The sequence below is a fragment of the Podarcis erhardii genome (assembly GCF_964252035.2).
Source record: "Podarcis erhardii genome assembly, chromosome: 13".
In the NCBI taxonomy this organism is placed as follows: domain Eukaryota; kingdom Metazoa; phylum Chordata; class Lepidosauria; order Squamata; family Lacertidae; genus Podarcis; species Podarcis erhardii.
This window is the reverse complement of record NC_138502.1, coordinates 21,121,599-21,182,546: the sequence shown is the minus strand read 5'-3', so window position 1 is coordinate 21,182,546 and position 60,948 is coordinate 21,121,599. Positions and strand designations below refer to the sequence as shown.

General features: G+C 39.5%; 2 protein-coding genes across 2 annotated transcripts; one reads left to right on the top strand and one right to left on the bottom strand.

The window, feature by feature from the left end:
* Positions 1-8,049: 8,049 nt before the first annotated feature.
* Positions 8,050-34,396, top strand: LOC309326920 (vomeronasal type-2 receptor 26-like; the record flags this gene model as incomplete). The annotated part of the gene is made up of 6 exons (XM_081835949.1): positions 8,050-8,921; positions 13,828-14,119; positions 15,172-16,041; positions 17,055-17,279; positions 19,278-19,404; positions 33,495-34,396. The coding sequence occupies 6 exons, from the start codon at positions 8,050-8,052 to the stop codon at positions 34,394-34,396; spliced, it is 3,288 nt and encodes a 1,095-aa protein (XP_081692075.1).
* A 21,622-nt stretch (positions 34,397-56,018) lies between these two features.
* LOC309326919 (vomeronasal type-2 receptor 26-like) lies at positions 56,019-56,906 on the bottom strand (the record flags this gene model as incomplete). The annotated part of the gene is made up of 1 exon (XM_081835948.1): positions 56,019-56,906. One exon carries the CDS (start codon positions 56,904-56,906, stop codon positions 56,019-56,021), a length of 888 nt encoding a protein of 295 aa, XP_081692074.1.
* Between the last annotated feature and the right edge of the window lie 4,042 nt (positions 56,907-60,948).

The window sequence follows — 60,948 nt, the reverse complement described above, 5'->3', positions numbered from 1 at the left end:
CCAAGTAGCTGTTTAGTCATTTTGCTTATTTCTTGTATGACTGTTGTCCAGAAGAGTTGGGTTTGGGAGCATTCCCACCACATGTGGAGGTTTATGCCTGTGGAAGTGCAGCCTCTTCAGCATTTTGGTGAGGTTCCTGGGAGTATCAGACCAGTTTCTGTGGTGCTAGGTACCATTTGTAAGTGAGTTTTATAGTGAGTTCTTTTATTTTCACTGATATGGATTTAAAGGCAGCTTTAGACCACATTCTAGTCCATTGGGTGGGGTTAATTTCATAGCCTATGCCATCCTCCCATTGTTGTTGGTTTTTTTTATTGTGTTGTAATCAAATAAATTCTTTAATGAGATTTTTCCCCAAAAAACTTTTTTAAAAGAATAAATGGGTAACAACAACAACAACAACAATAATAATTTATTCATACCCCACCCAACTGGAGTTAGAAATGAATAAGAAGTCATTAAAATATGGATGAAAAAAGAGTGATAATGGTATTAATTAAATAAAACGGGGCTTGTGTATATAACTTAAAAAGAAAAAAAGAAAGCAAGGAAGGGGGGGGAGAAAACAAGAAAAAGCAGCAGGTTTAATTCTGCTGTGGAGCCCCCGGGGCTTTGTGTTGGGTCCCTAAATCAGGGCTGAGACGCAGTTCCAGGAAATGGCCTCCAATGGTTCAGGCCTCCTACAGGGGCACTGCCATTACAGTTCTTCAAAGGGTTTTGAAAATATTGATAATAAATGAACTGAAAATTAAAAATTAAAATAAAATAAGATTTGTGTGTGCCTGTCTGCACTTCTCCGTTGGCGGGGGGGGGGGCTGTGCCACATTTGTCTTTCCCCAGGGTGGTCCCCAGTGTGTGGTTCCTCAATGGGCCCCAGTCTGCTCTTTTGTGCCAGGTGCCAGGGATATTGGCTTGGCGTCATGCCTGGTCTAGCCCACACATTCCCTCGCAGCCTCCCTGACTTTCCCGGTCCCCTCCTCCCATTCTCACTAGGCGGAGGCAGTGGTATGTTGGTGTGCGACTGGGGGAGGCAACTTCACTATGTTATTTATCTAGCTTTGGAGGCCTCCAGTCCAGGAACTTCATTGGGGTGCTCTCAGTCCGGGGGGATCGAGATTGGTGGGGTGTGGGGGTGTGAGGCTTTGTGCTGTCTCTTCACTTGTCATTTTGAGCTCCCTGGGCTCCCTTTTCATTGCTGTGACGGTGATGGTGGTGTGGGGACCAGCGAAGCAGCTTGGTTGGTTCTGGTGGTTCTTAGGAGTTCAGTGCGGCTATGGCACTCACTATCTTGCCTTGCCAGAAGTCCCTCTTTTTAAAATTTTTGACTTGCACTTTTTTTCATTCCAGCTTCACTCTTTCTTGCGAAGTATCTCCTTTAACAACAGTGCTGGTGACAGAGTGGCATTTGATGAGAATGGTGAATTAGTATCTGGATTTGATATTGTAAACTGGGTACTTTTTCCAAACAAATCATTTTTACGAGTGAAAGTAGGAGGGGTGGATCCACAGGCTTTACCAGATCAGAAATTCACAGTGAATGAAAAGGCTATCACATGGCACAGAATATTTAACCAGGTGGGATCCAAATATAGAAATAAGATAAAACTTAAATTAGTAAGAGGACCAATAAAGAACCATGCCAGGTGATTCCATTCAGTAGGAGAGTCAATCTATCTGTCTACTTATTTATATGTACATGGCAAATGTAAGAGAAAGTGCTAAATGAGAAGAGTTCCAACAATGAGCCTTGATAAATCTTCCCACTCTATTATATTATTATTCTCAGTCACATATATGGGGGACTAAATCATAGAGCAGAGTGATTGTTTCTAGTGTCCTGTATCCTTGCTCTGTTCTTTTCACTGGTCCTGCATTCTCATTTCTAATCTTACTGAAAGGTAAAAGAAACAGCTTGTGAAGAAATCAGCAACTTCAAGAGCTGGTCGATGATGAGCGTGAATCAATGTGTCTGAAAGACACACATGCAAAATCAATTTCCCCCATTTTCCTTTTCTATCTATCTAACATTAATGTACAAAATTCTTGTGGGATTTGATGCTTTTTAATCACATAAATCTTATTTGCCATGGGACCCAATGTCCCATGCAGCATTTTGTGTGTGTGTGTGTGTGTGTGTCTGTTTGTAAAGGTACATCAATTTATTTCTCTTCATTTTTAATGGATAGGTGCTGCCGCTTGCCAGATGTAATGATCACTGTCATCCAGGCTACAGAAGAAAAAAGAAGGAGGGGGAGCCATTTTGTTGCTATGATTGCACTCCATGTCCGGACGGAAAGATTTCAGACCAGAATGGTAGAAGGCATAGTTACCTAAATGATGGATTGCACCATTGAATCCCCTTTTTCTGCTGTCAGTCTAGTTCCCTAAAACAGAACAGGGATGACAATTGTCTAGTTCTGACATAGATCCATAACATTTCATATCAAGTCCAGAGAATGTGTTTGCTATAGTGCCAAATTTCATCACCATTGCCATGCTTTTCTAGAAGGGATTTCCATCTCTTATTTCAAGTCGAATGATGCATGTGTTTTTGATGTACATCTTGATACAGAAAATTCATATCATGGGTGTAGTTGAAATCTCTGGAAGACAGAGATTTGTGCTTCATCCATAGTGATTCACACCACCAGTGTAGTTATACATTGATTTCTCAATGTATACACTTCCCACATGTATGGTTGCAGAATCTTGTTATTGTTTTACCTAAGAAATATCGAAATATTTTTATATAAGTGAAAATAGAACAAGAAATGTCTACTCTGATAGTGTGTGTGTGTGTGTGTGTGTGTGTGAAAGATGAATGCTGAAATGATCTAGCTTGCTTAATCCCAGCTGGATGTTCTGAGACCAAAAGAGCAATGGCACCAGTATAGAGGAAGAAACTTTCAGAAAGTATTCCCATTTATTCTTATTTAATCAGACAGTTCTATGCTGAGTTTGTCATCTTTGATTATTGAGCGATTGATACAAACTTTGTCCCATTTTCAGATATGGACGACTGTTTCCAATGCCCAGAAGGTCAATTCTCAAACCAGAACAAAGATAACTGCCTTCCTAAGACCCTTAACTTTCTCTCTTTCACGGAGCTCTTGGGGACTACTTTAGCCTTCTTTATTTTGTTTTCTTCTCTAATCACAGCTGCAGTGCTGGGGATTTTCATTAAGAACAAGGACACCCCAATCGTCAAAGCCAACAATCGGGAACTCACCTACTCTCTTCTCATCTCTCTACTGCTTTGCTTCCTGTGCTCCTTGCTATTCATTGGCCGACCTAACATAGTGACCTGCTATTTAAGACAAACAGCATTTGGTATCATATTCTCAGTGGCTATCTCCTGCATTTTAGCAAAAACCATTACTGTGGTTTTGGCTTTCATGGCCACCAAGCCAGGATCCAGGATGAGAAAATGGGTGGGGAAAAGATTGGCCAGTTCTGTTCTTCTTGGCTGCTCCACTATTCAAGCCATTATATGTACTGTTTGGTTATGTACTGCTCCTCCATTTCCACATTTTAATATGCATTCTCTGACTGAAGAAATCATACTGGAATGCAATGAAGGGTCTGTGACTCTGTTTTATTGTGTTCTGGGATACTTAGGATTTCTGGCCACTGTTAGCTTCATTGTGGCTTTTCAGGCCAGGAAGTTGCCAGATAGTTTCAATGAAGCCAAGTTCATCACTTTCAGCATGTTGGTCTTTTGCAGTGTTTGGTTGTCTTTTGTTCCTTCTTATTTAAGCACAAAAGGAAAATACATGGTGGCTGTGGAGATCTTCTCCATTTTGTCCTCTAGTGCTGGGTTACTAGGTTGCATCTTTGCCCCTAAATGCTACATAATTATCTTGAGGCCTTACTTGAACACAAAGGACCAGCTAATAAGGAGGAATATCTAGGAAATTAATTGTTTGGATAATTATGTATACAAAGATATTAAATTGAGCCATTTATTCAAAGCAAATATATGTACTAACTTCTTCAACTTTTCAAGTCTTCTTCATTTAGTGCTTTGGTAAAAAATATCAGGATAAAAATGTAACAGATTTAAACATCTTGTTGTGTACAAACTGTGGATTACAGTTTAAAATAGTGGTTATGAATCTGACTCAATTCTCTAGCCATTGTCTGTTGCAAACTATTGTCTGTAATTTGTGCAAAATTCTAAGTTAGCATTTTTGACGAATTTCTCCTCTAGGCTATACAGCAGGAGGTGGAAAAGTGATGAAGCAATAAAAAGGCCAATAAGAGCAATATCAATTATTTATGGTCATGAAAAATTTACTGGCCAATATGTTAAAATAATACAGCAGTGAGCCATTTCCTCCAATTTGAAAAAATCCAGTACTACGTATATTGAAGTGCTAGTTTCATAAACATAAAACATGAAATAAAAAGTGTTGTTGGGGGCATTAACAGTGATGCTAAGTTGTAGTTGTGTTTAGAAGAAATATGGGGGGGGGGAAAGTTGATTTACAGGCATGCTTACGTTTTATGTTCCTTCATGTATGATAATATTTCCAAGGAGAAATTCAAATTTTCACATAGTTATTATAATTAATAACAAATTCCCCAGATCTTCCATGAATTTTCTGTTATATAATCTCAAATTGCAATAAAAATTCTGAATTAAATTATCGTTATTGTTATCCTCACCACCACCATCATTTCCCACACACAATTCTACCTTTCCCCCTGTGGTTTAATTTTATTGCCACCATATCGTTCTCTCCCCCCTTAAATTAAAGGGTATGATATATTTTTATGTGAGGGTCAGATTCCCTATAGTATAAACCTATTGATGTAGATTTTCAGATGCACATACTCCTTCATCGTCTGGTTAGAGTAAAGGTCTATCCAAGGCTATGTTTATTTAAACATGGCGATTGCATTGCAGAAGACCCACACCCCATCAGCCAAAATCTATGTTAAGCTCATCAATGGAATGTTCTGCCTACATACGGAGCTAACAGCTACTTAAAGGGATGATAGCTTTTTCACAACCAGCTAAATAAGAAACCACCATAAGCTAACTTCAGAGGGAAAACACAAGAAAAACAGCATTGCTGAAATCAAAACCGCCAACATTCTGTACTTTCCTAGTTCTTTTACCTTCTCTGACACCTTCATGCTAACTTTCTTTTTACATCTATGAGAAACATGCCCTTAAGAAAGATGCAAGCTCAGGCCTATTACGGGCCCAGTTCTTTGCAAATCCAAGACCCATATATTCAGCTTCCACACTTTACAGTGCCAAGTTGCAGGAAAGTTTCTTGCAATGAACAGTGCTTTTTAAATCATATTCCCTAATTCCCTAATTTTTTGAACTCTTTTCTATACTGTTTTATTGTCTTTAAACTGTATCTTTCAATCATATTGTACTTTTGATCTGTAAATTATTGTTGTTGGTGGTGGTGGTGCTTGTAAAAAAGATTGTACAACAATTAGGATTGTAGAAAATGCTAAGCAGTTTAAAAATGCTTTGGAATAACTAAAATATTGACCTAACAGATCAAGTGTATCACATATTTTATAGTGAATTCCAGCAAGCCTAATTTCTTCAGCAGTAGACACCCTTCTTGCAGCCAAGCATTCTTCCATTATGCCAGCAAAATTATGGTAAATGCAAGCCAAGTTATGCTGGCTGTACAATGCTGTCAAGTCCTATCTTATCTTTAAACTAAACTTATCTTTAAACTAACTTATCTTTAAACTAAACTAAAGATATCCTACCTTATCTTTAAACTAACTGATTGAAATTACCTTCCTAGTTTTTTTAATTCATCTGGAAATTTAAATAATTTCTAAGGTATTTTGATATTCTGTTAGTACTCTGTTTAGGGTGTGGGTAGAAAATGTGGTGTTCAGGCATAAAGCCATCTCCAGTATTTTCAGTCAGTCATTGGAGAACACTCAATGAAGGAAGCAATCTCTGTGTTCCATGAAGAGGAGAAAATTAACCTTCATAACATTTGTCAGGAAGTGAAACTGGTAAGAAATTGGGAACGCTTTCTGGCCAATGACATATCCAAGAATGCCTTGACAGAGATTTAGATGTGATGCTTCTCCGAGTCACAATGATGTGTGGACTGTGGAAATCTGAGGAACACGTATTGAGCTGCTTGAACCACAAAATAATTTTATTTTTAAAAAGGTTGAAAAGAAGTAAAAAATGGAAAATACTTCGCCACTATGTAAATTTGTCACATGTCCTGTAACTTAATATCTTTTCAACATGTTTCGCATGTGAGGAGAATCAGAACTTATAGGGTTAAACAGTTCTGTGTGACATCTCACATTCTGAGGCGTGGTTATGTTCACATACGGGAATCTTGCTTTGTGTGTGAGTTTCCTTTCGTTTTCGGCTGAGAGGCGAAAGGATGTCTGCTCTTTCGCCGGGCTGATTTATGATGTTTTTCTTCTCATTAAAAGACTGTTGGAGATTAGCAAGAAGCCTGCATTCAGTCTGATTTATTATCCACACACAAGGCAACAGTTTCTGCTGCTGCAAAACTCTGCTAAGGACTTTGCTAAGAGAGCTAAGGGAGCTCAAGTTTTCTATCGGCACAGACGTCCATGGGCGCAGCAGAAGCGTACTGGGCGCCATCTTATCTCACATCGCATCAGTTCCTCAGACTCCATTACTGAGAAAGTGAGTAAAGTCATAGGAATCTCTTCAGCACATTTTAGCTAACATGTCACATGTGTAATATAAAAATTGTGTTTATAAACTGCACTGGGTGATATTGAACTAAGATTTAGAGTAGAACCATTAAAGTAAATGGCCATCACTTGGTCCTGTTTGTTAACTTCAGTGAGTTTATTCTTAGTAAATTTTAGTTGAAATTTAATTGTTATCCACAGTCTTCTGCTTCTAGGCTTTCAACATAACCTCATATGATGGGAATTTTTTATTTATTTATAAATATTTATTAAAGTTTTTAAATATCAATGCACAAATAATAAACAGTCTTACTTCTGTCACAAACATAGTTTCATCAATTCTTTGGACTCCCTCACGTCTCCCGCTCCCATTTACATTGTTAAAAGTTTTCTCCAGACAAATTATCAACTTGTTTGCAATCTCATGTCCACTCATTCAGATATAATCTAGCACTTCTTCCAAAAAAAATTATATTTTCTTTAGTCTCACTTATCATCAAATTTAAATCTAATTTAGTGGTGGCCAATTTTTTATAATCTAGCATCCTTCTTAACATTCAACCAAATTACAATGTTTTTGTAGATACATCTTGAATTTCTTCCAGTCTTCCTCCATCTTCTCTTCTCCCAGATCACGGATTCTGCCAGTCATCTCGGCCAGTTGCATATAGTCCATCAGCTGCATCTGCCACTCTTCCAGTGTGGGTAGATCTTGAGTTTTCCAATTTTTTGCGATGAGTATCCTTGCTGCCGTTGTTGCATACATAAAGAATGTTCGGTCCTTCTTTAACACCTTCTGGTCGACAATACCCAGAAGGAAGGCCTCTGGTTTCTTAGTGAAGGTATATTTAAGTACCTTTTTCAGCTCATTATATATCATTTCCCAGAAGACCTTCACCCTAGGGCATGTCCACCAGAGGTGAAAGAACGTTCCTTCATTTTCTTTACATTTCCAACATTTATTATCAGACGAATGGTATATTTTGGCGAGTTTAACTGGGGTCATGTACCATCTATATATCATTTTCATTACATTTTCCTTCAGAGCATTACATGCGGTGAAGTTCAGCCCAGTGGTCCACAACCTTTCCCAGTCCTCAAACATAATGTTATGCCCAATGTCCTGTGCCCACTTTATCATAGCCGATTTAACCATTTCGTCTTGTGTATTCCATTTTAACAGCAAGTTATACATTCTAGATAGTACCTTAGTCTTTGGTTCTAACAATTCTGTTTCTAACTTTGATTTCTCCACCTGGAACCCTAACTTTTTGTCATTTTCATATGATGGGAAGTTTTGCTTCTACACATGACTCTGGCAAAACCATTTTAAGCTGAGACATTCCTTCATCACCCTAGAATGTTCAGGAGAAGATGGCGGCGCAAGCACTTGCAGCGGCTCGGCACTCCGAAGACCGGTTTTCAGTGAGTTGTGTTTTATTTTTATCTGTGAACTTACTGCTGCTATGGACTGTGAACACTCAGGGACAAGTAATTTATAGTCGTCAAGAGCTCTTAAGTATCGGCAGAGAAGGCTGCAGCCAGGAGGTCTCAACCTACAACATTCCAGCTGAGCTTATCAGAGAGCCTCCATATCTTGCATATCCTTGGGATACTCCCCTTGCTCTCCTGGCCAGAAAGAAAAGAAAACGGAGAGGGCGTAAGCAGAAGAGGGGCTGTAGGGCCGGACTACGAGTGAGGCTAAGTAAAAATCCTCACAAGCCTGCATTGCCAAGTCTCCTTGTATCAAATGTTAGATCTTTACCCAACAAGGTAGAGGAGTTGGAACTTATTACCTCTCGGCAGAAAAGTATCCGGGACTGTTGTGTTATGGTCCTTTTAGAGACGTGGCTGGATTCCTCCTTTCCACAGGGACTTTTGCAGCTAGAAGGACGCTCAGTAATTAGAGCGGATAGAACCGCCGAATCCGGGAAGAGCAGAGGAGGAGGAATCTGTGTTTATATAAATAACAACTGGAGCTCGGACATTAAACAAATGGACACGCATTGTTCTCCTGACTTGGAGTACCTAGTGGTGAAGTGCCGCCCTTTTTATTTGCCACGTGAGTTTAATGTTGTCATAATAACAGCGGTGTATATACCTCCCGATGCAAATACTACTACAGCTATGGGTCACCTGCTAACTGCTATTAGCAAACAGCAGCGGGCCCACCCGGATGGAGCATTTGTGGTTGCTGGTGATTTCAATCGAGCCGATTTAAGGACTGTGCTTCCTAAGTTCCACCAGTATGTTGATTGTCCCACTAGGGGGGGAAATACCCTAGACCGAGTATATAGCAACATCATGCATGGATACAAGACCAAGCCCTTGCCCAATTTGGGACAGTCAGACCACATATCCTTACTTATGATACCATCATATAGACCTCTCGTACGCAGAATTAGACCATCAACTAGAGAGATACGAGTGTGGCCAGCAGGTGCACCCGAGCAACTTCAAGATTGCTTTCGGAACACTGAATGGTCACTTTTTGTGGAGAATAATGTGGACACATACGCTTCAATAGTACTGTTCTATGTCAAAAGCTGCATTGATGTCGTTACTACCACCAAACAAATACGGGTGTTTCCTAACAACAAGCCCTGGCTAAACAGGGATGTGTATCTTCTGTTAAAGGCAAGGAATGCTGCTTTTCACTCTGGCGATGCGCAACAGTATAGAGAAGCTAGAGCCAAACTGAAAAAGGGCATTAGGGATGCCAAAGCTATGTACTGCCGGAGGATCGAAAAGCATTTTGAGAGCTCCGACCCTCGTCGTGTATGGCAAGGCCTGCGACAAATTACAGGGCAAAATATTAAAAACGAACTGGCTAACAGCAGTGCGCACCTGGCTGATCAGCTGAATCAATTCTTCAGTCGTTTTGAGGTGGGAACTGGAACCACCGTCACTACAGCATTGGCTACCAGCACATCATCAGAAACTATTACTGATAAACAACCACTTTTATTACAGACCTCCGACGTACAACGTGCTTTTCGGAGCATTAATATTAGGAAGGCAGCTGGACCGGATGGAATTATGGGACGAGTTATTAGGGACTGTGCTGCAGAATTAGCTGGTGTATTTACGGACATTTTTAATCTATCCCTGTTGCAGGGTTCTGTCCCTACCTGCCTGAAGACATTGATTATAGTGCCAGTCCCTAAACAGTCAGTGGTGGTATCTCTCAATGACTACAGACCAATAGCCCTAACATCTGTCGTTATGAAATGCTTTGAGAGATTGGTGCTAGATTATATTAAGGCTGGTCTTCCATCCACTCTAGACCCGTTCCAGTTTGCATACAGAAGAAATAGATCTACTGATGATGCTATTTCCATCGCTGTCCATACTGTACTGAGTCATCTAGAACGACAGGGAACCTACGCAAGGCTGTTGTTTGTGGACTACAGTTCTGCCTTTAATACAATTCTACCAGACAGGTTATTCCTTAAAATGACCAATTTGGGTATACATCAGAAGATCTGTTTGTGGGTAAGGAATTTCCTGACCGATAGGCCGCAGACAGTGAGAATGGGACCTTACTATTCTTCTACTCTAGTATTAAGCACAGGAGCCCCTCAGGGGTGTGTGTTAAGCCCCTTTCTCTATTCCCTGTACACATTTGACTGCACCCCACTGTATAAGTCCAACACAATCATCAAATTTGCGGATGATACAACAGTGGTGGGGCTCATTAGTGAGAATGATGAGGCTGCTTATAGGAAAGAAGTACAGGGGTTAATTCAATGGTGTAAAGAAAATAATCTTATGCTTAACACCAAAAAAACCAAAGAACTCATAATTGATTTTAGGAGAAAGAAAAGTGTATTTTTACCATTGCACATAAATGGCGAGGAGGTGGAGAGGGTTGGTAGTTTTAAATACCTGGGCACTTACATCTCTGAGGACCTCTCATGGACTGCAAATATTAATATGGTTGTGAGGAAGGTGCAGGGGAGGTTGTATTTCCTGAGAATGCTCAGAGGACTGAATCTATCTCAGCACCTACTTCTGTCCTATTATCATAGTACCATTGAGAGTGTCTTAACCTATAGTATATTATCGTGGTATGGGAGCAGCTCTGGAATGGATAAAAAAGCTTTACAGAGAATAATTAAAATTGCCCAGAATGTTATTGGGCTCCAACTACCAACCCTGGATGAGATCTTCACGTCTCGCAGCTTGAAGAAGTCACACAACATCCTGAGAGATCCCACCCATCCTGCTCACAACCTCTTTGAACTGTTGCCTTCGGGCAGAAGATACAGGACAATGAAAACACGAACCACACGCCTTCTGAATAGTTTCTATCCAAGAGCTCTGATTGCACTAAATAATGATCTCAGGGCCAGTTGTAAGAAATAGCAAGCAGTGAGTAGTAAGGAATGAGATAGGTTTTAGGTTATGCTATGCTTCTAATAGGTTGTGTTATATTCTGGATTATGTATGTTTTAAATAGATTATGTCTGAAAAGGATGAGAGTGTTGGAGATATGTGCAAATGTGTATGTGAATCCGGTCTTGGGTGTTTGATTTTCGTTGTTGTGTATACTGTGTATATACGGACAATGACAATAAATTTATCTAAATCTAAATCTAAATCTAAATCTTCACATTGAGTTCATGAGACATTGCATCCTGACCTGTTCTTAGTGCTTGGTTGACCACATCTACGGATGAATGCTATATATTAATCACTAGTAATAGTTCAAGTCTTGCTATATCAGTCACTAGTAATAGTTTAACAAGGAGGTTTTCACACCTGTCCAATTCTGTGTTACCTTTCCCAACCTTTAATCTATTGATGATTAATGCCTATATGCAACCCTTGCATTGTATTTGTGTTAACCAATCAGCAACAAGCACATATGTGGCAATGCTGTAATATTCAATAAAAGGGACTCCCCAAGACATGCTCAGAAGATGCCTCCCATATGACACTTGTCATTCGTCTGTCGTTCATTTCAACCCAACACTCATAGGCATCAATTTTTGCCCCCACGCCACCACATTCTGCAGCAGTCACATAATGTTGCCATTAAATTACAACATTGTGTCTCTGGAAATACATTGGCAGGTATTCCTAGATGCTGCCATATGCTAAGGCTACACTGGAGAATAGGACTTGGTCAGTATCCTGAGGCTCTCCGGCTGTTGTAACTGGAATACAGAGTTGCTTGGGAAGCTATGCTGAGATATACAGCAAACATTATTTTTTTCTGCTGCAAGTGTTAATGTGCACAGTGCAATACAGTTGGGAGGTGGCTTTCAAACCTTCAATTATCACAAATTACTAAATGTCATAATCTATCTTGCTTAATCCCAGCTGGATGTTCTGAGACCAGAAGAACAATGAATAATAGAGACTGATCGCTATTCAAATATCCTGGTCACAGTTAGTACTGGGATGCGGGATGGTGGAAAAACTGGGTTGTGGCATTCAATCTGATATTTGGGGGATCCTTTTTATCAAAAGAATTCAGATCCATTGTTGAAACCAGGTTGATGGTGGATAATAGATCCAAGTGGATATTTTGCATCAGTAAGTGGTGTGGGATGACTGGGGCATTTGTTTTGCTCTTGCTCATTTTGTGGCTGCAACTGCCTCACACGGAGTGCAGGGCAGACCCTTTTATGTGCACCATGAATGATCCTTTCCAGCTGCCATACCAGTATGGTCAGATAGGGGACCTCACTATTGGAGCTATTACAGCTCTGTATGGCTGCATTTTTGATGAAATATCATTCAGCGAGCACCCAACAACAAAGGCGGTAGATGGACTTTTGTAAGAAATAATTTTTATCCCATGCATGCTTGAGTCCTGGTCATAATTGGTCACATAAGTCCTATGAACATTGGCATGTTCAGAAAATACTGTAGTTATCAGATTACCTTTTTCAAACGTGTGTTTAGACTTATTTGTAGGCTTAAAAAAAATAATTCTGGTTTTTCTTCTACCTGATGTGCTTTATATATCCATTGTGTTTTGCTTTCCCCATTTTTATTCCTCATGTTCATTTTTTATTCCACATTTCCCTTTTTGAAACATTCATAAATGCATATAACAAGAACAGTGACTGGGCCACTAGATTTTTATATGTGCTGATATGAGTCTATGGTTCAGGATGAGTCAATTTGGACAAGATAAAACACTTTTTCAAACCAATCATTTCAACTGTGGAGGTTGAGAGTTTCCTTAAGCAATATGATTTAATATGAAATAATATGTAAATATAAATTTAATATGAATAATATGCAATTATAAATAATATGCAATAATATGATTGAGATGAGGTTGCCTTTATTTGCATTGTGGCTATGTAATTCGTTTAAAAACTTTGTTTAAAAACGACAGTTCTGCATTCTTTATATTGCGGCAACAACTAAAAAGAAAGCCCAAGAAGAAAAGTAGGCCAGATATTGTTCCCCATACTCCAGAATGGGGATGCCAAATAACAGTTTAATAAACTGCAACTTTATTTAACAAATAAATAAAGATCCGCAACTGGATAACTGCTGTTCTAAATTTCTCCATGTGTCAAACTAGACAAAATATGAGCATTGAAGTTCCCACTGTTTCCTCTGCTGGGCTCAGCTAAATAACTGATGCTTGCATTTCACGGAAGGTCAGTTTTGAAAGCAGGCTGAGTTGTTCTTTCTCACCCAAGTGATCAGAGGGAAGAGGCTTCATGGGTGGAAATACTGCACTGATAGTATTTCCCTCTTAATGTGTTTTTATATGTCTTAACACTTAAAAATGTGGTCCTAGTTCAACACCAGCTTGTATTTCTGTCTCTCTATTTGGCCTTCTGGTCACAGTGGAATGATTATGCTATTCAGTCAGATGAAATTAAATAGATGCATTTGATAGGGATATGCTTGTATCCAGATTAAGCTAGCATTCCCAAGTTCTCTTTGAAAACAATGGGATATGACTAAATCATGAATTGCTTTTCCTGTTGATTTCAGTGGGATTTATGTATCCCAGTTCATCATTCTTTCTGAGGCACAGTCCAATTCATATAATCCTAATAACAACTTCAGTGATGGGCATGTATAAAGTGGCATCCTGTCAAATAATTCTTATGAAACAGGTGGTTGATGAAGAGCTGGATATCTGTCTTATTTTTAAAGTAATTCTTTCCTTAGGGCAAGTCCAAAGTACTACCAGCATGTTCTGTCCTTGGTATTTGCAGTGAATGAGATGAATGAGAACCCCAGACTCTTTCCGAATGTCAGCCTCGGAGTCAAAATTTATGACAGCTTGCTAAATGCAAGAATGACTCATCAGAACACCCTGAAACTTCTGTCTGCCTCTGAAAAGACTGTTCCCAACTTCAAATGTGATAAACAAAATAATCTGATAGCTGTCATTGGAGGCCCTGACTCTGAAATCTCTCTTTACATGGCCACTCTCTTAAGCATCTACAAAATACCACAGGTAGAGTGAGCTGGCAGGAAATGAAACTTCTAATCATTTATATCATTTAGAATTATTTCTCTTTTATTTATTTTTGAAAGGTTTTTGTGAGCTAGCAAGAGATGTATCGGTAAGTTTTTAAATGTTTTTCTATGTTTTCAATTGTTTTTTATGTTTTGTGTTACATTCAATTGTATTGTTTTATTGCTTTGTTGCTTGCTACATTGTGTGCCTTGTGGGCAATGAGAGCCAGTGTGGTGTAGTGGTTAAGAGCAGTGGACTCATAATCTGGTGAACCGGGTTCCCCTTCCCTCCCCTCTCCTCCACATGCAGCTGCTGGGTGATCTTGGGCTAGTCACACTTCTCTGAAGTCTCTTAGCCTCACTCACCTCACAGAGTGTTTGTTGTGGGGGAGGAAGGGAAAGGGGAATGTCACCCGCTTTGAGACTCCTTAGGGTAGTGTTAAAGTGGGATATCAAATCCAAATCCAAACTCTTATTCATGTCAAGAAAGAAAGAAATCCAGGGTCAGGAAAATTCAAAATGTCCAGTTCTTGTCACTATGTGCTTGTAAGGCAGGCAGTTTATTGTGATTTTATTTCCAAGATTAGCAACACACCTAAGAACATATTAACAACACTTCTGACGTGCACAATTTTAAACAACTATAACAACACAACAACTATAACAACCTGCTGAAAGAGTAGGTCTGCAGAAATGCCATTGCTGGTAGTCCATGGAAAGCCACAAAACAGCATGATGTGAGGAGGGTGAGAGGTTGAGCAAGCCAGGGCACATTGGAATTCTGAGCTGTTCACACTGCTGCCAATTGATCGCCACATGCCCAGTTTGGGCAAAGAAAAGAACTACAGATGTTAATACTATGAGAAACAAAGCTTATAGTTATTAAACTACCATTTTAAAAATGCATCAGCATTTTTAGATTTAGTTAGCATTCCTTTTTTATCTTAGCAGATAATTACAATAAATCATTGCATATTTATATTATTAGTGCAGACATGTTTCAATTGAATTAACTACTTCTTTAACTGAATTTCAATTTCTTCCCCTTAGATTGCCTATTGTGTAATTGCTCCAGTGGTAGATGCTAAAAGTGAACTGCCTTCATTGTACCGGATAGTTCCCAATGAAGAATATCAGTACACAGGGATTGTCAAGCTTCTTGGGCATTTCCAGTGGACATGGGTTGGGATCCTTACAATGGAGAATGATAATGGTGACAAATTTGTGCAGACTTTGATGCCATTGCTTTTGAAGCATGGAATCTGTATAGCCCTCAATGGAAAAATACCAGCTATATCTAATGCTATAGATACGTTGAGCTCATTTGACATCATCCTGAACATGGCAAGTTATCTATCCAACTCTGAAGTTCAGGTATTGGTTGTGAATGCAGAAAATCCCACTGTACCATCTTTGAACTGGACAATTTATTTATATGCAATGTTGAAAGGTATTACAGAGACATCAATATTTAAAGTGTGGATCTTTACAGCTCAGTGGGAATTCACATTAGAGACAATGCACAGGACTTCTAAAATACAAGTCTTTGATGGTGCCTTGTCCTTTGCAATACACACAAATGAAGTGCCAGAGTTTAGAGAATTCCTTCAGACCCTACATCCTAATTCAGCTAAAGAAGATATTTTTCTCCATATATTCTGGGAACAGGCATTCAACTGCTTCTTTCCTGATTCTAAAACAGCCAAGGAAAGTGCCAGTGTTTGCTCTGGTGAAGAGAAGCTGGATAACCTCCCAGGGACTCTCTTTGAAATGAGCATGATAGGCCAGAGTTACAGCATTTACAATGCTGTCCATGCAATAGCACATAGTTTACAGAAAATGGTTTCATCCAGGTCAAAACACTGCAAAGCAATGCTAGATGGAGCTAAATTGGATCTTACAAACCTGCAATATTGGCAGGTAATGTTTTACATGAAAAACAGTTCTTTTGCAATAGCTTTTGCGGTGTGTGGCTGCACTCAGTTTACAGAGTAAGCCTACACACCACACACTTCATTTCTTTTCCTTGAATAAGTTGATTCTCCACTCCCACCATTCCTGTATGTCTTTTCTCATGTGAAGGCACAGTATGTGTGTGTGTGTGTGTGTGTGTGTGTGTGTGAAGTCAAGATATTCCATGTGCTATCTCTGGACTTGTTTCCCCACACTCTGGTTTCTTCCACTCTCTTTCTATGAACATTGTACATGTGACTACATATCAAACGAGTCACTCATTCATATGCTTTCCAGGTCAAGGGTAGTACATCTTGTACCTGCCCACCTTCCAGTGTGTGTGATTTTGCCCTGGCCTGCAGGGAGGAAGAGGCACTGATTTCTATGACAGTGAAGGGATGCTTCACTCACCTAGCATTTATTGTTTGATGGAGAAGGGATATATAGCAGGCCCAAAATGTTTTGTGTTGCCCAAGCGGTATAATAGGGAATCTAAAAAATGGGATTTACATTCAGGTAAGAGCTTACAGTGTTGCAGCCTTAGTTTGGGTCCAACTCATATTTCAGATGTACAATCATTCTGACATTTTAAAACTTGACTTCCTTCCACCTCTTTCTGCAGTTCCTTAAATTTATTTTTAATATCTTCTGCATATCCAATTTAACTTAACTTACTGATTTATTTATCTTCTTTAAATGTCACCACAGTTCTTTCCATGCCCTCAAATACGACCATGCCCTCAAATACGACTGATGCCAACCTGGTTTCATTTTAGGTACCATTTAAAAACATGGATTTTCACCCTGACCTTTGGTACACTATGAATTCTACTGTTTAAGGCTAAGTGGAAGCTTTATTATTATTTAGTGATTATCATTATCTGTTTTAATTTTTATTGTAAGCTGGTCTGGGATCATGATCTGAGGAAGGATGGGATAAAAATTCAAATAATCATATAAAATGTCTCTTTTCATTCTAGCTTCACCATTTCCTGAGGAGTATCTCATTTAACAATACTGGTGGAGAGACGGTGTCTTTTAATGAAAATGGTGAATTAGCATCTGGATTTGATATAATAAATTGGGTTACTTTCCCAAACCAATCTTTTTCAAAACTGAAGGTGGGAAGGATGGATCCATGGGCTACTCTGGATCAAGAGTTCACTATTCATGAGGTTATCACATGGCATTACATGTTTAATCAGGTGAGGCCCATGTATCGGTGCAAGAGGAAATATTACAGTGCCATTTAATATCCACATGAAACTATTGCGGGCAGTCATTGGAGTTTCAGGGTGAGATGCCATCAGTATAGTGATGACACTCAGCTCTGTTTCCCCATAACATCTGAATCAGGAGAGGCTGTGCAGTCCCTGAACCATTGCCTGGATGCAGTGGTGAAATGGATGGTGACAAACAAGCTGAGCATGAATGTTGGCAAGATAGAGGTGTTGTGGGTGAAGAGCTCCCGTGTCTGAGAAATTGGTCAGCTGCTTACCCTCAAAGGGGTTACACTGCCCCTGAAAGAGAAAGTTCACCCTTTACTGGTGCTTCTGGATCCAGTTCTGTCACAGGAGGCTCAGGAGGCCTCAGTGGCTAGAAATCCCTTTTACCAGCTGCAGCTGGTTCAAGAGCTACAGCCAATTCTGGATCGGAAAAGCCTTGCCACCATAGCTCATGCATTGGTTACTTCAAAACCGGTTACTGAAATGAACTCTATGAGGGGTTTCCCTCGCACTTGATCTGGAAGCTGCAGTTAGTGGAGAATACTCCAGCATGATTGCTGACAGGAGGGAAGCATTCTCAGCATGTCACACATGCGCTCAGAGATCTGCACTGGTTGCCTATTTTGTGCCTATTTTGTGCCAGGCCAAATTTAGGGTGTTACTGGCTGGATCTATACTGACTGTAAAACTGGTATAAAAGAAATGTTATATAGCTCTCAATGCAATTTTACATTGACGATTTTACATGCATTTGTAACAATTTAAACTGACCAGTGTGGATTAGTCCACTGTTAGTATATAAAGCTCTTACCAACTTGGAACCAGCTTACCTATGAGATCACCTTACCCCATATGTGCCCACTCAGCTTATTTGATTGGCAGAATTGGCACTGCTACATGTGCCACATAATACCCATTCCTTGATCATTTAGTGTGGCAGCAGTACACTTTGGAACTCTCTGCCTATTGAGATCAAGGAGGTATATTCACTGTACTCCTGTTGGTGTCTGCTAAAAACCTTCCTGTTAAGCAAGCCTACCTAGATGCTGATAAAGTTGAGGTAATTTTAATCTGTTTTAGTATTTTAACTTTTGTATGTCTTTAATTATGGTGGTCTAAGCCACAGCGCCTCGGCCTTGCCGATCGGAAGGTCAGCAGTTCAAATCCCCATGATGGGGTGAGCTCCTGTTGTTCAGTCCCAGCTTCTGCCAACCTAGCAGTTTGAAAGCATGCCAAAAAGTGCAAGTAGATAAATAGGTACCATTCCGCCGGGAAGGTAAACAGCGTTTCCATGTGCTGCTCTGGTTCACCAGAAGCGACTTAGTCATGCTGACCACATGACCTGGAAGCTGTCTGCGGACAAACGCCAGCTCCCTCGGCCTATAGAGCGAGATGAGCACCACAACCCCAGAGTCATCTGCGACTGGACCTAACGATCAGGGGTACCTTTACTTTTAATTATGGTTGTAATTTTTTCCTCAATTTTATTGTCTAATCTTTCTGTAAACCGCTTTGAGGTGTGTTTTGTTTTGTTTTGTTTTGTTTTGTTTTGTTTTGTTTTGTTTTGTTTTGTTTTGTTTTGTTTTGTTTTGTTTTGTTTTACAATCAAGTGGTATATAGATTTTATGAAATAAATAAATTAAAATTACATAGGAAGCTTTTCCACCCTGAAGTGTGATTCATGTCAGCAGTGTTCTGGGTTGTCTGAAAGTTTCATATAAGCATCAACCATCAGAGTTACAAGTTTTGTTCTCTGTGGCCGTAACAATGACAAGGAAATTAGGTTGCATTATATAAGGTTTTCTGAAGGCTGCTGCCAGGTTATATTGATATAACACATTATTCATGTAGTTGTCCTTGAAGAGAAGTGAGAAGCTTTAATTGCTTCAAAATGTGCTCTTTCCACAGGACTGGTTTTTTTCTTGCTATTAACCAAATATATCAGAAATTAATTTTCCCTTTTCTTTTTATGGCTAGGTGCTACCCCTTGCCAAGTGTAATGAAAATTGCCCCCCAGGCTATAGCAGAAAAAAGAAAGAGGGGAAGCCATTTTGTTGCTATGATTGTGCTCCATGTCCAGATGGAAAGATTTCAGACCAAATGGGTAAGAGAAACAAAATGGTGAACATACTATGCAATATTAAGACCAACTTTGTGTTGTTGATAGTCTCTCAAATTCCTCCCCCATTTCCATCCAATAAATGTCAGGAAAAAAAGATACATTCTATTATTGGTAAATATTCCAAATCATTTTTCAGATACATGAATGTTTGTTTTGCTCTTTACATTTCAAGATATTTTCTGTGCACACTTAGCTTTGGGATCTAACTTAACTGCTAGCCAACTTCAGCCCCCCCTCTTGCATTATAATGTGAATTTTACAAATTACTATAACTCTCTCCCCTTCTGGCCAAAATGATTGGAATTTGCAGGGGCATCAACCTGCAGGAGTAGATTAAGCTGGTCAAATTGCAGAGTAACAGTTATTGAGTGGTTTTGTTTGGGAAGTAAGAGATATTCACTTCCCTGCTTAATCCCTTGTAGTAGGATTTGACATCTGCAAACCCTATGGGAGCACTTACTGATATATACTTAGAAGTAAATTGGTTTTAAACACTTAGGGGGGATTATTAATCATCCCTATAGATGCCTTCAGGAGAATAAGATATTTCTGTATACATTTTCATATAGAAGCTGCAGATCTGGAAAAATATAATTGCACAGACAGGAACAGACACATCATTTGTTCTGTTTTTCAGATATAGATGACTGTTTCCAATGCCCAGAAGATGAATTTCCAAACAAGAACAGAGACCAATGCCTCCCTAAGTCCATGAACTTCCTCTCTTTCTCAGAACCTTTGGGCACCACTTTAGTTTTTTTTATATTGGCTGCTTCTTTCACCACAGCTTTGGTACTAGGAATTTTCATCAAGTACAAGAACACTCCCATTGTCAAAGCCAACAATCGAGCTCTATCATTCTTTCTCCTCATCTCCCTGTTCCTCTGCAATCTTTGTGCTTTGCTATTCATCGGCCAGCCTCAGTGGGTGACCTGCTATTTACGTCAAACTGCTTTTGGCATCATATTTTCAGTAGCTGTTTCTTGTTTGCTGGCAAAAACAATCACTGTGGTTCTGGCTTTCATGGCAACCAAGCCAGGATCCACAATGAGGAAATGGGTGGGGAGAAAATTGGCTATTTCTATTATTCTTGGCTGTTCTCTCATACAAGTCACTATTTGTAGTATATGGCTATCTACTGCACCCCCATTCCCAAATTTCAACATGAACTCTTTGGTTGAAGAAATCATAATAGAATGTAATGAAGGGTCAATCACAATGTTTTATTTTGTTCTGGGATACTTGGGATTGCTGGCTTTTGTCAGCCTCACTGTGGCTTTCCTAGCCAGAAAGTTGCCAGACAGTTTCAATGAAGCCAAGTTCATCACTTTCAGCATGTTGGTATTTTGCAGTGTTTGGTTGTCCTTTGTTCCCTCTTATCTGAGCACCAAAGGGAAATACATGGTGGCTGTGGAGATCTTCTCCATCTGGGTCTCCAGTGCTGGGTTAGTAGGCTGTATTTTTGTTCCTAAATGTTACATAATTATTCTGAGGCCTTCCCTGAATACCAAAGAGCAGCTAATAAGGAGGAATATGTAAATGTATTCCTTCAATTGCAAGTAGTAAGTAAGTGTGTCTTATATTTGTGTAATGAATGCCTTATAGGTCTTTCCATGGTACTTTTAGTGGAGGTTGACCCATTATGACAAACAAGAATGAGGCCTTCCAACTGAAATGCCAAGCAAAATGTGTAAACATTATCATAAAATCTCAAAGACACACTCTTTCTTGTTCCACATGTCTCTCTATAATCCATTTGAGCTGTCAGTCCCCCTCATCCCGCATACTGGTGAGTCAGCAGTCTGCACCACACGGCCAAACTCAGTACAAAAACTTGCTTGCTGATCCATCTTTGCCTCTTCCCTCCTTAGAGAACAATGCCATCCCATCCATCACACATAAAAACCTAGTCTTAATGTTGCTAGTGGCTGCCAGTTCTTGCCCATCATTGGAAGTCTCCTGATGCTTTAAATGTGTGAGGCATGGTTCACCAATGTCTGAAACATCACTTTGTCAGAATACTTGAACAGACAAACATGGGTGGTCTAGGGGTCTTCCCATAGCTCTCCACCTTCTTATTCTTTGTCATTCTTGAGGTATTTCAATATTCAAGCAAAATAGTAATTTGGTACACTGGTTTGCTGTTATTATTTAATTTTGGAACTCTGCATTACTTTTCCTCTGTTATATGTATTTTTCAATAAACAGATAATACAAAACATTGCTATAGTCAAGATTTCCCACCCATCTGTCTTCCGCCAGAAGAAACCAAGTAATAGTAAAGTTGTGTGTTAACGGAGTTACTGACTCTCTGTCCTGTTGTCAGGCTGGCAATTTAGGCACTGAATCTAACCTTAGCAGTTGTACTGTTTGGGTGGATTCAGTGGGAGGAGTAGTCTTGTTCTTCCATGTCCGCTTCCTCTGGTCAATGTTTAACTAAGAGGTATCAGATAAACACAGCTACTGGTGAACTTGTTGTGGATATGAGTTTCTCCTCTTCCTCCTTCAGGTATTTAAAACATATATTCCATCCACAATCACACTGTAATACACTTTATTGTAATATGCTATATTGGAAGCCTCCCTGTGATCCTCAAATGAATAGTGATATAAAAATTTAATGAAATAATAATACAGTCGTACCTTGGTTGATGAACACCTTAGCAGTCAAACGTTTTGGTTCCTGAATGCCGCAAATCTGGAAGTGAGTGTTGTTGAGGTTTGTGAGAAACTGCAGCTTTGAAGTGGACAATTAGTGAGTTGGCAAGAAGCCAAATTAAACAAGAGTACATGTGAAAGTCTGCTTGGAGATAGGGAAGCCTAGCAACAGGTGATGATTGGCTAAAAGTTTTCCCTTATAAGCAGCATGACACAGTAGTTTGGTGTTAGAGTTCAGAGGTTGGTGTGTTAAGTTTGAATCGAGTCTGTGTATATAATAACTTGCACAAAGCTGTGCTATACTCTGTATATAATGAAAGCAAATACAAATCAAGTTACTGTTCAGCACGTTATGTTCCTGAGTTGTCATCCTGGACTACACAGACTAAGCAGCCGGTAGCAGAGAGTTTTGGTTGAGATCTATCAACAAGTGTTTCAGTTTGTGAACGTTCTTTTGGAAGCCAAACGTCTGATGGGGCTTTTGTGACTTCCAGTTGGCTGCAGGAAGCTCCTGCAGAAGCCGCGCGTTGAACGGACTTCAGGAATGGATTCCATTCAGCTTCCAAGGTATGACTGTAATAATAGTAATAGTAGTAGTAGTAGTAGTAGTAGCCTGGCAGGATTGCTTTGTAAGGATTGCTGAGATACAGTGGTACCTCGGGTTAAGAACTTAATTCGTTCTGGAGGTCCATTCTTAACCTGAAACTGTTCTTAACCTGAAGCACCACTTTAGCTAATGGGGCCTCCCACTGCTGCTGCACCGCTGCTGAGCGATTTCTGTTCTCATCCTGAAGCAAATTTCTTAACCTGAGCTACTATTTCTGGGTTAGTGGAGTCTGTAACCCAAAGCGTCTGTAACCCGAGGTACCACTATAGTTCAAGTTAGTTTTATTGCGGCAAAAGCCAGTGACACAGAACACCACAAGATCAAACAAAAGAAAATCAACAACAACATAAAAAAAAAGTACACAAGGCAACTTCGCAGTGTGCCATTCAACAGAAGAGATTTACGCTTCCTGATTGCTAAAGTGCAAAATTTGGCCACCTCATATGATATTGAGCTTGAGGAATCTTCCAGAAGGTATTTTCGTAGAAATTCGGGGGAGGATTCCAAATAATGTTGAAGGGGTATAAATTTTGATAAAAGCGGCAAAATAAGTTGAACTCGTTCTTCACTATAAAATTCGCAAAATAGAAGGATGTGTGTGACAGATTCTACCTTATTAGACATACAGGGGCAGAGACGCGCATGCATTGGTACCCGCGTAAATTTGCCGTACAGCACTGCTGAGGGCATTGTCTCAAAGCGGGCTCTGGAGAAAGCCCATCTATAAGCTTCGTTAGTGATGTTAGTTAAGTAAGGGGCAGCTGCAAAATTAGGCCAGGCTTTTAAACATCTATACGTCTCCGGGAGTAGGGCGTCTTCTTGTTGTAATTTGACGTCGTAAAGTCTCTGAGTGATAATTATTTTTGCCTTGTTCAGAGTTCCAATAAGAAGATTTTCAGGGTTTAGGCCAATTTGTTTGATCTTGTTAGTTATTTGCATAAGCCAAGGAGGATAGGGAACTGCGGCCAGGAAGTAAGGTAACAGTCCCTTAGGATTGTAATGGATTTTCAGCCAGAGGGATATTGCTTGCTCCCAGACTTTTAATTCCACTCTGGGCAGTCCTGCCTCTTGCCTTAAGACTGCATTAGGTGTACACTTTGGGGTAGCAAATAATGATCTTAAGAATTTTGATTGTACTGTTTCAAGGGTCTTAAGGTTGGCAGAAGGGCTAATTTGAGAGCCATACAGGAGTTGGGCTAAAGATTTTGCCTGGAAAACTTTAAGGGCCATCGGGAGGAAGCCAGCTCCTTTCCTTCTGAATAATCTAAGGATGGCATTTGCACTTCTTCCTGCTGATATAGCTGATGTGGTCAGGTGTGTTGACAATTTGGCATTATAAGAGAAAGTAATGCCTAAGTATTGGAAGGTCTTAGTCTGTTCAATGGCGTTTTCCTTTACGCTCCAATTATCTTTCCTGAAGGAGCGGTTAAAATGTACAATTTTGGTTTTGGCAAAGTTAATTGTTAACAGCTCAGTGTTACATTGTTCACTAAACTTTCCTAAGGCACATTTCAGACCCTCTTTGGTTTGAGAGAGAAGAACAGCGTCATCTGCATACATTAAAACTGGTACTTTTCTGCCGTTAGAGAACACGGGGGGATGGGTTTCGATTTCACGGCAACATGTGACCAGGGAGTTAACATAGATGTTAAATAAAAATGGGGCTAATAGACATCCTTGTCTAACTCCTCTTTGGATTGGGATTTCTCTAGAGAGTCTGCCGTCCTGTGCGAGTCTTATCTGGAGGGTATTGTTCTCATGAAGCTTAATCATCAGAAGTAATAACCTTCTGTTAATACCCATACTGGCCAATTTGGCCCAGAGTAGTGTATAGGTACCACTATATATCAAACATATTTTCTTGTCTTCTTCTGATGCAAGTCGTGTATTGTACAATGCAATACTCTTGGGAGATTAGTCTGGAACCTTTAATTATCACAAATTACTCAGGGACATAATCCATCTGCTCAAGCCTCCTATGGATTTCTGGAGCTCACAAGCAGAATCAATAACACAGTCTGAAAGTTGATAAAAAATACCCAGTCCTATTAAGTGCTGGTGTGTTGGTTGGTGAACAGGCAGAGCTGCAGCTGCCCGCCTGATCTTCAGTGATGTATCCAGTCTGGTAGCCGATAATAGATCATTTCCGGGCATTCTTTTTGATGAATTCACCCAAGATGATAGGGGTATTTGCTTTTCTGCTTCTCATTTTGGGTCTCCCTCAACTTGACTGCAAGGCGCCAGCTCCTATGTGCACCATGATTGATCCATTCCTGGTCCCACACCAGTATTATAAGAAAGGAGATATAAACATTGACATGATTGCCTCACTAAACACCTTCATCTTTGATGAAATACCCTTCAACAACCAGCCAACAACAAAGATGACAGATGAACTTATGTAAGGAATTATGTAAGGCTGAATAGAATCACATATACAAGCAGCAACATGATCAGAGAACAGGAGTTTTTTTGTATTTAGGTTTAATAGCAGGTTTATTAAAATTGTGTACGGTTTTTCCTTTACATGATGTGTTTGACATTTCTGTGATTTTTTTTTTTGCTTACGTTGCTTTCTTATTCTTCATGACCACTCTATATTCCACAGTTTCCTCATTCACCTCATATTATTTAATGGCCTTCACAATCCCTTCCTATTTCTTCTAATAAGTATTACAATACATTGATATGAAATTAAAAAGCAGGGTATAATAGAAGAAGTTTTTAGAAGGGTGAGACAAAAGAAAGGAAGGTATCATTACATATAGATGGATTAATTTAAATCAGTTATAAGGGGTTATTTCATCTGACATTTTTATTCCAAAATTGAATGGGAAAGGCACATCTCTCCATAAACCTGTTTTGAAGATTATATTTTATAGTATTTCTATTGTATGTCAGCTTTGTCACCATAATATTATCTCAAGTTTTCTTCAGCCATTCTATAGTTATGGGGGAATTCTCCATTGCTGGGCTATACATAGATTTACCATTGTCAAAATGTTTATTGCTAGTTGTAGATCAGCATTTATAACTTCAGAATGCATGCAGAGGAGGACTGTTTTTCGGGATCATGGTAATACATAATCATGCAGAATTGTAGCCTCCAAATGTATTGTTTTAACACAGTTCCAAAATATGTATAAAGTCTGTAGTAGTTCTTTTACATCTCCAACAATGCATATTTTGACTGCATCTTTTGCTCAGTTTATGTTGAGAAAGATACCACTGAAATATTTCCTTATTTTCCCCCTTTAAATTAATGCACTCTAGCATACCTGGAATATTTTTAAATACCAAGCAACCTTCTGCCTGTGACATTGTTAAACTGAATTGCATTATACACCATTTCTATTTCTTCTTATTTGATGGTTGTGTTTCTGCTCTTTTTATCTGGGAGATACATATTTTGTACTAACATATTTTCTATCAATATGTGACAAAAGATTCTCAAATGGGATTTAGGGATAGGGTATTCCATGCTTTATCTGCAGTTGTTCCATTGTGGAACCAATCCTCTGCACAAGAAGCTGGCATAAAGCACACCAATGTAAATTAAGCCAGAATAAAGTTCTGTGCTTAAAACTGGTGGTGCAAAAACAAGCCTTTAAAAGAGGTTTCTATGCTTGGTTCCCAGGTTATGTGACCAATCAGAAAGGACCTAAGATCTAGCCTCTACACTCCCCACAATCCTACCTATTCCATATTTGCAAAACACTTCTTTTGGATACTTGCAATGACCTTGGTTCAGTCAGCTAAGCCCTGCCTGACATGGAATAAGCCAGTTACACTGACATATCTTTGGCTGAGCTGGGGTTGTTGGGGACTTAATATTCGTGAGCTAGGAATCAGCTCATGAGCCCAAAATCATGAAAATGAGAGATTTCTGATTTTACATGGCATTAAACACAGGCACAGCTGGCAGTGTAAGTCCTAGAAAAGGGGCACCCTGGGAGTATACCATGGCAAGACCAGGGAGGGGGTGGACTTAGCCTGGATTCTAAACCCTTTTAGCTAAGTTATGTGACCAGCAAATCCTGCATGAAACAATATTTTAAAAGCTTGTTTTCCTTCTACCAGGAACAGCCCCACTGCTACACAGGGTTTGAAACTGGTGTAACTTTGCTTAATTTACTTATACCAGCCAGGGCTGGATTTTGGTTTGATGAGACCCTAAGCTACTGAAGGTAATGGGGCCCTTTATATGTCCAGCTGTCCTTTGTCAACAACAAATTGCCACTGTTTTTTATGTTGAATATATGCTATATGGTAATTTATGGACCTGATATGTATTTAAAGCCATTTGTACATAACAAAAAATGTATTTTATCAAAGTAATTGTTGAACTGAAATACAATTAAGAAGTATATTAATAGTGAAATGCAATAAAGAAGAAGTATATGGGGGGACCCAAGAGAGTGGGGCGCTAAGCTATAGCTTGTTTGGCTTATACGTAAATCTGGCACTGACGTCAGCTAACATCATCATCATCATTTACCCACCCTTCACCCAAAGCTCCCAGGGTGAGTTACAATAGTAAAACACAACATTAAAAACAGTATAAAACAATATACAGGAGCAAAAATAAGTTGGGTCCTAAAAATATACATCTCAGGTGTCAAAAGCCAGGGTAAAGAGGTGCATTTGGGCATTGACCAGAAACTGTGTAATGAAGGTGCCAGACACACCTCTGTGGGGAGGGAGTTCCGCAGTTTTTAGATTTTCAGCTTTTAGATTTCCATATATAGGGCTAAACCATTGTTTAAATATTGTTTTTTATTTATTTATTTTAGATAAGGCCTTGTCAAATGCATTTTTGCCCAAAACACAATGGGCACATTGAATAAATAAATGACTCGTCCCTGTTCTGAAAAGCATGGTTGATCCTTTATTATTAATAATAACACATATGATACAATTCTTTTCTTTAGGACAAAGTCTAAGAACTACCAGCATATCCTGTCTCTGGTTTTTGCAGTGAATGAGATAAATAAAAACCTGAAGACCTTACTAAACATCAGCCTTGGCTTTCACATTTATGACAGTTATTTAAATGCAAGAATGATCCATCAGAATACTTTGAAACTTCTTTCCAGCCAGAAAACAATTGTTCCCAACTTCAAATGTTTTAAGCAAAAGAATATGATAGCTGTCATCGGAGGACTTAGCTTTGAAATTTCCTTTTACATGACTACTCTTTTAGGCATCTACAAGATTCCACAGGTAGAACAAATCACCTGACCATATAAGTTTTCCATAGATTGTATTATGTTTATCCAATAAAATATGATAGTGAACTATTTATCCTTCACAAATAGCTTCATTTCAGATGGTTTGTGGACTTGTTGCAGGGTCACTGAAGATCTTATTGTATTGAGTGGTTGATTGGGCAAGCTTGTTGATGGTCTTCAATTCCTATCAGCTCCAATGAGCTTTGCCAATAGATAGGGATATGGTAGTTATATTGCAACAATTCTGGAGGATCATAGACTCCCTATCTCTGGGCTAGAAGATGCTCCCTCTAGTATCCTTAATCCAAACCATGTAGGGCTCTAATGGTAAGCACCAGCAATTTGAAAATTTATTATCATGCAATTCCATATATGCAGCATATGTGTTCATATTTTCAATTTTTGCCAAGATTAGTAGCATAACTGCTGCTTTTACTGCTAAGTAGTGTTAGGAACTAAGACAATGTGGGAAGGTGTATGAAATGCTTACTTCCTATGGCAGAGAGTCACAATTTTTGATAAATAGAAAACCTGCAAACTGTCAGGGACTTGGCAGTTTGATCCTTCCAGGGAGGAGGACAACAGTTTAGAATTACAACAGGGGTTTGAGGGAGGTCACAGCTCAGAGGCAGATGAGGGGGAAGCCGCCCAGAGTGACTGGGGAAACCCAGCCAGATGGGCAGGGTATTATTAATAATAATAATAACAACAACAACAACAACAACAACAACAACAACAACAATAATTAGAGGCTGGGTGCTATAGCCTCTCTCTGTAAATACTGAATCAAAAGTGGACGGTAAGAAGCATTTCCTTGTCTTTGTACGTTCCTGGCAACCAGCCTTGGGAGTTGCTGGCAGCAGCCTGAAACAAACTAATCAACATTTCACATGCATGCCACAAACAAAAAGATAGAGTATGAATTTCTGAAAGTATGACATTTAGCATAAAATGAACTGAAATAATCTAGTGCTCTACAATTAAACTACAGAATGAATTCATGAATTATGTGTATACAAAAATGAGAGCAGGAAGTATGGCAACAAGGAAGGGGAAAATGTGGTGCTATTACATTATTAATCTAATTGCATAATGTCATTGTATGATTATTTTTTGATGAATGTATAATTTTTATTTGGCTTAGATTGCCTACTGTGTGAATGCTCCAGAGATGGATGATAAAAGCCAGCTCCCTCCATTCTACCGGATGGTGCCCAATGAAGAGTATCAGTATGCAGGGATTGTCAAGCTTCTTCTTCATTTCCAATGGACGTGGGTTGGGATCATCACAATGGAGAATGATAATGGAGAGAAATTTCTGCAGACTTTAATGCCAATGCTTTTGAAGCATGGAATCTGCACAGCCCTCAATGAAAAAATACCAGCCACAACTCATGCTGTAGAGACGTTGAGTTCATTTGACTCTATCCTGGACAAGGCCAGTTATCTATCCAATTCTGAAGTCAATGTATTGATAGTAAATGCAGAAACTGGTGTCATGACATATTTGACATGGGTAATGCTTATATATGCAATGCTGAAAGATATAAAAGTGACATCCATCAGTAAAGTGTGGATAACAACGGCCCAGTGGGATTTCTCAGCTGACGTGATGCACAGGGCTTTTGACATACAGGTGTTTCATGGTTCATTATCTCTTGCAATACACTCAAATGAAGACTTGGGTTTCAGAAAATTCCTTCAGGTCTTACATGCTAAGACGTCCAAAGACAATGATTTTTTGAGGATCTTCTGGCAGCAAGCATTCAACTGCTCATTTCCTGATTCTAAGGAGGAAGAGATGAGATCAGTTACTTGCACTGGTGAAGAGAAGCTGAACAGTCTCCCAGGGACTCTCTTTGAAATAAGTATGACTGGCCAAAGCTACAGCATCTACAATGCAGTTCATGCCGTAGCACATAGTTTACAGAAAATGTACTCATCCAGGCAAAAACACAGAGCAATGTTGGACAGAAGTAGATTGGATCTTCCAGAAGTGCAACCTTGGCAGGTAATTTTCATATGAAAACTAGCTCTCCTAGTTTGTTGTGTGATGACACACAATTCAGGAAATCCAGATCCATGCACTATGTTCCTTATTCCTTGAATACACTGGTCACTCCTGTTCCCAGATCTCTTTCCTTACCTGCCACCTGAAAGCACAGCAGAAGTCATCAATCTGTTGAAGGTTAACTCATTTCTCCCCTCAAAAGTTATTGATGCTAATCAATGAAGATTCAGGAATTGGATGTTACTATAGGTTGTTGAATGAAGAAAGATGTGTTGAGAGAGAATAAGAAAAAGAGCTCATATCATATTGCCATGTTGATGCTGAAAGCGTTTTCTAAGGACCATCTCTGTAAAGTTACATTTTAAGTGTATGAATAAGGAGGGTAATGTTTGGCATCTGATATATGCTGGATGGGATGGATTTTATACGTGAATGAGCTGAAATGAAGTGGGAGAATAATGTTTAATAGCTTTTTCATGGACATTGGAGGAGGTGGGAGTGGAGAAAGAAGAGCTGAAATCAGTGGGCCATTGGGTAGGGCACTGAACATTCCTAAGAATTTTGGGTTGAGTTTCCAATTTCTTAATACAAAAACACTTGTTTTGTAACAGGTGTTTTTGTTTTTTTTAAAGGCACACATTATGGCAACTTTCCCTTTCTTTCTTGCATTTCATTCTGGTTGACATAGTTTGGCTCCCACAATGCACCCTTGGAGCTGTTCCCAGAGTAAAACTCTATTTTTTAAAACCAGTTAATAAAGTGGTGGTCTTTTATTAAGCCAACTCCCACTCCACTTCTGATCTCGCTTTGCATGGCATGCTTTGCAGCCTGGGGTTGAAGCCCCAACAACCATCTGCCTTAAGAACAAATTGCCGTCCACATGCAGTGTCCTGTGCATGACAACATGGAGGGTGGGGCAACTGAGTGCATTTAGGCCCAGAATGCTCCTGCTGTCATTCTTCTTTTTGCCATTCCACATACTGACCTTCCCTGCAGTGTGGCTAGGGTGGTCACTTTAGGACAAAGTAGGATTTTTTTTGTTCCTTATTAAGCAATCTATCACTTTGCAGAGAAGACAGGATCTTCTCCATCTGTTCATACCTCCTTTGGACCTAGGTGATGTGGAATGTGTTTCTGCCCCCTGAAAGGTGGATATGGTAGGCAGAGCATCCCCTTCTGTAGAAATTATTTTTTTTAGTTTGGGCCCAGTTCTCCAATCTGTTAAAATCATTCTGAATCATGATCCTGCCTTCTGCAGCATTAGCTATCCCTCCCACTTTGGTGTCCATCTGCAAATTTGATGTTTTGTTTTTGCCTTTGCCACTTTTCATTCTAGCTTCATTCTCTCCTAAGGAGTACCTCATTCAACAATGGTGCTGGAGACACTGTTTCTTTAAATGAGAATGGTGAATTGGCAGCAGGATTTGATATTATAAATTGGGTTACCTTCCCAAACCAATCTTTTTCACGAGTGAAAGTGGGAGAAATGGATCCATACACAACACAAGGTCAAACATTCACCATTAATGAAGGGGTTGTCATCTGGCACAACACATTTAATCAGGTAGGATAAAAATAAAGGTAAAGGAGAAAATATTAGTTGGACATAGTCTTTGGTATCCATTTATTGATTAGATACCAGAGCAATTATTCTCCTCTTTTTGTGGATAGATCCTGCCAACTGCCAAGTGTAATGATAATTGCCTTCCTGGATACAGCAGAAAAAAGAAAGAGGGGAAGCCATTCTGTTGCTATGATTGTGTACTATGTCCAGATGGGAAGATTTCGGACCAAAAGGGTAGGAAACAATATGTTCAATTTTGTGAGCATAATTTTTTCTTCATTTTTCTTCTGCCTTCGGTTCAGCTCTCCCCAAAGAATGGTGATGATCCAGTTAGAACACAAACTGATAATTTGCTATACACAGTACAAATGTATCGAATAAACAACCAAACTTCTTACCCCTGTATGTTAGCAAAAAAAAACCTTGTATGTTCAAAATAAGCCTCATACATCAAATATATAGTGATTTATTTCCATTTTTACCGTACTGTTGTACAATTTGATTATGCCTCCACCAGCTAAGCAATAAAGGATTTGAATTTGATTAATATTAGAACCATCGTAGCGGTAATTGATCAATTTTGCTTCTTTTTCATTCCATCAAGTTTATAAATATTATTTTATAAATCTGAGGAATGATAATAAATATCCCAAACAAGCTTTTTTGATGTATCAGCTGCAGCTCAAGAACAATGGTATTTACAATGTTAGCAGTGAACACCATGAACCTTAGGAGGGTCTTTTATTTTTTTATTTTTAATAAGTTGAAATGGTCCTAAGAATAGACTAAGCAGACAACTAGTGGATCATGTTGTCTGCTTGTGTTTGAGAAAAAGATGTAGAGTTTTTGTTATACATATGTATTGCCTCTTACATGAGGGTTCGGTTGTGGTGGTCCACACATAAACAACAACAAAAAGTAAAGCCAAGAATGCCCTGCAAGGTGGAGTGCTGTTTACCTGTCTATGGGAAGGTGGCATGAGGGCTCCAGCAGCGTCACAGAGACCTCACCCCTGATTTCCTCTAGACTGGTAAGTGAGGTACCAGGCTTTGAAGAGGAGGCACAATGACTCTATCACACTTCTAGAGCCTTTATGCCTCCTTCTCAATGTCCAGTGCCTCACTTACCCAGTTTTGGGAACACAGTGCAAGGGCTCTGGCATGTTGCCAAAGCCCCCACATTGCCTTCTCAAAGTCAAGTAAGCCTATGATTGCAGCTGTAGGTGGGTGGGGTGGAGAAAATACATAAAGGGAGAGTGACTTGTGTCCGCTCTCCATTTATTTATTATTCCCCATCCACGCAAAGCTGCAATCACATTAGTATACTAAGTGTAAGATGTGAATTGCCTACATATGCTTAGGGGCTGTACAACTCCCTTCACCATAAGGCTCAGGTTCTGTCCCCCAAAGGGATGCTAGATATAATAAAGGGAGCAATAAAGGGAAACAGCCAGAGATTCACTGTATCCTAAGCTGGATACATCCTGCCTGACCTTGCAATAGGTTTGCCACCTACAGAGTCACTCTCAGCTGACATTTTTGCATTAGAGTTTGCTATAGTATTTCTGAGATGAAATTGGTGTCATGGACTCAGGAAGAAAAGAATACACACACACACACACACACACACACACAGCAGAGTGGTACCTCAGGCTACATACGCTTCAGGTTACATGCGCTTCAGGTTACATACACTTCAGGTTACAGACTCCGCTAACCCAGAAATAGTACCTCAGGTTAAGAACTTTGCTTCAGGATGAGAACAGAAATCGTGCGATGGTGGCGTGGCAGCAGTGGGCGGCCCCATTAGCTAAAGTGGTGCTTCAGGTTAAGAACAATTTCAGGTTAAGAATGGACCTCCGGAACAAATTAAGTATGTAATCAGAGGTACCACTGTATATATATATAGAGAGAGAGGGAGTATGTAAATAACTTTTGGGGTGGGAATGCAATCTTTCTGATTACTAATTATTGAGGGATTCCCCCCCCCCCTGTTTTTCAGACATGGATAACTGTTTCCAGTGCCCAAAAGATCAATTTCCAAACAGAAACAGAGATCAATGCATCCGCAAGCGACCAAACTTCCTCTCTTTCACAGAAGCTTTAGGAATCTGTTCAGTTTTTTTCAGCTTGTCTTCTTCTTTCATCACAGCTTTGGTTCTAGGAATTTTCATCAAGCACAAGAATACTCCCATCGTCAAAGCCAACAATCGGGAACTTACATATTGTCAGCTAGTCTCCCTATTGCTCTGCTTCCTTTGTGCCTTGCTGTTCATTGGTCGGCCCAATGCAGTAACATGCTACTTAAGACAAATTTCTTTTGCCATCATTTTCTCAGTGGCTGTTTCTACCATATTGGCAAAAACAATAACTGTGGTTGTGGCTTTCATGGCCACCAAACCGGGATCTAGAATGAGGAAATGGGTGGGGAAAGGTTTGGCCAATACTGTTCTTCTCAGCTGCTCCTTTATCCAAACCATTATTTGTGCTGTATGGCTCAGTACCACTCCTCCATTTCCAGATTTTGACATGGACTCTATAGCTGAAGAAATCATAGTGGAATGCAATGAGGGATCCATCACAATGTTTTATTGTGTTCTGGGATACCTGGGATTTCTTGCCAGTATCAGCTTCACTGTGGCTTTCCTAGCCAGGAAGTTGCCAGACAGTTTCAATGAAGCCAAGTTCATCACTTTCAGCATGCTGGTGTTTTGCAGTGTTTGGTTGTCCTTTGTTCCAGCATACCTGAGCACTAAGGGGAAATACACAGTGGCTGTGGAGATCTTCTCCATCCTGGCCTCTAGTGCTGGATTACTTGGTTGTATCTTTGCCCCCAAATGCTACATAATTATCCTGAGGCCTTCCTTGAACAGCAGAGAACAGCTAATAAAGAGGAATATGTAGGAACTCAAGTGTTAGGATAGTTATTCTTGTGCTGTTATTCAGTTGGGAACATTAATTCCTGCCTCTTGCATTTTCAAGTCTCCTTTTATTTTCACACAGTTCTGCACTTTCAATGTAGTTTATGTTGAACACCCAAAATACATTACACATGTATTACACATATATAATTAGATTTTGTATCTCTTAAGGTGGTAAGGTTTCAATGCTCTGTTCAGATTGTACATCACAGGATGTTTTGTGAAACAGGCCATTGTATTCTTTGGTCAATAACTGAATGGGCAGCAAAATCAATGGTGTCTCATTCATCTCATGTTGCATACAAGAAACAAGAGACCCTGATGACAGGTTTCACATTTTTTTAATAGATTCACATACATACCTTAATGTCCCAGCTACATAAAGATTACAGGCCAATTAAGAAATCTCCACCAGACACTTTTCAAAGGCTTTCTATTATACATATCTGTTTCTGCGTAGCCCTCCCCAGTTCACTGTGTTCTCTTCAACTTTGACACCCTAGCTCACCCACAACTTTGTGTGAAGCTTGTGGTGGACAGTGTTTCCTGGTGTCAATAATAGAATAAAATTAAAACATAAAAAATAGGGGTTCTGTTTTTTTGTTTTTTCCTAAAAGATATTCTAAAAACAATTAAAAACGTCTTTTAAAAAGTTACATACTCTGCCTGGAATATTTTTCAACTTGTTGACACATTCTAATGCCAAGAAGAGAATGTTTTCTGGTGAATTCCCTTCCTGCTATTAAATCAATATGACAAAATGTCAAAGTCATGCTAAGCCTGTTTTGATAGCTAAAGGCAAGTTGTTCAGAACTAACTATGAGAAAGAGATCATATGGAGGCTCCAGTAGGAAAATGGAAAATAATTTATTAACAAGTTGATTTAAAGAAAATCAGGGCATTAACACATGATTTCTTTGTAAACCATGCTGAGAGGCAGCAAACATGTTTTTTTCAGAGGCGTTTTCTGATGCAAGTAAAATCTTCCAGAATGCAATACTCTTGGAAGATGGCTCTGAACACTTCAATTATCACAAATTACCACATGTCACCATCCGACTTGCCAAACCCCATGTGGACTGTAGAGTTCACAAACAGAATTAATAGCATAGTCTGAAATCTATTATAAAATAGCTCTGTGCCATTTAGTAATGGGATGTTGGGTGGACTGAAGCATTAAGTCAGATATGTGGCAATTCCCATTGCAAAAGCATTTGGAGCCATGGATGTAAGCAAGTTGTAACAAGGCTGATGGTAGATAATAAATGGAACTGGGCATTGTCCAAGATGTTGGAGGAATTCCTTCTCCTGCTTCTTATTTTGTGGCTGCAACTTCCTCAAAGTGAATGTGAGACACCCACTGTTATGTGTACCTTGACAGATCCCTTCCAGCTCCCATACCAGTATAATCAGACAGGAGACATCACCATTGGAGCGATTGCTACTCAATATGTCTGCATGTTTGATGAAATTTCGTTCAGCGAACACCCAGCAACAAAGTTTTTGGATGGACTTATGTAAGTCCCTTACCCCAGCTCTACTGTGACAGCCCAGCTTAGAATTGCCTTATGTAGGTGATACAAGCACTGCAATGACCCAAAGCAGGCTGTACAAGCATTTAGTCTTATTAGCAGGCTTTTAAAATCTATGTGGTTTTTGTTCTACATGTTGGCTACAACCCTCATGTTGTCAGACATAATTCCTCAATCCTATTTTATTTTTTATTTCATAAAATTTATATACAGCTTGATTGTGAAAAGAAAGAAACTCAGTTTATAATAACTGTTTCATGAAAAAGAGCGATAAAATATCTGTAAAACAGTTATAAATAAATATTTAAAACCATAAACCAGTATTAAACTAAAAAAAGATTCAAACACACACCAGCATTTTACTTATATGGGTAGGTTTGTCTTAACAAAAGATTTTTTTACAAGGTACCAAAAAAAGTCTAGTGAAGGAACCTGCCTGATATCAATAGATGTCCTTATAATTTTCATTCTTATTTCTACCTCACTTCTTATGCAGAGTTGCATAAAATATATATGTATCGATTATAAATATGCCACAGAAACAGAAATGCCTCAAAGAATTCCTCCTTCCATACAGAGCTTCTCGGGGGGGGGGGTGCTAAGATCGACAGGGGGTCCTTTGGGTAGTTCCTCTGCACAGAGAAGGGTGGCAGCCCAAGAGTGGGCATTCTCTGTATCAGCTCCTAAGTTGTGGAACTCTTTCCCCATTGGCACCCATCCTGTACCTTCATTATACAGCATTTAGTGAATGCTGAAGATCCACCCCTTTACCCATTCTGCGACCTTTGACTGAAGAGAAGGCAAATTTTGCTGCTAGTAATGATATGAACATTTTAAACATGTTCATGAATTCCCAAACTGGAAACTTTGTGCCATAGGAGCCAACTCCTAGCCATTTAGGCCCCTTTGCTCTCCCCAATAAAATATTTTAGGGAGCCAGTCCCCCCGCAAAGTTATGGGCATTGCCATTCATATAGTGTGTGTGTGTGTGTGTGTGTGTGTGTGTGTGTGTGTGTGTGTGTGTGTGATGTGATCAGTTATGCAGGGCAGGGCTTACCTGAGCCCCTCAATATTTTATTCAAGTTGGTACTCCTGCTTTGTGCTACTCTATGAATTCATTAGTGGGGTTTTTTCCTTGTTCTCTACAAATTAGAAAAGGTATACAGTTCAAACCTAATCACATCTGCAGTCATGATGATGTCTCCAGTTGTGTCCTATCAAAGGTAATTATAAAATAGATGGTTAGGATAGGACTCAATATCTGTCTCACACTTAGCACTAATCTTCATTTAGGGCAATAACAAAAAGCTACCAGCATGTTCTGTCCTTGGTGTTTGCAGTGAAGGAGATGAATAAGAATCCCAATATCTTACCAAATACAAGTCTTGGCTTCCACATTTATGAGAGTTATTTCAATGCAAGGATGACTCATCAAAACACCTTGAAACTTCTTTCTAGCCAGAAAGCAATTGTTCCAAACTTCAAATGTGATAAGCAACGGAAGCTGATATCTGTTATTGGGGGACTTGACTCTGAAATCTCCCTTCACATGGCTACTCTATTAGGCATCTACAAGATTCCACAGGTAGTATAAGCCATTACAAGAGAAAATAACAGTTATAACTGCTTTTCCTTCCAGAAAATCCAGAAAATTTAGAAAAAGTCCCCTGTCTCCAATTTCTCACCATTTTGTGCTTGTGAAACAGAGTTCAACAACACATCTAAAAATGGAAACAACCTGCCTATTAATATTTGGATAGTGAAAAAGAGAGACTTTTAAAAAATATATACAATATGGTGGGTTGAGGAACCTTGGTTTTGGCAACTTCTTTGCTTACTGCACCAGTGGGCAATGTTTAGCCTTTCTAAGGTTTCTGGAATACAACACTTATCAGCTCCAGGCAGCAAGCCCTGTGTTCAAAAATGGCAAGATTTGTAGTCCAGCAACATTAGAAGAGCCAGAGTTTCTCTACCAGTGTTCCATTGCCTAAAGAACATTTTAATCATAGGCAACAGGTGAATGTCCAGTGGGAGAAAGCTCCAGAAGGCAACACTACAACCAAAATGACCCATTACCAACCACCACCTTATGGCTAGTGGGGGCACCAGCAGGAGGACCTCTGAGGAAAATCGTGAGCATAGACAGGTTAATGGGGTGAAAGGTGTTGTCTCAAATAGCCATATTCCAAGCTGTGCCTGCCTTCAAAGGATGAGCACTAGCACATTGAATTATACTTCGAAAAGGTGAATAAGAAACAATTTGGATTTTTTCTGGAGCAAGCTGGATGTGCTCTAGATACATGGTCTACATTGTTTTGTTTTTAATCTGCAGTAACTTCAGTTTTTAGGAAGTCTTCAACAGAAACCTCACTATAATATATTGCTACCTTAGTGGTATGGCTACTTCTTCTGCCACAAAGTTAACAATGGGAGAGTGCTGCTTAATTCTAAAGCCATGGCATAGCTGAACATGAAATTCAGCATAGAAAAAAGATGGAAAGGACTACTAATTTCACCCTCACAAACAAAACAGGACTAGAGTTCAAGAGTTTTTGACATTAACCACAAAATCACCAGAATTCATCTATATTCCAAGCTGAAAAAGCAGTTCACTGGCAATAAAATTGTGTGTGTGAAGGAAAGAAGACAATATCATGGGAAGTGCTTTCCCCTAAGAATAAGCTATTTTTCAGTTAAGCAAATAATATATTCACATTATTTTAATGATGATATTATCTTATCAATATATTAAATATTAGAATTAGTGATTTTCTGATTTTTATTCCCCTTAGATTGCCTATTGTGCATTTGCTCCAGTGATGCATGTTAGAAATCAACTCCCTTCACTGTACAGGGCAGTTCCCAGTGAACAATATCAGTATGAAGGGATTGTCCAGCTTCTTTTATATTTTCAATGGACGTGGATTGGGATCATTGCAAAGGATGATGATAATGGAGACAAGTTTATGCTGACCTTGATCCCAATGCTTTTGCAGTGTGGAATATGCATTGCCCTTAGTGAAAAGACACCAGCCATATCTCATGCTATAGATAAACTGAGTTCATTTAAATCTATTTTGCACAAGGCCAGCTATCTATCCAACTCCAAAGTCAATGTTTTGGTGGTAAATGCAGACTATGCCACCATTACATGTATGACTTGGACAATATTCTTCTTTGCAATGGTGAAAGGCATCAAAGAGACATCTATAGGAAAAGTCTGGATCATGACAGCTCAGTGGGATTTTTCTTCAGAAACATTGCACAGGACATCTAATATCCAAGTCTTTGATGGGGCCTTGTCTTTTGTCATGCACTCAAAAGAAGTAGTGGGCTTCAGAAAATTCCTGCAGTTCTTACATCCTAAGTCACCCAAAGGGGATGGTTTTCTTATAATTTTCTGGCAACAGGCATTTAACTGCTTTTTCTCTGATTCAAATCAGATCAGCGAATGCAGTGACAAATGCAGTAATAATCATTGCACTGGTGAAGAGAAGCTGGAGAGCCTCCCTGGGACTCTTTTTGAAATGAGTTTTACTGGTCAAAGCTATAGCATTTACAATGCAGTCCATGCCATAGCACACACTTTACATAGGATGTACTCATCCAAGCTAAAACACAGAGCAATGCCAGACAGAAGTTGGTTGGATCATCTGAATGTGCAACCTTGGAAGGTAATTTTTCACATAAATCGTGGCTTACAATGTGCAGCTGAGCAGAGGGAGGAGGAAAGAGCTATGCAAATATTAGTCACTAATGGACTGACTTTTATTGGCAATGGTTTGCACACTTTGGCTTGGCATTGGCAAGTATCCAAGCATCCAAAAACCTGATTGGTGACCACCTTTCAGCCAGTATGCTGTGGAGGTTCATGGGGGTAGAAGGAACCTCAGGCTTATATGAAGCATGAATCAATCACAAAGGGATTTGAAGTGTTCTGACCGATTCACATAATATCCTATATATACATTACATTTCCATACCTGAACACAGCACATCCCTTTTTTGAAGCATATAGTTTTAGAATGAAAGACTGGGGGGCAGAGGGGTTGCACTTTAATCATTTTGTAAAATCAGACTTGCACCTTATAAAATCTCATTTTGTCTCTGTTCACTCTAGCTTCATCATTCCCTAAGGAGAATTTCATTTAACAATACCGTTGGTGATACAGTGTATTTTAATGAGAATGGTGAATTAACGGCTGGATTTGATATAATAAACTGGGTTACTTTCCCAAATCAATCTTTCTTAAAAGTAAACGTGGGAAGAATGAATCCACATTCTGTGCTGGATCAAGTGTTCACAATTAATAAGGAGGCCATCACATGGCACATGGCATTTAATCAGGTGGGTTCAAAACAGAGAAAACTAGGAGAACGTACCCAGCATTTCTCGGGATTTATATGGAACAAACAAGAAGAAGAAAAAAATACTGAGATATATAAATGGATAATGTAATCTGGTTCTCACAGTGACCAGTCAGATGGAACCTGTTAGCACAACCTGAGCAAAAGAGCACTACCACCACCACCTGCCCCGGCTTCCAGAAACTGGAATTCAAAAGCACTTTTGGCTTGGATAGTGGCGGCAGAGCATATCTGCCATAGCACAGCCACTGATAGTCCTATCCTCTATTAATTTGTCCAATCCATTTTTAAAGCCAACCAAGTTGGTTCTGAAAAAGAACTTAATTCATGCACTGCATAAAGAACTTTTTTCCATCTTGAGTCTTCCAACATTCAGCTTCATTGAATGTCCATGACTTCTAGTGTTATGGTGGGGGAGGGAGAGAGGCACATTTCTCTATCCACTTTCTCCATGTCATGCATAAATTTATAGATTTCAATTATTTCACCTTTTACTCACTTTTTCTCTAAACTAAAAAGTTCAAAATGCTGCAACCTTTCTTCATAGGGAAGTAGTTCTATTCAATTGATCATTTTCACTGTCCTTTTCTGATTCTACAATTTCATTTTTGAGGTGAGGCAACAAGAACTGTGCATAGTATTCCAAATGTGATCACACTGTAGATTTGCATAATAACGTTATGTTATTGACAGTTTTATTTTCAATTCCTTTCCTAATGATCCCTACAATGGAATTTGATTTTTTTTACAACTGCCACATAGAAAATGGACAGAGAAATTAGCATACACACAAAGAGAGACACACATTACTACTCTCTCTCTCTCTCTATATATATAGTAGTAGAAAATAAGTACTTATTTTGGTTCATAAAATCACCCCAAAATGTAGCTTTGTATGTAATATGTTTTGCTCATTCAGACCAAGTACTGCTGAGCTTCTGTGTCACTATGCTTATATGGGACCAGCAATGATCAGAAGGTTGTTATACCAAGGCATCCTTTGAAAACCAATCTGTTCTCTATTAAACTTGAAACCTTGCTCATATTTTCCTGAGTTATTTCCACCTGTTTAGAATTTGAAATCTAATCCATTTGATTCTCTTTGCAAGTACAGTTCTTTCTTTCTTTTTTGATAGGTGCTGCCCCTTGCCAGATGTAATGAAAACTGCCATCCAGGTTACAGCAGAAAAAAGAAAGAAGGGAAACCATTTTGTTGTTTTGATTGTTCTCCTTGTCCAGATGGGAAGATTTCAGACCAGAAGCGTAGGTGGAAAATGTTTAGGGTCATGAATGACATGCCACCAGTGCTAGCACAATCCTATTCATGCCTATTTGATACGTATGTGGTGATTTTGGACCCAGATGCAGTGAAGGCTGTGCAGGGTGTATGCAATGTAGTACAACCAACAGAAGAAACATGTATTGGGATCCATTTAGGCCACAACTTTATTGATTACAGATGAAAGCAAGTTTGGTGTAGGCATTGGAAGTGTACCTAAAAATGCACCCTGGTTCCTCTGGTTTATAAAAACTGTTGAAGGGCACCGGCTATCACAAAATGTGGGTGCTCAAAAGCTTGCAATGGTTGCCTATACACTACTGGTCAATGTTCAAGATTCTTGTATTAATTTAAAAGACCCTTAACAACTTGGGTCAAAGATACTTCTGGAACTGTTTGATACCTTATATCCCTTTCCTAATCACTGAGGTCTTTGGAAGAATAGTCTTCTGGGATCAAAACATGCAAAAGTGACACGGTCTGGAAATACAGATTTGCTCATCTGTAGTCTGAGTGTTTAACAAACTATGCATTTAATTAGTCAAGATATTTTTAAAAAATGCTGAAACATCAACATAGGACTGTTGAGGGTGGGGAAATAAGATTGTTTTCAAATCTTGTCTTATAATGATAAATGACAGTTCATTTTTGTACTGAGAATACCACAGCTTGCCCATCATTAATTACTAAGGGACTAACACAGCTTTTGTTCTATTTTTCAGATATGGACTATTGCTTCCAGTGTCCAGTGGGTCAATTTCCAAATAAAAACAGAGATAAATGTCTCCCTAAGAAACTGAACTTCCTCTCTTTCACAGAACCTTTGGGCATCACTTTATCTTTTTTCAGTTTGTCTTCTTCTCTAGCAACAGCTTTTGTGTTAGGAATTTTCATTAAACATAGTAATACTCCCATCATCAAAGCCAACAATCGGGATCTCACCTTTTGTCAGCTCATTTCTCTATCACTCTGTTTCCTGTGCTCCTTGCTATTCATTGGCCATCCTAACACAGTGACCTGCTATTTAAGACAAACCACTTTTGGTATGATCTTCTCAGTGGCTGTTTCTTGTATTTTGGCAAAAACAATCACAGTGGTTCTGGCTTTCATGGCCACTAGGCCAGGATCCAAAAAGAGGAAATGGTTGGGGAAAAGATTGGGAAACTGTATTATTTTGGGGTGTTTCATTATTCAAGCCTGTATTTGTGCTGTATGGCTCTGTATTGCTCCTCCATTCCCAGATTTTGACATGTACTCTCTGGCTGGAGAAATCATTGTAGAATGTAATGAAGGGTCGGCCATAATGTTTTATTGTGTCCTGGGTTACCTGGGATTCTTGGCTATTGTTAGCTTCACGGTAGCTTTTCTAGCCAGGAAGTTGCCAGATAGTTTCAATGAAGCCAAGTTCATTACTTTTAGCATGTTGGTGTTTTGCAGTGTTTGGGTGTCCTTTGTTCCAGCATACTTGAGCACCAAAGGAAAATCCATGGTGGCTGTGGAGATCTTCTCTATCTTAGCCTCCAGTGCTGGATTGCTAGGTTGTATCTTTGCCCCTAAATGCTACATAATTATTATAAGACCTGAGCTGAACAGCAAGGACCAACTAATAAAAAGAAATTAGCAACAATCTACCTGTTTCTGTAAGGTCTTGGGAAATTGATGCTGCTCATTCCTCTTAATAATGGCAGCAGGGAAAAATCACATTGGAAATAGCTCTTTAGGTATTGTTTGTGATAATGGTTGATTCCCCCCACAAAAAAATGTGCAATAGTTGTAACTTTGGTGAAATGTCTGTGTGAGTTTGTGTTACTCAGCTATATGTAGTTCAGCCTAAAATAGGCTGTGAGATACTGTACAAAAGTCAAAGGTTTATTACTAAAAGTTAAATTTCATGTAAGGTTCTCCCTGCTGTAATTTTGTACAAGAGCACACAGTGCAATTTTGCTATTTTTACAAAAATTAATTTATTTTGCTGTTTCTAAGAAATAAATAGAAAATTAATTTACATATAAAATCATTTGTGAATATAAGTTATACAAAACCTGTTATGGACCAAATTAACTGGGCTGTCTAATGGTCCCTTTATTGTAGCATCCTCTAAATCAGGGGTGGCCAACTCCCAAGAGACTGCGATCTACTCACAGAATTAAAAACTGTTAGTGGTCTACCCCCCTTTTTGGGCTTAGGTCAGAGGAGTTGTTGAGCTTTTTTTTAGGAAAGAAAGCCCTATTTTTTGAGGGTTAAGGTCAAAGTCGTTGAGCTATTTTTAAGGAGGAGGAAAAAGCCCCGGTTTTTGAGAATTCAAGCCTAAGCTCAAAGAAGAAAGGGGAACAGCCACTCAACAACAGATCACTGGAGAAACAAGCTGCCTCACTGAGTAAACTCAGTCTTCTGTTCTGCAGATCGTGCAACAATGGAGGGTGGGGCGAGGGGGCAAGGCCGGATTCTCTTTTACCAACGCTAAGGAAAGGGACCCAGTGATTGACTGCGATCTACCAAAACCTACTGGGGATCTACCAGTACATCGCGATCGACCTGTTGGACATCCCTGCTCTAAATTGTCATTATATTGCTGCTACGTAATTGGAGTCCTGTGCACTCCAGGCAGAAAAAAAATTAAAGACATGTTTTCACTGCCATGGGGTCAAACAGTATTCCCACAATGCCACTTTCTAGAGGAAATGATCCTGTAGGGATTACCAGAAACTCGCTTCTCAGCCCACACATTTAATCTAGTAGGATCCCAAAGTCAACGGCATCAAAAGATGTTGAGAAATCCAGGAGAATTACTGAAAAGCAGCCCCTGCTCATTGTTCTGCCAGTAAAGTTTTCTCAGTGCAACCAAGACTCTTTCAATCCCAAACCCAGGCCTGAAGCCAGATTGAAATGGATCAGGATAGTCTATTTCCTCCTGAAGCTGCCCAGCCACCACCTTCATTTGAACCTACCCCTCCCAAATGTGCCTTAGCACCAGTAACCCTTTAGGGGTTAACAGAACCATCCCTTTCCTCTCCAAACAGTGACTGAAAGATGTTCACCAACATCATCTTTCTGTTTCCCTCTTTAATACACACTGTTCCTGCCAATTGTGACCTACTGATTTAACCACAGATTCATGTAGCTGACCCATGTGGTCCATCTGGTATAGGGGGTAGCTATTCATCCAGCATTGCTTTGCTGAGTGGGCAAAAATAAGAATGTGTGTAGCTGATTTGGGACATAGGGACAAAAGTCTTACTCCACCCCCCTTTTGGAGGCAAATAAATAATCCCATGCTGCAGCAACTGGATAGGTGCCAACCGGCCTTGCAACTCCTGTAGGAAGACGAATACCCAGCCTTTAAAGTCAAGCTGTACCCATTTCCCACTGGCCAGCTTGCATGAGATATGTGCCCTTCACCACTTCTCATTCTGGACATGCAGAAGACCAGCCTTCCACTCACCCACAATGGGAAAGAACTGCACACTATCACACATTGATTTGAATGAAATATTTCCTGTAACACAGCCTGCTCTCAGCACCATTCCAATATATCAGCTCTGCACATATTTCTGTTATCCCTATACTAATCAAGGTACAATAACTCTGCAAGCTGCAGCTTCTGAAAACCAATAAAAACTACATTTATTGATAATATCTCAAACTACTTGAATCTGTAGCCACAATGCAGCAGTCATAATGAAACAGAATGTCATGAATGTATTACTAACTTACAGTGAATTCTAGGCATGTTTTGGCCTTCTGCTGCACAGCACAATACCCCAGGGGCATGACAATAAACACTAGAATTATCTTTAAAAATTGCTTGAATTCATTCTTCCATGTAATTTCCCCCATATATATTAAATGCCCTGTATTTTTTAATATATATGAATAATATATTTAGAATGTGTATTTAAAATATCACTACGATGGATTGTGATCAAGCAGACATATACCAGCCTGATAGTGGGCAGTTTTGTTTTATCAAGAGAAGCTAGAGCCACTGAAACTTGCATCCAAGCTGATGGAGGATGATAGATACAGACTGAATATTCTGAGTCAAAGTTTACCCACAGATGGCAATGCTACTTTTTTTGCTTCTGATCTTTCTGTGGATGCTGATGCCTCCAACCGAATGCAAGGCATACAGTCTTATGTGTTCCATGATAGATCTCTTTCACTTCCAATATAAGTATTATCAGACAGGGGACTTTATCATTGGAGAGATGGCTACTCTGTTTGGCTTTATGTTTGAGGAAATAACCTTCAGTGAACACCCAACAACAAAATTTGTAGATGAAATTACGTAAGGGGATGGTTCTTATTGTTTAAATTTAAAATATGCAATAGATCATGTCACCATAATTAAAAATATTTTGTAGAAAAATATGAATGTTCAGAAAATAGTCTGTGTGACTTGTTTAATAGAAATATAAATGAATATAAAATACATAAAACACATACAGTGCTGCATAAGCTTACACAGTTGGTCAGCTTGAGAGATGGTAAATTAAAAAGAGAAAACATTAATGGAAACATCTTCTTTTAATTGAATTCATGGAAAAAAAAGCATGCACATTGAGGAATTTTAAAAGATTTTTAAAATATTCATTGGATTATATGATATAAAAGATGGTTGATCACCACCTGAAAAAACTTTCTAATCTCAATCAACACTCTTCAAAAGAATGTGTCTATTTTATATTTTCATACCCTCCCCACAATATGCATATGTGTGCATGTGTGCGTTTTCTCTCTCTCTCTCTCTCTCTCTCTCTCTCTCTCTCTCTCACACACACACACACACACACACACACTGCATTAATGTACACTGTGGCATTCTTTCAAATATGTGCTTCATGTGATGTTGAATATCTGTTTGATTCACAATGTAACTTTTATTTTAGTTTAGCAGTGAAGAACTATCAGCATGTCCTGTCCTTAGTATTTGCAGTGAAGGAGATCAATGAGGATGCAAAAATCATACCAAATGTCAGCCTGGGGTTTCAAATCTATGACAGCTACACAAATGCAAGGATGACTCATCAAAACATCCTGAAACTTCTGTCCACCTCAGAAAGGACTGTCCCCAACTTCAAATGTGACAACAAAAAGAATATGATAGCTGTAATTGGAGGAATAGATTCTGAAGTCTCCCTACATATGGCTATTATCCTGGGAATTTATAAGATTCCACAGGTACAATGTGTGCATGGCTCTTGATTATTGTTTTTAATGGGCTAATATTTTACAAAGGGGTAGCCAATGTGGTGCCTTCCAAATATAGTTGGACTGTTACTTCTATCACCGCTTTTCATGGGGGGTATGCATCATGGTGGGTGTGGCTGAGGGCACAAGGTTGGCTAGTGAAATAACCTTTAAACGTATATGCAAACCTTTATTTTTCTTTGGTCCTCTTTGAAAGAGATGTGTAACTGAGAACACATATTTTGAAGATCCCCTGCTTAGGTACAACAAAGCAATGATTCTCATTTATTCCTTTCCAAGAAGTTGGACTACAACTCTCTTCATCCCCAGCCAGCATGAGCTATTGCACCTGGCTGGGTGCTTCCTCCAGACCAGCAGTCCTGGAGAGATTGGAGCAATGTCACATTTTATTAACTGTTGGTAATGCTGCTGGGAATTTAAGTCCAATGACATCTAGAGGACACCAGATTGGAGAAGATTACAATATCCTATGAGAAATCACTGACTTTTTACTGTGTGACATGGTTTCTTCATCTCCCATGATAACCGAGTGTGTCCATCAAATTACTTTACTCATCATGAAGCTGCTGGTGCTGATTCCCATTATTAGTGGCAATATAGATATCAAAAAAATGAAATGTTAAGTCATTGAAAGTTGTTACTTCAGATGACACACAGAGAGAAATCTTGCTTGGTTGAATAATAAATTCAGCATTTCTCCCCAAATTAAAGTAATATATATTAATTTATCTCACAACCAGATACCCAAAATAAAACTAAAGAATTAGTTCACAAAATTCAATAATGATAATAATAACAGCAGCATCAGAAATAATCTCTCACTATGAAGAGGTGAAAAGTGTCCATAGGTTTCTATCTTCCTTTATATCAGAAGTAAGTTCTGTTTTGCTCAGTGGGATTTAATTCCAGATAAGAGTAACTGCCTAAGAGTTGCAGTTTAACCTTGAAAGATAGCAAAGAGGTTGGCATAAAAGTTTGGAAAGCTTTAGGTTATGAAAGATAATAAACCCAATTCAAAAACATTATTCAATGAAAGCTTTCCCAAGTAATAACACTAGAATACTTTTAAATCAGGATTTTCTACTTGGCTTTTCTTATTACACATTTGGAATAAATAATTGTATTTTAAGAAAAGTTTTATTTCCTAACAAATTTATTTGCTTAGATTGCCTATTGTGTAATAGCTCCAGTGATGTGCATGAAAACCCAGTTCCCTTCTTTCTATCGAATGGTGCCCAATGAAGAATATCAGTACAAAGGGATTGTCCAGCTGCTCTTGAGTTTCCAATGGACATGGATTGGGATCATTGTATCAGACGATGATGATGGAGAAAAATTTCTGCAGACCATGATGCCAATGCTCACTCAGCATGGAATCTGTACAGCCCACATAGAAAAGGCAGTAACTATTTCTCAAAATATAGAGGCAATGCAATCACCATATGCCATCCAGTCCAAGGCCACTTCACTAACCAACTCAAAAATCAAAGTATTTGTTGTAAATGCAGAGCCTCAGACCACTACATGGCTGATGTGGTTCGCATATTTCTATTCAGTACTGGAAGATATAACAGAGGCATCAATAGGCAAAGTATGGATTATGACAGCCCAATGGGATTTCTCATTGGAGTCATTGCAGAGGTACTTTGATATAAGGACATTTGATGGCACATTATCTTTTGCAATTCACACAAATGAAGTGCTGGGATTTAGAGAATTCATTCAAACATTACATCCTAGCACAGCAAAAGGAGATGGGTTCATCAGAATTTTCTGGGAAAGGGCATTCAGCTGCTTATTATCTAAGGAGAACAAGGAAAATACTGATCATTGTACTGGTGGAGAGAAGCTGGAAAACCTCCCTCGGACTTTTTTTGAAATGGACATGACCGGTAAAAGCTACAGCATCTACAATGCAGTCTATGCCATAGCATATGCTATACGTAAGATGTTCTCACTGAGATCCAAACACAGAACAATGGTGGACAAATGTAGAATGAGTCTTCCAAATTGTCAATCCTGGCAGGTAATGTTTCACATGAAGTCATTCTTCTGTCATGGCCAGGTTGATATGTGATGCCCTTTGGTTAACTGAGTATAGTAAGAGAAGGAACTCTTAACAAAATATGCCACATCTCTTTCTTTAAAAACTTGTTTTTTCTCATGTTCTGATGCTTTCTCTTCTTCACTAATTGAGGAGCAGTGAGATCATGTAAATCCATAAATCATATATACATACCATACCTGTTCTTTGTATGGTCCAGTTGGAAGTAAACAGTGGATCTGCTTAATTTGTAGAATTCCAGTTCCTTTCCACCAATATTCAAAGTCCATTGTTGATAGACTCATGACTTCAGCTACTTTCCAAACAAATGTCACTACTGTAGGAGCTATAATTCCATTACAGAATCTACATGACATTACTGTCATCAGAATAAGAGAGTGTATCCACCCCATCCATATATGCTCCAGATTTACCCTTTCTGGGTGAAATGCAATGTTAAAAGAAACACAATTCCCAGCCCAAATTAGCCAATTTTCAACACCTATTTACAGTAGTAAGCCTTTGATTAGAAGCATGTGAAGAACTTGAAAAAATCAAATATCCTTACAGAAGGATGCAGCTACTCACAAAAACCAAGTACAACAGAGGATCTGCTGCAGGAAGAAACATAACTCTGTGCTTAATTAATGGTAATATCTCTCTCATTTGTGTTTGACTTTTTCAATGTAGCTTCACTCTTTCCTAAGCAAAATCACATTTAACAACAGTGCTGGGGATACCATCACATTTAACGAAAATGGTGAATTAACTGCTGGCTTTGACATTATAAACTGGGTTATTTCCCCAAACCAATCCTTCTTAAAAGTAAAAGTGGGAAGGATGGATCCACAATTGTCACAAGAGCAAGAGTTCATTCTGGATGAAAAGGCCATCAGATGGGACAGCACGTTCAATCAGGTGGGATCTGACTGTATAGTATAGTACTGTATATATGTATTGTCAGGGATAGGGCAGAGGAGGAATGGTGGAGACCGCCTCCCCAGCCTGAACCTTCCAGAGAAGAAGAAGACAGTTCAGAATTACAACAGGGGTTTGAGGGAGATCACAGCTCAGAGGCAGATGAGGGGGGAAGCTGGGAAATAATGGGAGAGGAGGAGGAAGAAGAAGAAGAGGAGGAAGAAGCACTGGGGGGGGGGTGGGCGGCAGCAGCTGACAGACACAGTGTCTTTAGAAAGCATTCCAGAATCCCCCCTCTACCAAAACTCTGTGAGCCTTGAAAGTAGGAGAGCAAAGAGCTCAAAGGCAGAGGGCACTTTTCAGCACGCATGGTGATGACGCATGAGGAAGTAGGAGAGACGGAGGGTTAGGGTGGAGACTCACTTGGGACAGCACCATTATTCCAAGAGGCTGCATTCTCAAGCCTCTCTCTGTAAATATTGTATAAAAAGCAGGTGGGAAGGACTTTCCCTTGCCTTATCCATTCCTACCAATCTGCCATGGGGGTTGGTTCCTCTGCTGCCTGATAGGTATAGCAGCACACATACACTCAATTAGCAATACGTACATACACATACATTCAATTAGTTCTCATATTCAAAGCTAAAAGGAAATCAATATGAAACACTCTCTCTCTCTCTCTCTCTCTCTCTCTCTCTCTCTCTCACACACACACACACACACACAAAACACCCACCCACCCCCACCCACCATATATTTGCTCATAACTGTACACAGTATTAGTCAGGATTTCAAAAACAAACAATGCATGGGCGTGGCAAACTTAAGAGCATGCTCAGTCTAATTTGACAGTCTAATGCAAACAAATTCGGTGGAAACTGCTGAATTATGCTTGTATTCAGTGCTAGCCCTACTTAGAATAGGTCCACTGAAGTTAATGTACATTGCTAACTTAGGTTCCTTAATTTCAATGAGTCTACCTAGAGTCTGACTAGCACTGGATGCAACCCTATGTGTACAAATCCATTTAAAACAGATCCACCCATCCCCATTTTTTTATGGATAGGTGCTGCCTCTTGCTGTGTGTAATGACAATTGTCATCCAGGTTACAGCAAAAAGAAGAAGGAAGGAAAGCAATTTTGTTGCTACGATTGTGCCCCATGCCCAGAGGGGAAGATTTCAGACCAGAAGGGTAGGACATATAATGTGCAGCATTAAGATATAAGCAATTTAAAATAGTTTTAATTGGTTTTGGTTTATTATCAATTGAGTTCTCTAAATTAGGTCTGGGATAGTGACAAGCCAGCCATGATGTATGCCCCTAACATGCTGCAGACATATAGCCCTGAATACTTATATTTAATTAATAACAAAACGTTATCTTCATTCTGGCAAAGAAAATATTTATTAAGGTATGACAGTAAATGTCCCTAAAATTCCACATGACATAAACATTGCTGATACATACTGGTAAATATACTGGTATAATCTTGATACATACTGGTAAATCATAACACCATCTAACTGCTTTTGGTAATTGATGTAGTTGTTCATAGCCCCCGGTCCTCTTCATGGCCCTGTTTTGTAACTTCTGGCTGAGGCTGATCCATCTTGTACAAATACTGTATGTTTTACCTTGCCCTGTTATGCCTTGAATATCACTGCAATGTAAAATTCCCTGCTGGAAGGCTGCAGAGGTCAGCAAGCTAATCAACCTTCTCTCTGATATCTAAACAAGGTATCTAGACAAATCCTGTATTTAGAGAGATATAGTACCAAATCAGCTCACAATTTCAGAACCCCACTTTCACGGGGTCATCGGTTATCCTGCAAATGTCATTTTTGCACTGGGAGGGCAAATACTTTCTATTTTATTGGGGCTATCTTTAATGTATGAGGAAACTACCAGTCCCTGAAAATAGGTAAAATTTGTACTCACCCAAAAAATACTGCTGATATTCAGCTTTAATTTTGCCACACACTCCACTCCCTGAACATGTTGGAAAAGTCTAGACCAAATATTACAGTCCAGAATTATTATAAATCCATAGAGAGTTGTTTTATTATGGTGAGATTAAGCATCAACTTGAGCTTTACTTGGCATCTGAGGGGAAAACTAGATGGCTAGCAGTGACTGAAATCCACATATTCCACCAAAGTCTTGTTTAAATTATATCAATAATCAAAGGGAGAGCTTTGAAATTTAAAAAAGCAATTTATGATAAATAGAATCATAGAGTTGGAAGTGACTTGGTTCATGCCAAATCATAGAATCGCAGAGTTGGAAGGGAACACAAGGATCATCTAGTACAAACCCCAGCAATGCAGGAACATTTTTCCTAACATGGGGCTTTAACCCACAACACTGAGATTAAGTCTCAGGCTCTACTGACTGAGCTATCCCTCCCCCCCCCCACTCTCTGGATAATCAAGGTTTTCAATGCATGGGGAGGCTACGCATGTGCCCACTACAAGGAGTTGCCCTCAACACATGGAGGGCGATAGGGATATCCAGCCTCGTACTTCCTCTGCCACACAAAGTTACAGTAATCATTGGCATAAACCTCTGAACAGAGCTGTGGTTTCAAATTAAAGCAATATATGCACAGAACGCAAAGCATTAGAGACAGATCTATTAACTTAATTGGACAGAGAGTGCAAATATTTTAAAAAAAGAAAAGTGATGACAGGCTGCAGGGATAGACACATAAACTTCTTTTTCTTCTTTATTTCCAGACATGGATGAGTGTTCAAAATGCCCAGAAGGTCAGTATCCAAACAGGAACAAAGATCAGTGCCTTTCAAAGAGAGTCAACTTCCTCTCATTCACAGAAACTTTGGGGATCCTTTTAACTTTCTTAGCTCTGTCTTTTTCTCTGATCACAGCTTTGGTGTTTGGAGTCTTCGCTAAGCATCAGAACACTCCCATTGTCAAAGCCAACAATCGAAACCTCACCTACTCTCTGCTTATCTCACTATTATTCTGCTTCCTCTGCTCTTTGTTATTCATTGGCCTGCCCCAAACAGTGAACTGCTGTTTAAGACAAACTGCTTTTGGTGTCATCTTCTCTGTAGCTGTTTCCTGCATATTGGCAAAAACGATAACTGTGATTCTCGCTTTTGTTGCCACCAAGCCAGGGAGCAGCATGAGAAAATGGGTGGGGAAAGGATTCACAAACTCTATCATTCTTGGCTGCTCCTTTATTCAAGCTACTATTTGTGCTGTGTGGCTATGCACTACTCCCCCATTTGCACATTTTGACATGCACTCCCTTACTCAAGAAATTGTAGTGGAATGCAATGAAGGTTCTGTCACTATGTTTTATTCTGTTCTGGGCTACCTGGGATTCTTGGCCATTCTTAGCTTCACTGTGGCTTTTCAGGCCAGGAAGTTGCCAGACAGCTTCAATGAAGCCAAGTTCATCACTTTCAGTATGTTGGTTTTCTGCAGTGTTTGGATGTCTTTTGTTCCTTCCTATTTAAGCACGAAAGGAAAACACATGGTGGCTGTGGAGATCTTCTCCATCTTGTCCTCCAGTGCTGGGTTACTAGGTTGTATATTTGCTCCCAAATGCTACATAATTATCCTGAGGCCAGAACTGAACAAGAAGGAGCAGATAATAAAGAGATATTAGTAAAATAAAAATAAATCTAAGAGTATGGCATTTTTATTGATGTTTTTGAAATCATATGATCTATTGGTCAGGAGAGTCTTCTTAAGAATGGTAGTACTGTTTAAATGAGAAGCAGTTTTTAAACTAGACATTTCAGTACTGATAGTTATAATAATTTCCTGTACACCCATAAATAAAGACTTGTGGGATGTGAACCATGGTAGAAATATCAGAGTGGGTGGGATAGCCTTTATATGGCTGGTTCCCACCCTCTTCTGATTGCCCAGCAGGCCCCAAGGGATCTTTACCCCCCTTCTCTATTTGTATCATTTATAAGGGTGGTAGATTTTGAGGAAGTATAGAGGAGAAAAATTATTTAAAATATTATATCACAAATTTGTTTTGTAGAAAAGACCTTTTCTCCTGTTTCAGTCTAATGGCAGCTATAGTTGCCTCTTTTCTTTTATTTCTTAATCTTGTGTCTAAGAACTTAGACCCCTTTCCTCAAAATTCATACATTATTTGTTTTAAATACGACTTTATCACGGTCTTCTTTATTCCTGTGGTTTCCAATTATTTCTGCCTTATATGCGATTTTTTTAAAAAAAAAATAAATAAAAAATCTTGATCCTCTAACTCTTTGTATTTGTTCCCTAAGAGGAACTTCCTGCTGCAGTTGTGATTTTTGTGTCCTATGTGATCTTTTAAGTATGATTGTTCCTGTATAGATGCCCCTCTCATCACTGCCTTCAGTGCCCTCATCCCACAATGAGCCATAACTCATTCTTTCCTTAAAAAAACAAAAACAACAAAAATGCACTAATGTTTTAGTCAGACTTTCTCTTATTGATTTATTGAGAATAGGAGTGAAATACCATACTGGAGTAGCATATTCAGCTGGAATGAATTCAAATTTTGTGGAGACTGGGACGTGATCTGTTATTTTGATCTCTCCTGTTTGTGTTCTTTTCACTGCATTTAAGAGTGGGGTGGATGTTAATAGGAAATCTACTCTGGATTATGAGCTGTACACCAGGGACCTATCTACATGAGCCATGTCTCCTGGACTTACCTTATGGCAAACATATCTCAGTTCCTACTTTTGTAGCATCCTTATTTGTTTCAGTTGGTCTCTACCATTCTTAAATTATCTTGCATTTCTACATTTCTTTTTCCATGTGGAATTAGCTAGGTCCTTACCTGTTAATTCTTTTATGTTTCAACTAAGATCACCACCGATTATTACATCATTTGAAGAGGATTTTCAGTTTGGCCAGAGTTTTTTTGCAGGAAGGGTTATTGGCTACTATTTGGTGAATAAATAGATGTAGTCCATTAATAATACCTTCAACAAAAGTATATCTTCCATGTGCATCCCTCAATACTTTTGTTGACTGAAAATTATGTATTAACAAAGTCACCCTTCTAACTTTGAGGAACCACTTGCTATAAACTTTTAGCCAGCCCATGACTGCGTAAACAATGTATTTTTTTCCTGCCAGATTCATAAGTTTCTTGCAAAACAAAACAAAACAAAACAAATACCTCCAAACTATATGTGGATGCATTTTAAACGAATACACTTATTTATTTGATTTATATACCATCGTTCATCACAAGTTCTTCGGGCAGTTTACATGATACAAACACAAGGTGAAAGCGCAAACTATCCATTACAACTTTGGTAATAACTGCAGTAACTCTGGGGGAGAGGGGATGAAATTTGACTTTTGTTGGTTCCTGCTGTTTCTAAAGACACCAGTCCATTTTCTGAGAGAAGGGGGAAATAATTCACCAGGCCTGGATCTACAGTGATCTAAAAAAGAAAAATGCAAATATATATATATATGAGAGAGGGGGGGAGAGAGAGAGCTATTACTGAAATTTTCCATTGACTGCTATACATTGTCCCAGTGGTGTCACATTTTTATAACATGTTTATAACATTATAACTCACCAGTGTAGATTAGTCCAAGGCCTCTCAGTGGCATATCATCAATTCTTAGCTGCTTCCCTTGATTGGTGGAAGCTGGTGAGTCTGAGTCAGAGTTCCTTCCAGAGTGGGTTTTTTATTATTATTATTACATTTTTTTCTTCATAGCTGAAGTTGTACTTTAAAACTTTCCTCTTTCTGCTGGCTCATCCTGTTTTCCTTGGCTTTTGTGGATGTTTATAATAAAGAACAACTGTTCACTGCTTGTTCTTTGATGTGTTCAGTTTGAAGTGAAGAGCCTTTATCAAACACTGCCATGCCCACACTGCTGTCTTCTCCAGGAATTGGTATTTAAATATTGTGAGAATAACAAATGTCCAACTCACCTAAATTCAAGACAGTGATGTCTACAAACATTTTAGCAGAGAAATAAAATAACACACAAACAAACAAACAAAAGCACACAAATCTTTGCAAGCCTTGCCTTCAAGAGCAGAAGAAGGAAGGAAACAGAAGTCATCAAATGGTTCCAGAAACAATAATGAGATCCTATGGAACTAAAAGAATCTATATCAGCTAATTTAAAAAGGAGGCGTGTTCTTCATATACAACTGCAAATATCTAAAAACCTGAGAATGGAAGTCATGCTAGAAGACTACTCTGCAACTTTGGTCCACTGTAAGGGTTGCATAATGCACCCACACATCAGTGAACATTTCTCTTTATTAGGAGATCTCTTTTGTTCAGTTCTGGCCTCAGCACAATAATGTAGCATTTAGGGAAGAAGATGCAGCCCAGAAGCCCAGCACTGGAGGCTAAGATGGAGAAGATCTCCACAGCTACCATGTATTTTCCTTTGGTGCTCAGATAGGTGGGGAAAAAGGATAACCAAACACTGCAAAACACAAGCATGCTAAAAGTGATTAGCTTGGCTTCATTAAAACTGTCAGGTAATTTTCTTGCCTGGAAAGCTACAGTGAAGCTCACAATAGCCAGGAAGCCCATGTAACCCAGGACACAGTAGAACATAGTCACAGACCCCTCATTACATTCAAGTACAATTTCTTCAGTCACTGAATTCATGTCAATATCTGGAGATGGAGGATTAATTGCTAGCCATACAGTACAATTAATTCCTTGAACAAGAGAGCAGAGAAGAACAATGGAGTTGGCCACCTTTTTCCCTACCCATTTCCTCATGCTACTTCCTGGCTTGGTGGCCATGAAAGCCAGAACCACTGTAATGGTTTTTGCTAACACGGAAGAGACAGCCACTGAGAAGACCATGGAAAATGCAACTTGACGGAAGAGACACATCACCTTCACAGGACGGCCAATAAACAGCAAAGCACAAGGGAAGCAGAGCAGGAGGGACATTAGGAGAGTATAGGTGAGGCTCCGGTTGTTGGCTTTGACAATAGGAGTGTCGTGGTGCATTATAAAGGCTCCTAGCACTAGAGCAGTCATCAATGAAAATAAAAGTGCAAAGATGGCTAAACTCATCCCCAAAGGGTCCTTATAAGACAAGAAGGTTATTAGCTTTGGAATGCAGCGATTCTTTACTTTGTTTGGATAATGATCTTTTGGGTACATTGTGCAAAAATCTGCATCTGGGAAAAAAGATGAAAAACTTTTTTAGAAGTTGCTTTTTGCAGTTGAAGCCATTCCTTCTATTTCTACAAATAATCAGGTTTAGGAATAAATTTCCCCTTCTAAAAATCAAATTATGCTGTTGTCTTCCCTTTAAGAAGACAAAAGGGTCTGTGTGTTAATGCACAACTTTTAAAGTAAGTGAATAATAGAACTAACCTATCACTTGGTATCAATGGTATTCTAAGGCAAGCTTTCCCATGACTACTTACTAATGTTTCTACCAAGTTGAATTTAGCAGGTAACAGAGAAATTTGCACTAGCTTTCAGGATGAGGTATCTCTGCCATGCAACCCAAGGGAAGTAACAGCATCACTGTATTCTACCTTGGTCAGACCATACCTGGGATACTGTGTCCAGTTCTGGGTACCACAATTTAAGAATGATATTGACAAGCTGGAAAGTGTGCAGAGGAGGGCAACTAAGATGATTGAGGGTCTAGAAACCAAGCCTGATGAGGAATGGTTGAGCATCCCCTCAGGAGACTGATTGTTGTTGTTTAGTCGTTTAGTCATGTCCGACTCTTCGTGACCCCATGGACCAGAGCACGCCAGGCACTTCTGTCTTCCACTGCCTCCAGCCATCTTGTCCTCTGTCGTCCCCTTCTCCTTGTGCCCTCCATCTTTCCCAACATCAGGGTCTTTTCCAGGGAGTCTTCTCTTCTCATGAGGTGGCCAAAGTGCTGGAGCCTCAGCTTCACGATCTGTCCTTCCAGTGAGCACTCAGGGCTAATTTCCTTAAGAATGGATGCGTTTGATCTTCTTGCAGTCCATGGGACTCTCAAGAGTCTCCTCCAGACCATAATTCAAAAGCATTAATTCTTCGGTGATCAGCCTTCTTGATGGTCCAGTTCTCACTTCCATACATCACTACTGGGAAAACCATGGCTTTAACTATACGGACCTTTGTTGGCAAGGTGATGTCTCTGCTTTTTAAGATGTTGTCTAGGTTTGCCATCGCCTTTCTCCCAAGGAGCAGGCGTCTTTTAATTTCGTGACTGCTGTCACCATCTGCAGTGATCATGGAGCCCAAGAAAGTAAAAACTCTCACTGCCTCCATTTCTTCCCCTTCTATTTGCCAGGAGGTGATGGGACCAGTGGCCATGATCTTCGTTTTTTTGATGTTGAGCTTCAGACCATATTTTGCGCTCTCCTCTTTAACCCTCATTAAAAGGGTCTTTAATTCCTCCTCACTTTCTGCCATCAAGGTTGTGTCATCTGCATATCTGAGGTTGTTGATATTTCTTCCAGCAATCTTAATTCTGGCTTGGGATTCATCCAGCCCAGCCTTTCGCATGATGTATTCTGCATATAAGTTAAATAAGCAGGGAGACAATATACAGCCTTGCTGTACTCCTTTCCCAATTTTGAACCAATCAGTTGTTCCATATCCAGTTCTGACTATAGCTTCTTGTCCCACATAGAGATTTCTCAGGAGACAGATGAGGTGATCAGGCACTCCCATTTCTTTAAGAACTTGTCATAGTTTGTTGTGGTCGACAGTCAAAGGCTTTTGCATAGTCAATGAAGCAGAAGTAGATGTCTTTCTGGAACTCTCTAGCTTTCTCCATAATCCAGTGCATGTTTGCAATTTGGTCTCTGGTTCCTCTGCCTCTTCTAAATCCAGCTTGCACTTCTAGGAGTTCTCGGTCCACATACTGCTTGAGCCTTCCTTGTAGAATTTTAAGCATAACCTTGCTAGCGTGTGAAATGAGTGCAATTGTGCGGTAGTTGGAGCATTCTTTGGCACTGCCCTTCTTTGGGATTGGGATGTAGACTGATCTTCTCCAATCCTCTGGCCACTGCTGAGTTTTTCAAACTTGCTGGCATATTGAGTGTAGCACCTTAACAGCATCATCTTTTAAAATTTTAAATAGTTCAGCTGGAATACCATCACTTCCACTGGCCTTGTTATTTGCAGTGCTTTCTAAGGCCCATTTGACTTCACTCTCCAGGATGTCTGGCTCAAGGTCAGCAACCACACTACCTGAGGTGTACGAGACATCCATTTCTTTCTGGTATAGTTTCTCTGTGTATTCTTGCCACCTCTTCTTGATGTCTTCTGCTTCTGTTAGGTCCTTTCCACTTTTGTCTTTTATTATGGTAATCTTTGTACGAAATGTTCCTTTCATATCTCCAGTTTTCTTGAACAGATCTCTGGTTTTTCCCATTCTGTTGTTTTCCTCTATTTCTTTGCATTGCTCGTTTAAGAAGGCATTCTTGTCTCTCCTTGCTATTTTTTTGGAAATCTGCATTCAATTTCCTGTATCTTTCACTATCTCCCTCGCATTTTGCTTCCTTCTCTCCCCTGCTATTTGTAAGGCCTTGTTGGACAGCCACTTTGCTTTCTTGCATTTCCTTTTCATTGGGATGGTTTTCGTTGCTGCCTCCTGTATAATGTTACGAGCCTCCATCCATAGTTCTTCAGGCACTCTGTCCACCAAATCTAAATCCTTAAACCTGTTCCTCACTTCCACTGTGTATTCATAAGGGATTTGACTTAGATTGCATCTTTCTGGCCCAGTGGTTTTTCCTACTTTCTTCAGTTTAAGCTTGAATTTTGCTATAAGAAGCTGATGATCTGAGCCACAGTCGGCTCCAGGCCTTGTTTTTGCTGACTGTATAGAGCTTCTCCATCTTTTGCTGCAAAGAATATAATCAATTTGGTTTCGATGCTGCCCATCTGGTGATGTCCATGTGTAGAGTCGTCTCTTGTGTTGTTGGAAAAGAGTGTTTGTGATGACCAGCTTGTTCTCTTGGCAGAACTCTATTAGCCTTTGCCCTGCTTCATTTTGAACTCCAAGGCCAAACTTGCCAGTTGTTCCTTTTATCTCTTGACTCCCTACTTTAGCATTCCAATCCCCTATAATGAGAAGAACATCCTTCTTTGGTGTCATTTCTATAAGGTGTTGTAAGTTGTAATGGGGTATGGGGTTGCTTATGCGTAAGTCGCAAACTGCTCCGAGCTGAGTAGTTTGGTTAAAACTTTCCCCAGCCTGGACAGTCAGTACACCGTGACTGTCTCAATCACTGGCAGAATCCGTCAGTGGGCGTTTCCTGAATTTCTTCCAACATAGAAGTTCTTTCACACCCAATCGCCGCCTGCCTTCTCTGCGCGAAACCTTTTTGCGCAGAGTGGGCATCCCCAGAGGAGGTCCCGTGCTCTCCCTGCTGGCTTCACTGGAAGAGTCCTGGAGCCTTCTCTCCGAAGTTCCCTCAGACTCTCCTTTCTCCCTGGCGTCACGTCTATTTCCTTCCCCAGCGGAGGCTTCCTCTCTCTCCTTGCTGGTTCCCTCTCCAGCATCCTTTTGGAGCCTCACCACCACCCTTGGCTCCGATGGCAGTTTCCTGACATAAGTCTTCATAGAATTGGTCAATTTCAGTTTCTTCAGCACCAGTGGTTGGTGCATAAACTTGGATTACTGTGATGTTAAAAGGTCTGCCTTGGATTCCTATGATAGTTTTCTTCAAATATCTAAAGGGCTGTCACATGGAAGATGGAGCAAGCTTGTTTTCTCCTACTACTGAGGGTAGGACTCAAACCAATGGATTCAAGTTACAAGAAAGGAGATTCCAACAAAATATCTGGAAGACCTTTCTAACAGTAAAAGTTGTTTGACAGTGGAATGGAGTCCCTTGGAGGGTAATAATAATAATAATTTATTATTTATACCCCACCCATCTGGCTGGGTTTCCCAGTCACTCTAAGTGGCTTCCAACAGAATATTAAAACACAATAGTCTATTAAACATTAAAAGCTTCCCTAAGTAGGGCTGCCTTCAGATGTCTTCTAAAAGTCTCCTTCCTTGGAAGTTTTTAAGCAGAGGTTGGATGGCCATCTGTTATGTATGAGCCAGTTAATATTCCTGCAATGCAGGGAGTTGGACCAGATGACCCTTGAGTTCCCTTCTAACTTTTCAGTTCTATGATTCTACAATTTTGTGGTTCAATATGTAGAAGTGCATTTATAGAAATTATTACTAGAA